At 40.4% G+C, this 71,528-nt stretch overlaps 1 long non-coding RNA gene across 1 annotated transcript; it reads right to left on the reverse strand.

The window, feature by feature from the left end:
- Positions 1-9,210: 9,210 nt before the first annotated feature.
- Positions 9,211-36,356, reverse strand: LOC125487382. The gene is made up of 3 exons (XR_007265859.1): positions 36,277-36,356; positions 11,932-12,010; positions 9,211-9,854 (listed from the first exon to the last, which is right to left on the reverse strand). It is a non-coding gene; the product is annotated as an uncharacterized LOC125487382 (long non-coding RNA).
- Between the last annotated feature and the right edge of the window lie 35,172 nt (positions 36,357-71,528).

Below are 71,528 nucleotides of genomic sequence, written 5' to 3' on the forward strand. Positions count from 1 at the left end.
TTCCCCTCCCCCATTTCTGAAGAAGGGTCTAGGCCCGAAACGTCAGCTTTCCTGCTCCTCTGATGCTGCTTGGCCTGCTGTGTTCATCCAGCTCTACACCTTGTTATCTCAGATTCTCCAGCATCTGCAGTTCCTACTATCACAGGAAAGGGAGACCCTGTTTTCTTGGGAACGACTGCCCGTCCTCGATTAACCCGTTACTACCTGCATGGAAGCACGTTTTCCCATTTCTTTCCAAGTAATATCGGGAGATGCGTTCACAACCCAACAGTGGCCGTGTCAATACATTACGTGACAGAAAACAAACAAAGCAGAATGTACACACATTTTCCACATTCCCTACTGATGTGGCTGCCAGGTAAAGAGAACATGCTTCGCTTTACCCCCCTGCTGTAAAATAAAGGTACAACGATATGGTTGGCATATTTTTTGCAAATCAATTTCCCCTGTCACTCATGTCAATTTGTTACGCCCCTGAAAATGACCGGGCACTTCGTGCGCTCCTGGTCGCAAAACAAATACGAAATCAACAGCATGTTTTAAAATAAGAAAACCAAAGCAAAATATAGCGAATGCTGGAAATCTGAAATGTAAACAAAACATTGCTGGAAAGATCCAGCAATTAAGGAAGCATCTGCGAGGAGAAATACACTTTAAATCGAGATTTCGTTTTAGCAAATTTCTTCAGTTCTGATCGAACATCATTTTGATGTGCCACGTGAACTCTTTGTAGATATCGGCTGACCTGCCAAGTCTTTCCAGCGTTTTTCCGTACCTAGACGTTCTAGAGAATGGGAAATAGGCTTTTCATTCATTGTTCACACAGCCCATAACGACTTCGACTGTTCAATGAAAATAAACGTTATTCGGGATTGGCACTGCTGGAGCAAGTTAATTGTTCACTCTTGAAAAAACGAAAGCACTCGATTCAGAACTGCTTAAAATGGGCAAAGCATTTTGTAGCGCAGAAGGTCAGGTATCTCGAACGGGTTGACGAAAAGTTAATATTTTTTCCGAAAGTTTTGCTGCTTCCGGGCAGTGCACACTTTTGAGATCAAGGAAGGTGGCACAATTGTTTGTTATATTCTTCATTAGATCACCTGCACTACCGCCGACAAAAAAACCTCTGCCAGGCCAATGTTCACGCACTGGTATGTGAAGTCGGCACAGTAGGTGCAACTTTCCAGCGAGTCTGTGATGGGTTAATTGTTGCAGAGAGGTTTTCAGGATTCTGGTGCTCCAGCTGATACACCTGCCAAAGTAATGACTGGAAATGGGCAATTGTTCAGGAAGGCATCAATTAAACATAAGGTACCATTCTGGATTAGATATTGAAGCTCCACAGACCTCTCCAACACTTGCAAATTGTCTATGAAATTTTATGCAAGTTAGCCCACTCAAGCCTGAGACTTGTCAAGTCAGTGATTGCCTCATGGAGTCATAGTGTCATAAAGCAAGTAAACACACCATTCAGTGCAACTAGTCCATGCTGACCATGTTCCCAAACTAAACTAGACCCACCTGCCTGCATTTGGCTCAGATCCTTCCAAACCTTTCCTATTCAGATACTTATCAAGTGTCTTTTGAATGTTGTAACTGTACCGGCTTCCATTAGCTCTTCTGGCATCATTCCATACATGAACCACTCTCTGTGTAAAAATGTCGTCCCTCATGTCCATTACAAATCTTTCTCCTCTCACCTTAAAAATGTGCACCCTAGGTTTGAACTCCCTCACCTTGGGGAAAAGACCTTTGCTATTCACCTTATCCATGCCCCTCATGATTTTAAATATCTCTATAAGATCACCCCTCAACCTTCTATGCTCCAGTGAAAAAAATCCCAGCCTATCAGTCCTATTTTTATAACTCAAACCCTCAATTCCCAGCAATATCCTGGTAAATCTTTTCTGAATGCTGTTCAGTTTAATAATATCCTTCCTATAACGGGGCGACCAGAACTGCACACAATACTCCAGCAGAGGCCTGACCAAGTCCTGTACAACCTCAACATGATGTCCCAACACCAATACTCCAAGGTCTGAGCAGTGAAGGCAAGTGTACTAGACACATTCTTAACCACCCTGTCTACCTGTGATGCACATTTCAAAGAATTATGTACTTGAACCCCTTCGTCTCTCTATTCTACAACACTACCCACAGCTCTCCCATTAAATGTGTAAGTCCTGCACTGGTTTGCCTTACCAAACTGCAATGCCTTGCGTTTATCCAAATTAAACTCCATCTGTCACTCCTCATCCCATTGGCCCAACTGATCAAGATCTCTTTGTAATCTCAGATAATGTTCTTCACTGTCCACTGTACCACCAGTTGGTGTCATCTGCAAATTTACTAGCCATCCTAAGTTCTCTTTCAAATCATTTATATAAATGACAGACAAAAGTGGACCCACAATACCGATCCCTATGGAACACCACTGGTCACAGGCCTCCAGTCCAAAAAGCAACACTCCACCACCACCCTCTATCTCTGACTGTAAAGCCAATTTTGTATCGAATTGGCAAGTTCACACTGAATCCCATGTGATCTAAATTTACCAATTAGTCTACCATGCAGAATCTTATCAAAGGCTTTACTCAAGTCTAAGTAAACAACATCTACCACTCTGCCCTCAATCTTTTTGGTTACTTCCTCAAAAAACTCAATTAAGTTTGGAAGACACAATTTCCCTTGTACAAAACAATGCTGACTATCCCTAATCATTCCTTGCCTCTCCAAATGTATGTAAATCCTATATTTCAGAATAACTTCCAACAACTTACCCACCACCGATAACAGACTCACAGGTCTGTAGCCACCCAATTTCTCCTTATAACCTTTCTTAAATAAAGGCACAACATTAGCCACCCTTCTGTCCTCCGTGGTTATAGATGATACAAATGTTTCTGCTCAGGGTCTCCACAGTTTCCTCCCTAAATTCCCACAACATCCTGGGATACACTTGATCATGTCCTGGAGATTTATCTCCTTTATGTTTTCTAAGACCTCCAGCAATTCCTCTTCTGTAATGTGAACTATTTTCAAAACATCAATGTTTATTTCCCTGAGTTTTCTAGCCTCCATTTATTTCTCCACAGTAAAAACAGATGGAAAATATTCATTTAATATCTCTCCCATCACCTGAGGTTCAACTGAAAGACGACCTTTTTGATCTTTACGGGGCCCTACTCTCTTTTTAGTGGCTCTTTTACTTTCTGTCATCCCTGAGTTCCACTGTGCCGACTATCCCTCAATAACTTAACCATTACTCTTCCCTCTATTCCTCTGTAGCCCACAGCACTCTCCTGTACATCTCAGTGCTGACATTCGCCCCACTCTAGTCTCCTAGACTCTAGTTTCCCTGTGTTTCACTTTTCCTATGTCTGATTGCTCCCCACCCCTCTATCCATAACACATATTCTTTGCGCATCCTTTGCCCTTTATGCCTCTGTGTCCCATTGTCTTCAGCTGTTTTCCTTAATTAACTAACTATCTCATGGAGATAACTTGCACAACCCTGCTTAACCCTGGATGAAAGTTAAAATTCAAATAGTAAATAAACTAGTTCAATATTAAATGTGAAATACAAACAAAATTAGATTCTTAGAAATAGATTAAGAACTCCCTTACTTGCCAAACTAACTGCACTCTGTTCAGAATCACACTCGTACAATACCTGAGACCTGGAGATGGCAATATTGTAGGGTCTCCAAGCCTGTTTCTTTTCAAATTCACCAAAACAGAAAAACAACCTCCTCACAATGTGATAACAAGTACTTAACTATATGGCATGCAGAAAGCCCACCTTTTTCAGAGAATCCTGCAGTGATGCTAAGATATAATTTTGGCTGTTGATTTACTAAGACCACAGTTCAGGAGTGAAAACATCTTCATTCTCAGGCCTGCACTGTGTGTATTTAATGACAAGCCAATTACATGATTAAAAAAGCATGATTGATAAAGCAGCTCTGATGAAGAGTCATCTAAACTCGAAATATTGGCTTGTTCTATCTCCATGGATGCTGCCTGACCCGCTGTGATTTCCAGCACTTTTTGTTTTCAGTAAGAGTGACATTTTGAGCATAAACATGGGAATAAATAATCCTCTTTAACTAAACCCAAGAAAAAGTTGCTGCTGTATTTCAAATTGTCACAAACTCAAGGGTTAAAAATCCCCAGCTTCATTTAAAAAAGACACTGATTACAAAATGGAAGGAAAGTGAGCAAGGTTTCAGCTCTCTTTCATTTCTGTTCGTAACGGATGGCCTCCACACAATTTACAATCTGCCTGGGGTGGCTGTTTGCTTCATCAAAGATCAAATGTTTGCTGGTGTGAATGTTAAATACCACTTTGATGGACCCCTCCTTAACCTCAATCACTTACGTGTCAAAATTAAACTGACCACCATAGGCATTCACGATCTACCAGCCAATACTCCACTTCCTATTTTTGAACGAATCTGGAAAATGTTGAGCATTTCTCATAGTTTGGCAACTCTGTCACTTGAAAGGACACCTTTGATGCTAAGATCCAACAAAGAGTCAGCTACTTCAACCTTCAATCAACTATGGCAGTGAGCGTTTGATAACAAAGACTTCTACAAGTTAACAAAAGTCCTGGTGTATAGAACAATTGTCATCACTACACTTCTGTACTTCAGGAAGACCTGGACTGTGTATTAGCAACAAGTAAGAGCGAAAGGGAAATTCCTCAGCAATACCTCTGCCACATCCTCTGGAATCAGTTGGAGGACTGTCAAATAAACACTTTTTCTTGAAGCCATCTCCACATGTATTTAGGTAGAACCCATGTTGAAATCAATTTCAATGGACTGAACTCTGTGTCCACAGAGTTGAATGTATCTCCACCATCAAATTCCCTTCACACAATTTTCAAATGGCCAGTGTTCTAGAGGAGGACCAAAAAACATTTTCAAAGGTACTCTGAACCTTTCCTTAAGGCACAGCAGCACTGACATGAATGACCTGAACAGCTTGCTATCAATTATTCAAAATAGCGACATCCTGTCCATCAAGCTGCATCGCACTTTTGAGTCCAAATGCCTCAATGTCAAGGCAGAGCGGTGACAGCGAAGGAAAGGAAAGGAAGCAACTCCTGCACCCTGAAACGTTCTGCCTTTTGGGATATCCTGCCCCATGTGACAAAGAGATCTGTGGGTTGAAAATTGGCCTGTTCAGTCACACAACCTCATGGCAGATTCTCTCAAGTGTGAGAAGATTTCACCTTCAAATCAAGGGATAGAGAGTGATCGTACATCTCCTCCATCAGGCCATAAGACCATCGGAAATAGAAACAAGAGTAGGCCATTTGCTTCCTTGAGCCTGCTCCACCATTCAATTGGACCATAGCTGGTCTGACATTCCTCATGTCCACTTTCTTACTCTATCCCCACAACCCTTGATTTCCCTACTCATCAAGAATCTATCTATCCTAGCCTTAAATGTGCACGAGGACTCTGCCCCCACATATCTGTATAGCAAAAAGTTCCATATACTCACTACAGTCTGAGAGAAGAAATTCCTCCTCATCTCGGTTTTAAATAGGTGCCTCTTTATTTTGAGACTATGCCCTCTGGTCCTAGACTCTATCATGAGAGGAAATATCCTCTCAGCATTTACTCTGTCAAGCACCTTAAGAATCCTTTATGTTTCAATGAGATCACCTTTCATTCTTCAAAACTCCCATGAGTGGAATTCCAACTTGTTTAGCCTTTGCTCATATGACAGTCACGCCATACCAGGGGTCATCCTAGTGAAACTTCTCTGAACTGCTTCCAATTAAAAAATATTTTTCTTTAAATAGGGGGACCAAATCTGTACACGGTACGACAGATATGGTCTCACCAGAGCCTTGTACAGTTGCAGTCAGACTTTCCTGCTCTTCTTCTCTAAACCTTTTGAAATAAGGGCCAACATTCCATTAGCCTTTCTCATTACCTGCCGCATCTGTATGCTAGCTTTCTGTGTTTTGTGCAAAAATATCCCCAAGTCTTTCTGTGTTGCAGCTTTCTGCAGTTACTTTTTAATTTCATTGCTCTTTTGTTCTCCCTTATAAAATGAACAAGTTCACATTTTTCCACATTATACTCCATTTGCCAACTTCTTGCGCACTCACCTCACCGATCAATATTGCTCTGTAAACTGGTTGTATCCCTCTTGCAACCTGCATTTCCACCTGATTTAGTGTTGTCTCCAAATTCGACTACAATATATTCGCTTAGTTCCTCCAAGTCAGTAATATATATCATAATCAGTTGCGGTCCCAGCAACTGATTCCCTGTGGAACTCCATTGGTTATAAGTTGCCAACCTGAAAAAGAACCTTTTATCCCTACTTGCTATTTCCTGCCCATGAGCCAATTCTCTATCTATGCCAGTATACTACCTCCAACATCGTAGACTCTTATCTTATTGACTTAATCTTTTGTGAGGGATCTCATCAAATGCCATCTGGAAGTCCAAATACAACACATCTACTGATTCCCCTTCCTCCACTCAGGTTGTAACTTCCTTGAAAAACTCTAATAAATCAGTCAGACAGGATTTCCCTGTTATGAGGCCATGCTGACTTTGTTTGATGAGATTATGATTTTCCAAATGTACTGCTATTACTTCCTTAATAATTGATTCCAATACTTTTCCAAAAATAGATGTCTGGTGAATTGGCCTATAGTTGCCCGCTTTTTGCCTTCCTCTGTTTTGAATTTGGGTATCACATAGGTACCAATTGGTATTTCTCCAAAATCCAGCGATTTTTGGAAAGTTATAACCAATACATCCAACATCTCTGTAGATACCTATTCTAAGATCTGAGGAGGCAAGCCATCATGGCTGGGGCACTTATCTGCCCTTAGCCACTTTAGTTGGTTTAATTCTACTCCTTGAGTGATGGTGATGGTACTCAATTCTTTATTATCATAGAATCGCTACAGAGTGGAAACAGCCCTTCGGCCCAACAAGTCCACACTGACCCTCAGAGCATCCCACCCAGATCCATCCCCCTATAACCCACTTAATCTACACATCCCTGAACATTATGGGCAATTTAGCATGCACCTAACCTGCACTTTGGACTGTGGGAGTCCAAACCGGAGCACCAGAGGAAACTTGTGCAGACACGGGGAGAATGTGCAAACTCCACAAAGACAGTCACCTGAGGGTGGAATCAAACCCGGGTTCCTGGCGCTGTGAGGCTGCGAGTGTTAACCACTGAGCCACCACCCCCTTCCACCAAAAAGACTGATGCAAAATGTCTTTTTAACTCCTCTGCTATTTCCTTGTTTCCCAAAACTATCTCTCCAAATTCATTTTCTAAGGAGCCTATGTTTATTTTGACCTCTCTCTTCCTTTTGTATGTTCAAACAAGCTCGTATTGTCGGCTTTTATCTTCCTCATCCATTTGTCTTTGTAGTTTATTTTCTCTGACATTTTCTTTTCAGTCTTCCTTTGATGAATGCTGAATTTATCTCAGTCTTCAGACCTATCACTGACTTTGGCCTCCTTTTATGCTTTCTCTTTCAACTTCACACTCTCCTAACTTCCTTGGTTAGCCATGTTTGGTTTATTTCTCTTTTAGAACGTTTCCTCCTTATTGGGATATATTTTTGCAGAGAGTTATGAATTGCCTCCTTAAATGTCTGCCGTTGCTTGCTTACTATCATTCCAGCTAATCTATCTACCCAGTTCACTTTAGCTAAATCTAACCTCATTTCATTGTAGATCCCTTTATTTAAGTTAAACACAGTCATTTCTCACTCTTGAACTGAACAATAAATTCTATCATGTTATGATCACCACTTCCTAGGGGACCTTTTCATTTACTAAACCGCCTTATTACCTGTTACAGGTGCAAGACAGCCTGCTGCCTGGTTGGCTCCATGATATATTGCTCTCGGAAACCATCCCTAATGCGCTCTATAAATTTTTTGTCATTGCTACCCTTTGCAATTTGATTGACCCAATCAATGCAAAGATTTAATTCACCCACTTGGGGAGGTGATGGCCCAGTGGTATTATCATTAGACTGTTAATCCAGAGACCTAGGTAATGTTCTGGGACCTGAGTTAAAATCCCACCATGGCAGATGGTGGCATTTAAATTCTTTTTTAAAAATCTGGAATTAAGAGTCTGATGATGACCATGAAGCCAGTGTCGATTATTGAGAAAAACCCATCTGGTTCACAAATGTACTTTAGGAAAGGAAACTGCCATCCTTACCTGGTCTGGACTACATATAACTCCAGACACACAGCAATGTTGTTGACTGTCCTCTGGGCAATTAGGGATAACAATAAATGCTGGCCTAACCAGTGATGCCCTCATCCCGTGAATGAACAAAATAATTACTATTATTTTATTTTTTTAACATGCTCCTATGATTAATTGATTTATAGCCTTTCCCAAGAGTTGCTTCTGCTTTGGGGATCTGAGTTACAAACACTGCAACACATTAGGGAGGGGAGAGTTATCTTGACTAAGGTAGTCACATCCCTTAAATGAACTATCTTGAATTCACTCAGGGATCAGGGACAAGAGGATGTGACTATGCCTCATACCTCCCAATCAATTGCAACTTCCTGTCACAAGTTTGCCTTGTGCTTTTATCTTTGCTGATGCAGTGAAATTGTAATAAATTAAATTCTGATTACCCTAATCTTGCTTGTGTCGAAGTTGTCAGCCATTCTTGCTGATAAAATAGCAAATCCAACAGAACAATGTCTGTGATCGGCCGATGTTCCAAGCTAGTAACTCCAGATTAGCTGAATTTATGCTTCCAAATGGGCAGCAATGATTATGTTATTTCCCATAACATAAATAAACTGGGCATGGATATTGTGGTCTTGAAGTACCCATCAGACATTTATTAGGACTAATTATTGTATATAAACATTACGTCACTCGGAAACATAAGCATTTGAGCAAATATAAAGTCATGAAGCTTTCCAGGTGTCCAGGCATAGTGGGAAATCAACTTGGGTAAGCACCTTATTAGATTGAGGTATTCAAACAGAGAATAAACTAGGAAATAAAATAAACCGAACTTAATGAGAGCAAAATAATTGGTTTTAAGATACACTTTGAATTTACAAGCCAAATATCATATTACAAAGTCAAGAAACATATTCAATTCAAAAAGACAAGTGGACTTTTTACAGTTTAATTCCATGATTATACAATCAGTCTGTTAGTGACAATAAGGCTGTTCTGCAGAAATTCCAGCAAAAAATGAGTGAATCTCATTCAATATGGTGTGTTTTTTTTTCACAGGATTTTTAAAATTAAACTAAAGGCATGAAAAGAACAAAATTCAATGATTTGGTGGTGGAAAAGCCATTTAGTTGTATATAAGAGTACTTCTGGAGGTGAAAAAAGGAAAGAAAAAGATTTCATGGTTTGATCATTACCATTTATAGTCTAGGGGTCTTTGTTGATGTACCCTGTAGGGAAGCATTAACTGCAGCTTTTGGATTTCCATGCTTCTGCAGATTCAAAAGTTGCTGTCAGTTTCAGAAGGGTAATGACAGCACATACAGACACACGGACACATAGTTTCAGCATCACCACTACACTAAAATCTTGATTGAAGTCTGTCAGTGTCCTTAGTACCTGTCTCAAAAAATTGGATATGTTCCTCCCAGACTACAGAGACACAAGCGGGACCGTAGTTGAGATGGTCATCTCATAACTGTCCATAAGTGCACTTAGTGGTGAAGATTATATCTGACTTTCTGAAAGTTGTTGAAGCTGCTCTTCCATGCATTGCAATGGAGTTAGAAGTGGTGCACAGAGCTATGCCAATTCGTACTTATGAGCTGATGATCAAAGACAGAGAGTAGGCTGAAATAGAAAAAGTGGCATATGACAGATTATTAGTTCATGTGAATAACAGGCTGAATATGGAAAACATTGAGGGAAAGTGAAAATTGAACTAAGTGCAAAAGAAAGTATGTGTGAAGACTAAAACAGAAGGAAATCCTGAAGACTTCTTTATGCATATAAATATGTAAAAGCGCAATGAGATAAGTTTTAGAGCTGATTAAAGACCTAAGGAAAACTATTAATGGAAGCGGAGGACTTAACTGAGATACTAAAAGAGCAGTTTACATCTGTTTTTACCAAGGAGGCGAATACAATCAAACCTGTACTTAAAATTGATAGGTCACCAGGACTGGACAGAATGTATCTGCGCTATGGAGAGGATTAAGGGTGCAAATTTGCAGCGGTACTGGTCATTATCTCCCAATGTTCTTTAATGGGGACTGAGTAATCCAAAAGACAACAGAATTGCAAATGTAAAGGCTGTAAGAATAAATCATTCAACTGCAGACCAGTTCGGTTTAAACTTGGTTGTGGCAAAGATTTTGCAAACAACAATCTGGGGGAGAATTAATAGTCCCTGGATAACTGTGGTTTGTTTAAGAAAAGATAGTATTGATTTGTTGAATAACTGGTTGAGTTTTGATAAGGTAACAGATAAGGGTACTGTATTAGATATAGGACTGAAGTTCTTGTTTACCAAGGAGGACTGCCAGAGCCTCATGCCTGCCTAAAATCCAGAATCATGATGTTGGTTTGCAAACCTGACATCATCACTCCAATCTGCTGTGGATTGGCCTTAAATTGTACAACTCACGTTCCATTTTCAAATATCTAATTTACAGGATTGCTTGTAAAATCAAATGACTGGAATAAAACATTTTCCAAGCGATAATGTGATGAGTGTGTGGAAAATATAGTTAGTGGGTCATCCATTTTCTCATGCACTGTTCAAAGATGGATACGAACATTGTAAGAGGGACTGTGGATTACTTTAACAGAAATGTCTCGTGCTGAAGTTGTATGATTTAGCTCATGTTAAAAATTTTGGCTTTCACACTTATATCTACATCAGGGCATCTCTCCAGGGAAGGGACAAAGAGGAAGTGCTGTCATCAACATTGAGTCCTGTACTATTTGTGTTGTAAATCAGTGAAATGGGAATTGTCCAAGCTTTTGTAAGGAAGCAAGGAAGAGGAGGAGAAGGAGGAGGCTAGGATGTTGGGAAAATGCTTGAAATAATGAAGGGCCCGGAAGGGAGATGGCAGCAGCAGGCAGACGGAGATAGGTGATGGTCTACCCTGCCAATTGAGACCACAGAGTTAGACTGTTTAACTGCAGTTGCTGGAATGACAAGCCTCCAAATCTGTATCTAACATGGAAGACAGTCACATCATTTGGTTGCATGCTTACCGGTGAAATAGCCACCAACAGTGCAGGTGGCCATCTGACATCTGTGGCTTTAAAAGTGGAGTTTCTTCAACTCCAAATCATTTAATAAGTAAATGGAGGCTTTGTAGGATCACCCAGTCTGCAGCACAACACTGCGATAAGTTATTCATGGATGCCATGTTTAGGAATGCCCATTATTGTAGCTGTTTTACATGTGACAATGCGAGTAAAGCGGAAAGAATCAGGTTCTTTACAGCCATGACCAGATTCCCATGGATACAAGGGGTAATTCAAGAATCATAGAATTATAGAATTATAGAAGTCCTGCAGTGTGGATGCAGGCCATTCGGCCCATTGAGTCCGCAACAACCCTCTGAAGAGCATCCCATCCAGACCCAAGCCACTAGTCTGTAACCCTGCATTTCCCATGGTTAATCCACGTAACCTACACATCCCTGGACACCATGGGCAATTTAGCATGGCCAATCCACTTAACCTGCACATCTTTGGATTGCCCCATCTAGCTGTAAAAGCACCAGCTGGATAGTCAAGGCATTCACGAACAGAAAAGGATGCCTGTCATTAAATGTTCAGATTGTATGAGATCATAATAAAAGAATAATGTAAGTGCATGCATGTTGTTTCAGGCTGCTGTTGTGTGGCTGGGAGGTCACATTTTCATATCAGTGGGCATGCGGACACTTACACATGGAGACGGCTTTGCAGGGAATCATTATCAAACCTTGGTCTGGGGCCCAACTCGGTTCCTGGTTCCATTTTCACATCTGTGGAGAATCAAAAAGAGTTACAGGGCTGATTTGGAATATTTCCCTTAACACTTGCAGTCTTTCTGAGGAATGGGTCAGCTGCATTCCAAAGAATTTTCACTCCTGGCAAAAGTCTTGAATGCTTCAGAATAGCAGACAAAAAATCCACATTTAACTGAAACTCTTAACTCGTGCTTTCAGTCACTTGATTTTAATTTCTTCCACGCATTCTTCAATGTCTAAAAAGTGATTTCTGTTGCAATTTCCAAAGTTTCTTGCCAGGTGTGCCTTTGAACAGATTGCTAGGACCAACCTGCAGTTGCCTGCCCTCTCTGCTTCCAGATCTCTCATCTTCCAGTTGACAAATTCTTACAAATAGCAAACCAACTTCCCACAAAGTGTTACCTGATGTCTTTTGTAGATGCGGGCAGGAATCAGTGATCCACACTCTTCCAGGTTGGTTTCCCACCCAACAGTGAGGTTTGTAAGAGAGGCATGAAGTTTTTTAAGTGTACTCAGGCAGATAACTGGCCATGGTCAGACCTCACAAGCAATTTAGTCCTACTCAGTTAGAAATCATGTGTCTGCGATCTCCCAACCAATCATCTCTCCATTGTCAGCAACTGGGTATTTTTTTAGGTTCTGTTTTCCTCAATGATTTTTGTCATGGCAGAGTGTGAGTACATGGTTGTAAACTGGGTAGTGACACTTATTAAATGATCATCCACTCCAGGAAATAAAAGTCAACATAATAATTGCGCTTCAATGCAATTTGCATTATTGGTTTCCATTGTATAGATGCTGCATCTTTGGAAATGATAGTTTATGAGAAATGCAGTGCATATCTCATACAAACAACATTACCAAGAGGCAACATAGATATGAGCAATTTATGTTAGCTGTCACACAAGTAGCTTGTTTTCTGTACACAGTTGGTCCCATATATATTTATATGTATATTATATATATTTATGCCGTTAATAAATATAAACAATAAACAGTAATGGATGTGGTTCTATTATTTTAGCTTGTTTGTCATTTTAAAGTGCATTTAAATACAGAGTCATGTGCAGGTCAAGACTGTATTCCATAATTATCAATGAACTATGCTGTTGTCTTTTGAAAATGTATGCTGATAATCTTATTACAAAAAACTTTGATCCATTGCTGCATTATACACTGAATTCATAAATTATTGATTATGTTATGTTCCTGTGTGCAAGATCTAAATTACACTTTCTCTTACACTCTCCCCGAGTTACTTGAGAGTTAGCAAGATTATGTAAGGTAAAGGTAAAGTCACTATAATCCCAGAGGACCATATGGGCTGCTGTCTCATTAGAGAGAGAACACTGATGGTGAGGGTCACTGTGTCTCACGTGAGGGGTGAGGTGGAGAAGGTGGGATTTTTATGGTAAGCTTTTGGACTCATGAATCTCCTTGTAACAGCAAGGAAAGGTCCATATATATCTTCTGCTGGTGAAAAGAAATTTTCAATTTAATATTTCGTATTTTGATTTGGGGCTCTCCTGATTCCTGAAAATTAACAAAGTACCAGTTTGAGCATTGGGCTCTATACACCATACTTGATGAAGAACATCCAAAAGCAGAAACCCGAAGAGGCTTGGAGAATCACGCTCATGGGGGGAGTTTGATTGAGGGACGACAAAGAGAAAGGGAAACTAGCTGCTGAAGGAGTGTCATGCACTGTGAACATGCCAAAACCTCAGACCGAGTCATGGGAAAGGAACCTTCTCTCTTATCAAATATCTGACACCTGCACAAGAAAACACCACCTATTCAATTACAGAAACCAGTGCAGCTCTTGGATCCGACTTCAAATATTAAGCACTTTGCTACGTCAAGAAATTCATGCTGCAAAATCCAACAATACACTGTACCACAGAGACACATGGGGACTTGCTTCTCTGTATGCTTTTGTATTATCACTGCTTTTTAATATCTTGGTATCTGTACTTTTCAGTTGATTTCTTTAATCTCTTTCTTCTTAAGGAGCCTTCAGTAATAACTCGTAATAAACTATTTTTCAACCTGTTTAAACTAGATGTTTACTGCTGTTCTTCCTGAAGTTGAATTATCACGAATCTAAAAAGGGACCAAACAAGCTACGATAATTCAGTTCACTGACCATGTTGTGGACACACCCTGAATGACGGTTGTGACAACAAGCACAAGCAATGTCTCTGTTGAATACCAATTGAATAATAACTCAGTGTTATCCAACAAGAACTGAAGCAGCTTTGTTCCCCCACTCTCAAAACTAATTCTCATTACAAACAAACTTCAGCCTTTCCAACTCTGAACAAAGTGCCCTCATTCCACTTATAGACACAACGATATCTAATTTTACAAGAAACAAACTGGTATCCATCACAGTCATAGTAATTGCACCCACAGAATGAGGCTCATGAAGTCTATGCTTGCTTTCTCTGGATCAATCAAGACTTTACCATACCCCTGCTGCATTGCTCTGACCTTGCATATTTATTCCTCTCAAGTGTTTATCCCATTTATTTTGAAATTAATAATTGCCTCTATTTCCACTCCTTCATTGGCAACAGGTTCCAGGTTATTACCACTTGTTCGTCAAGAAGTTCTTCCTTACATTCTCCCTGCATCTCTTGCCCAGCACTGTCAATTTGTGTCTCGTAACCTCTGTATACTCTGCGAACAGGGTCAGATTTTCTTTTTCTATTGTATCTAGATCTGTTATAATCATTTACGCCACTGTCAAATCTTCCCACAATTTTCAATTGTTCCAAGGAGAACCACACAAGCACTTTCAGAATTTGAGCTGCCAGTTTTTGCCTGATACAAAATGGTAATTTTTCTTCCTAAATCCACTGCATTTGTGGATGAGAAGGGTTCTCTTTTTTGAATGTAGTAGCTGAACATTTTCTCAATGATTAAAATTGCTGGACAGGCTCTGCACCAAATAACAAAGCCCAATTCAAATTAAACACCTAGATTTTTATTTAACCTATTTTGCTAATCAACCTGTTTGGAGATGTTATTATACACCTGAGGAGCAGGTGGTACTTGAACCAGGCCTCCTGCTCCAGAGTAGGGACACTACTACTGTGCCATAAGAGAACCCCAAATTAATCATTTATCCTTTATCCCACAATAAAGGTCAGGTTTGTGTTGTTAGACCCATTCATGATTACAAATGAAACAGTTATTTTTCTATTTACATTAAATATGGTTGATTCTATACATACATCAGTCTTTGTAGAAACAGGTTGTTTCACAGCATTTCTTTTCCAGAAAAACTTATGGAATGTAACATTTATGGAAGCACATTTCATGACAGTTCGAAATTGGCTGTAAGTAAAGACTGTGCCACTCTTAGGTGACTCACCATGCGTAGAATTACATGTAATACGTACAATATTCATTCCATGGCAAACATACAGATTGAGGGATTTTACATGGTTTTCAACACCTCAGAGTGTTACTGTGGGACAGTTTAATACAGTGACATTTCTTAATTGTATCTTTGAGTATCTACACTGTTTACTGCGCATCCTCCAGCACACAGGCCTTGTAAAGTGTCGGTCTGCAGCACTCAGTTATCTAAAGTTCTTTGCATTGGAAGATAATCATGTTTTGGGCTGACCATAGAGAACCTTTCATCAAGTTGATGGTCCTCTAATGTGCATTTCATGTTTTGTAACAGTATGCATCTTTGAAAACAGCTCGTAGAGCTTAGACTTCTACATTGTAGGGACATGGACTCAGGATATGAGTTGGGCTATTTAGGATTGAGATAAGAAGAGCGCGGTGAGTCTTCAAATAAACATAGGAGCAGGAGTAGTCAATTCAGCCCATTGAGCCTGCTCCACCATTCAATGCAGCCATGGCTGATCAAACAATGCTTTTTTACATCCCCCATCTCCATAATCCTGAATGTCACTGCTAATCAGAAATCTATCCCTCTCTACCTGAAACATACTGACAGATTGAGCTTTCACAGCACTCTGGTGTAAAGAATTCTAAAGATTCACAACCATCTGAGGAAAGAAACTTTCTCCTCACCTCAGATCTCAGACGTCTCCCTTACTTTTAAATTATATCCCCAGGTTATAGACTCCCAAACAGGATAACATCTTACCTGTGTCTATCCTGTCTATCCTTTTAAATTTTTTTGTAAGTTTCAATGAAATCACTTCTAATTTTTCAAAACTCTAGAGAATACAGGCCCAGTTTATTCAACCTTTCTTCAATGGACAGTCCTGCCATTCTGGGAACAAGTCAGGTGAATCTTCATTGCACTCTCTCTATCTCTCTAATGCTATATTTTTCCTGAGATAAGGAGACTGAAACTGTACACAGGACTCCAGGCTCAGTCTAATCAAGCTCCTATACAACTGAAGCAAGACTTCACTGCTCATGAAGGGTGGTGAAACTGTTGAATTCTCTGCCACAAAGGCTATGGGAACTAAATTAATGAAGATATTTAAGAAATAAATAGGTAGATTTCAAAAAGTTAAAGGTATCAACACGTATGGGGAGGAAGCAGAAGTTTGGAATTGAGAAAGAGGTTGCCCTATTCCTGCTTCTTTTTCTGTTTACTATTGTTGAGCTGCTGAGGATAAACCTTGACAAAAATCAATGCTTCATGCTCCAGACCTGGTGGCCTGTAGCATCTTCTCCAAGGCAGCTACCTCTCGCATAATGCACAGAAGGTCTGAAACTATGGACCTGTAGAAAGGATCTGATGAGGAAGGGACTCCCCTCCATAAGCCAAGCAATACATTGGTGCTTGCTTGAAAGTTTGGCTTTGAGACATTCTGCAAGATGACTTTGGCAGTCTGGTCAAAGCACTATCCAACATTGTCAACCATCTCCTGTTACTGCAGGACTGGAAGCTGACAGACTTGTGATCAAAGTGTTTATCTGCACAAACATTTTCATGTGGAACATGTGCCATGGTACAGTCCAACTGAAATAATCATTCGAGGACAATTCTAGGACAATTTGGCCAGACCCACTCATTACAACATTTTGGACAGATAGAACCTCAGTGCACCATGACACTTGTTCACAGAAGGTCCATGCACAGCTTGATATAACTGTAGTGATTGTACTGAGGTCAGCCAAGTGAACCTCATAGTTCCTGACTGGGGCTGTTAATCTGGTCCAGTCAGGGAGCCCTGGCTGACAGATAAAAACAGGAATGTCAGACATCCTGTTCACTCTGAGAGCTGGCTCTGAGGGAGCTGGATCAGTGTTAAGGGCTTCCCACATGTAAATAAAGGGTGATTTGGTGATGGGATACTGGCCTCAGTGGAGTTATTTCAATAACCATACTCAAGGTGCCCATCAGGATCAGGGCAAACTTTTTATCCCTTTTATCTTGAGGTTTGTACAGTATATCTCTGCAGATACTGTCCATTTTTGATCTTCAGATAAAGTGGAAAATGGCTTGAGTGAGTGCTACACTGTAGGAGCACCATGTGAGCCACAACTGTGAAATATGCAGCAATACTAACAGTATCTCTTCATTGCAATGGAGAGGGAGCGCCTTTTTTTTTGCTTTACCATAGCTGCATGCACCTTCCAAACTTTAGCACATGCCTCAGCCCGGTGAGGCCATATCCCCATCACCTTCAGCTGATGGTGATAGGGGCAAAGGATTGGACAGCCCAATTCCCAAAGAATGTGGCCTCATCCTGCCAATGTTTCCTTGGCTTCCAAGGCCAATTTGATTGGTCACAGAAGTTCATTAGTTCATTAGAGCAGAGAGTAGATCCAAGCAAAAGACAATGACATGCACTGGAAGGCTTTGAACTGAGTGACTCTGCTTTTTTGAGATTCTGTACCTCTTATCCTCACATCCTTCCTGATCACTCAGCAAAAGGTTCAACATAGCATGTGAACAAGGGGAGAGAGAATAGTTCGGCCTGATTCCAGATTTGATCACCAAGCTCTCTGACTCATTGCTTGAAATTGCGCTATTTGTAAAGGAGTTGCACCCAATTGCAGATTCCCTCCCCAAACCTGATTGATATACCTGACAAAAGCCTTGACCCTGCGCAAGCTGTTTAAACAGATGTCCACACCTGTTTATTACGCACCTAGCTGGTTGCATCTCTGAATATCAAAAGCTGAGGCTATCAGAGACCTTCATCCCGCCCCCTTGACCTGTCCGTCCTCCCTGGACTGACCTATCCCCTTCCTAACTCCCTACCTACACTCACCTTTCCTGGCTCCATCCCCGCCTCTTCGACCTGTTTGTTTCCTCTCCACCTATCCTCTCCTCTATCCCTCTTCTATCCGCCTCCCACTCTCTCCCTATTTATTTCAAAACCCCCTTCCCCTCCCCCTTTTCTGATGAAGGGTCTAGGCCCGAAACGTCAGCCTCTCTGCTCCTATGATGCTGCTTGGCCTGCTGTGTTCATCCAGCCCTGCACCTTGTTGTCTCGGATTCTCCAGCATCTGCAGTTCCTACTATCTCTTATATAACAGTTCTGATCTGTTTCATAGGAAGTGTTCAGCTGAGTCTGAATTTACCACCAGGGGGTGCTAATGCACCAAGTATAGCTCCTGTTCCAGCAAGTGTCGATGTCAGAGGAATGTTCTGAAGTCAAAATGAGCTGTATTCCTCTGCTGAAAAAGCTTGAGACATGCAAAGGATCTACAATAGTTGGCATTAGCTTAGTATGAAACTCAGCTGAAGGTCGATCACTTACTTTCTGATAAAGAATATTTTCAAAATTTTCAAATTCCGACATTTCAAATTCCACTGTACAACAAAGTTTTTTCTTGTATGGTTTTACATTTCTCTGTCTGGATGCAGGACTGAGCCGTAGCATAATGACTCTACTTCATTAGTACTCATGTTATTCCAAACAGCTCTGTGAAAATAGTTGCAGATCTCAACTGTCCTGTTCGCCCAAAACCCAAGTATTCACTGACATATATAATGTCCCAGTTCAGCAAAGCCTCAAATTAAGAAATCTAAATAAAAAATTGAAGGAACTGTGGATGCTGGAAATCAGAAACACAAACAGAACCTGCCAGAAAAACTCAGCAGGCCTAGCAGCAACTGTGGGGAAAAATCACAGATAATGTTTCGGGTCCAGTGACCCTTCTTCAGAAGAAGGGTCTGAAGAAGAATTACTGGACCCAAAACATTAACTCTGATTTCTCTCCACAGATGCTGCTGGACCTGCTGAGTTTTTTTAGCAGTTTCTGTTTTTGTTAGAAGTTCTAAAGTTTGTGTTCAAATTCCTCCATGTCATTGACCATCTCTTGATCTCTGTAACCTGCTTCGACCTTACCACCCTCTGAGAGCTCTGTATTTTTCTATTCTGACCTCTGGCACACCTCAATTTTTAACATTGTCTTTCTACTGCTGAGGCTTTACCCTCTTCAGTCCCCTCCCTGAGCCTCATCAGCCCTCTCTCTTCCCCTCTTTCTTCCTTTAAGATGCTTCTTAGCCCTCTTTAAGCAAGGTTTTAATCATATGTCCGAATACCTCAGTGTAACAGCTCAATGTCAAATTTTATCCAAATGCACCTGTGAGATCCCTTGAGACAGTTGACTGTGTAAACAGAAGTTGTTCTCAAAGTGAAGAAACAACATATGCTGTGGTTCCCCAAAAGATCTAACTATTTACTTGACAGATCAAATCTGCAGGAATTCACTCAAACAAACCTTCAGCAGATTTTCATTTCGAGAACCTGCTCAGTGAAATGAATATTCTTCTGAGCTGGAACTCTAGATTGTCTCATCATGTATAAATGACATGATGGTGATACAATCAATACAATACAATACAACATAGGAACAGGCCCTTTGGCCCACCAAGTCAAGAAATCTCAAATCAAGATATATATTAAAGAACTGGGAATGAACTGGGAGATAGACAGCCTAGTGATGTGCTGCAATGAAAACAATCTGTCTACCAACATTGGCAAAACTAAAGAACTGATCATTGACTTCAGAAAGGAAGAAGGAGAACACGCTACCATCAACATCAACGGAACTGAGGTTGAGAGGGTGAAGAGCATTAAGTTCCTCAGAGTGACGATAACCGACGACTTGTCCTGGGCTTCCCACATAAATGGGACAAGCTAAAAGGCACAACAACACCTCTTTCTCAGGTGGTTCAGGAAATTTGGCATGTCTGTAAGGTCTCTCACCAACTCCTACAGATGCACCATTGAAAGCATACTGTTCGGGTGCATAACGGCCTAGTATGGCAACTGCTCTGCCCAGGACCGTAAGAAACTACAGAAGGTGGTGTGCATAGCCCAGACCAACATGGAAGCCAATGTTCCATCCATGGACTGTATTTACATGGCTCGCTGCCGCAGAAAGGTGGCCAGCATCATCAAAGACCCATCACACCCCGGTAATGATCTCCTACAACCTATTCCGTCAGGCAGAAGATACAGAAGCCAGAACACACGCATGAACAGGATCAGGAACAACTTCTTCCCAGCCGTTATCAGACTGATGTGTGGACTCTCTAGCCTCAAATAATGCTGATCTTGCTAACATTGATCTTGCCTAGCGCACCTGTATGCCTTTGTCTAAGGCTTTTTGATCTGTACATCTTTTACTCATTATGATCTGTCTGTACTGCTCGTAAACAAAACTTTTCACGGTATTTAAGTACATGTGACAATCAATCAATCAATCAATCAAATTTATTTGCATTTCCCTTCTTTTAATGTCCACATACTTCATAAGGTTTCATGTCAGATATCATTGTATCTTGTTAGGTTGACTGAGTGACAACTGTTGACTTGAAGACTCAACAGACTATCCTGTTATTCTTTGAACAGTCCCACGGAATTATTTACACTCACTTGAAATGATGCACCTGGATTCAATGATCCATTTGAAGGATGATGCCTCGAATATTGCAACACTTCCACTTCAGTGCAGTGACAGCCTTGGGTTTACATTCAAGCCTCTTGAATAGGGCTTGAACTAACAATACTCATGTTGCGAACTGGACATAAAGAAGATTTTCTCTGACTTTGTATCTGTTGGAGATAAAGTTGTTCAGCTATAAGATGTCAGTTTGGGTGCAGCACTACTGAGAGTGAAATGCAGTTTTCAGAAAGTGGCAGTGAGCTGCTCGATTATTGGAAAGAATTGTAAACCTGGCCTGAATATCTGCGTTCCTTGGTGACAGCAAGATCAAGTTACAGATTGATAAGCTCAGAGTGCACCACTCTGTCAGCTGTGTGTGCAATTCTCAGATATGATGTGTCCAGTAATTTGAAAGTGTTTGAATACATCCAGGTGTTCAGAGACAGAAATGTGACACCCATACAACAGACTGAATTACAAGTTCTCACAGCTGTCTAGGTTAGTTTGTTGTGAGCAGCTCCCTCCCAACCCCATCAGCTTATTTCATTCCCTTCCCCTTATTCCACAATGAGGTCTTATTCATTACCTAGTGGATGTCAGAACCAGATTAACAATGGTGATGAGGGGGAATTGTTTTTCACTTTCAATGCATTCACACAACTTACAGAGAACTAAATGGTCCCCAAATAGGTTCACATCGGACAGTGCAACAGCAGTATAAATTGTTCTGTTATTCTCAGAAGAGATCTGATTCAAAAGATAAATCATATTTGAATCAAAATAGGAACTCTGTTTCTCCCTCTGCAGATGCTGCCAGACCTGCCAAGTTTCTTCAGCATTTTCTGTGTAAGTGTCAGATTTCTAGATTCTGCAGTCTTTTGCCTGTAGGTGACAACAGGAAATAGAAGTTGCAGGAATTCACATGCTTCCTGGGCACTTCTTATGATGCCCTTAATTTCCAATTTTCCCACGGACCAGATCGCTCTGGACCATCACCCAGACTTCATGGGCAGCTGCTGGTGTACAAGGGTTATCTTCTGACAGCATGTGACCTGATACCTGATACAGCCATGGCTACAGAGAGAAGCTACAACCAATGCCGTCTTCTAACATGCATCCACACTAAACAAGCCATTCCTTTCTTAAGATGTATTTCTGCTGTCTTCACCTGTTGCAAGGTGCCCTCCAGTATTAGCCTACGAGGGTGTCTGTTTTGTTTTGGTCATCTGCTGCATGATACACATCGCAACACTACACAACCATCTGGAGATACGTAATGAGAGTGACTTAAAATGTCCTCTTTTCCTTGGACTGGGATGGGGAGAAGGTAGAAGAGAAGGAAAAAGAAGAAGAATGGGAAGCTGCAGAGAAACAAACGTCCAAACGTTAGATGAAGTCCACTGAGGCCATTCCAGGCACGTGGTCATTAGCAGGATGACCATAATGCAAGAGCCATGTTAATGCACCAGTGACTGACCCAAGTTGTTCTCAGACTGAATAATAGATCGATTTGTTTCACCTTCCACTAGTGTGAAAAATACAACCCTCAGGTACTGGCTTTACTGACAACAAGCAATGAGAACATAACAATCTGCCCATTGGCATAATTAGTAATGTTGTGATAGAGAATACAATAAATAAATAAACTCAAAGATATCACCCAAGAGTCCAGAATATGCACGTAACAAAGTCAACTTGCTCCAATGACCATTCTGACAGGGTGCTCTCCCGAAGGTGAAAGGAAGTCTGCTTGCTTTTGTCTACATTTGGTGGAGATGCCAGTGGCTTTCATACTTGTCATGGTTGGCTGCATCAGTGTCATGATAGGGGCACATACTATCGCAGAGTCTTTCTTCATGGAAGATTCTTCAATCAGAAGGACCGAGGAGGCAAACATTAAGCTGGCTCCTCAAACCCCCCAAGATGCTTGCTCCCTCATTGTCCTTTTCAACTCCTCAAGTCCTTTAGTAGTGCTATTGCAAGCTGGATAAAGCTGCTAGCAGGAATGTAACCACCATCCATACCATGCACTGCTGCACCATCAGTAACACTGAGAGTTACGCAACAGAGTTACTCCTTCTGTGCAGGTGAGGATGTTGCTTCTGTATTCAGACAGAGTCTCAAAGAGGTTGGCCATCCTCTCAAAGGAGGATCTCATGCACTCTAATTCTAAAATATTACAGAGCACATGTACTCCATTAAGTCTTCAATTGTGTCCATGCCTTCTCAGTAGCTCTGGGAACCCTGCCAAGTGGGAACAAATCTGCTTCTGTTGCTCCTTGAGTGTAACACCTGAGGCCCAGAATTATCTCCGCCTAAAGGAACACAGCAATGTCTACCCTTTATCCTCCAATGAGGGGAGGTGACCACAGCTGACTCTGCTCACTGTCCAACTGTTGCTCATGTGTGAGGTGTGCTTTATCCAGTGTTATCCGTTCAGAGTTCGACTGTATGCAACATTATGTTGACCAGCTAAGGAGGCCAGTGGTAACTGGATTTCTGCTTCCTAATGCCCCATCACAACTAGCCCTGTGGGTGACACATGATGACTTTCCTAAATCAACAGCTGCTTCAGCACACTCAATGCAATGTACAACAGACACAATATGCACTGTGTAGGAGTAACCAGATGCCTTTGGCCTGCAGACTGAGATGTCACATGATCCTCTTTTGTAAAAAAATCCTGTATCTTGATTACATATGGCTACTTTAGGACCTTTACCAATCCCAGTGATGCCTCTTCAATTGTGGCCAGTATGGTGAACTGGGCCATTCCATCATTCATTCAAAGACTTTTATGTGTATGAGAGGTTCTATTCCACAATAGGACCAAGAAAGGGAGAGTTAGGAGAAAGCTCACCACTTTCAACAACATACAGATGAGAAACTGCCTTCTTCAGGGATGATCTCTGTTCATTTACACTCAGTATGTGATCGTTGCTCATGCCTTAGTGCTGCCAAAGGACACTTTATCTGATATTATCGACCGTTATTCTCCCTATCACTGCTTGCCTACTGACCTTCATGACCATTTTTGAATGTTTGGATGGATGCAACACTTATTCTCCATGGAGGGAAGACTGCAGCTCTCCTCTCTGCATAGCCTCAATAAGGGCCTCAAAGGAGGCATCAGAAATGAATGGGGGCACCAGTAGATAGCTGCCCAAACCAGCCCTGGCTCTTGGCTCCCTCTGTGCATCTTTATGGCAAGCTGAGACATGACTTTAATTTATTCCTCCATAACCGTCCTCCTGACAGCACCACCAGATGCCTACAACTGGGCAGTGATCTCACCTCTGGGCCAATTAGCGGCCGCCTCTTTAAAGATTGTGTGTTTGTCACTGTCATGGATGCAGTGCAAATCTGGAAATGTTTCAAGTGCTCAATCCCAAATGAAAATTTGGTGTTTACTCATGTACAACTACAGAATAGAGGAGACAACGTGATGAATGGTGGGTCAAATTAATTGATACATTTTAGAAAGAAGGTGAGACAAACTAATGGTATTGTTTCACAGAGTGTGTATGAATAGCAAGACCTAGGATCTCATTGAATACTCACTTCAAATATCCACGTAAATCTTCTCGTATTATCTCAATCTTTCACCATATCTTGCTGTTCATTTTTTTCTCTCTGACCTATCTATTTTGTTCTGAAAGCATCTTAGTTATTTGCTTCCGATGTAATAAGGTTTACATTCTTGTCACGTTATCTTATTTTCTTACTGGACACATCAGTGACAATTTTGTAATTATGGTTCCTAATTTTGGATCCTCCCACAAATAGAAATCTTCTCTCTAACTCTCATTGTCCATCTAATTCATAATTTTAAAGATCTCAATCAGGTCACCTCCAGTCAAAACAAACCTGTTCATTATTTCCCAATGGCTATAATTTCACCTTTCAGGTTCCATCCTTGTAAATATTCTTTGCATTTTGTTCAGTGATTTTTGACTTTCTTCAAATAAGATGTTAATGCTGTTTTTCTATTATGGAGACCAGAACTCAGAACACCATAATTTAGCAGTATTTAAACATGGAGATCTTTGTTCTCATGTGTTGATATGTGTCCCTGACAGACTGGAGTTTCTGGCATATGATGTGATGTACCAAATCAGGAAATCGCCTTGGCCCAAAACGTCTACCACATTTAGAACAGGAAATTCCAAGGATTTGCACCACGGCATTTACAATGTGATGCCTGCCCTTTGCAAATATTCAGGGGTTGTGTTTGCCTCTTCATTATCATCTTGTACATTCATCCTGTTGAACAACCAGGCAAAACTGTAATTTTCAATTAAAGCCAAGTGCTAAAACACACTGTATAATGACACAAGTGAGGGAGGAGAGTGATGCAGATGTCACAAGACATCATCTCATTAGCCTGGAAATTACTGTTAGCAATGTGAAAGGATGAACACTTAATGAGTTTGTGCGGCATTCCCCTTGTCTGCTATTCTACTGGTGGTGTTAACCCAATGCAAAATAAACCAGGTAATACTTGTGTTCACATGATATACAAAAGAATGCCATCAACATAGAATCATCGAATAGAATCATAAGCATTTGCCTAATAATGTAACTTCCAGTAATTTCTAACATCTGATAAAGGTCAGGCCATTTATCCTCTTTGCTTTAATTTTTTCATATGAGGTTGCAAGAAAAATACCTGAAAGGTTCTGCAGCAATTAGGGAAGCTTCAGAATGTTGGCTAGTCTGTTGTCACCAAGGGCTGATGACCGGTGTGTGGAGCGGAAAAGGGAAGTGTTGTTACATTTATTTTTTAAATAACCTGAGGAACATTTAAACTGAAAAAAAGATAAATTTGCTGCTTGTGGATTGTTTATAATTCTTTTCAAGGCATGTCCAACATAGTATTCACTTCTGTAAATTGATTAATTGTAAATCAATTCGATAAGTCCATGATGCCTCCGGACGATAACGGTGAATTCTATTACACGGAAATGTTGCTTAACAGAGAAATTTTATTCTCTCCCGGATAATGAAGCATAACATGGTCGGCTTGTGAGGGAACCTGAAACAAGTTGAAAGACAAGCTTTCACTGACACCAAATGTAGATATTTTCCTAATCAACACATTCAGATTACACATCTCTGGAGCAGATAGGATATGAACGCTGGCCTCCTAGCCCAGAAGTATGGACACGTCCACTGCACCACACCAATTGTATCAGTGGTGAATTGAATACAGACACTTCTGCCCACTTAGGTACAAAAACAAAATTTCTTGGAAAGCTCAGCAGATCTGGCAGCATCTGTGGAGGAGAAAACAGAGTTAACGTTTCGGGTCCGGTGACCCTTCCTCAGAACTGCTGGTGGCTGGGAAAACATCCGTTTATACGTCAGTTGCCCATTTAAGTGTTTGACAGCAGCAGTGCTTTTGATGATTCACTGGACTGATATCGCCATACGTCTAAGGTAGAAGGACACTCATAAATCTCATGGTGACTGATTCCCAGCAGTAATAAGCAGCTTGGTAATAGATACCTATCCTGCAGTAGGGATTGGGGAGACTCAGGAAGGGACAAAATGCTACACGTTTCTGTTAAGATTTTGTTGCAAACGTTGACACGGAAGCGGGTGGAAAAGAGGCAGTTTTAAAGTAAATTCTCATCATGGCTCATTCCGGTTAATTTCTTCATTCTTGGCTTTCAGGAAATACACTGCTGTTGATTTAAAATGCAAACCTTTGACTGTTTCGCTAAAGAAATACTCCTCAAGGCTTGGCTAAAAGCTTGGCTATAGATTATAATGTTTTTTTTATCGCGCAGTTTTAATCGTTCTTGACCTTCTGTTGAGGAGGGTGCCTTTAAAAAGATTTGTACATGAGTAGGCAAGGATGATTAATAGGAAGCTGATTGAAGAGCACGGAGTTCATCCGAACTGCGACTCTCCATTACGTGAACAGACATACTCAATCTCCCCTCAGCACTTAGCTCGGATACATCAGTATTCTGCTCAGCTAGGAGTTAGTTAACCTTGAATTCAGTACAATTTCATGGCACTTGTATTCTGTTGAAAAAAAAAACTCATCACACCCTAATCAATAACTGGATTCTCATTAACTGTGAAACGAGCAGACTCGTATTCTCACAAATGTACAACCTATTAGGGTCGAAACTGAGAATCTACAAATATCGGGCCTATGACTTGAATAACCTTGAAGGGAGAGGGAGCCAGCCATCCCGACCACGGAAACAGTTTAAAGGACATTGCAATTACGTTTGCAAAGACAATAGATAATATAACGGGCTGTGATCTGGTACAAATTGGCCCTCATTTGGGAATCTGTTTCCAGCAGGGGGTGCTCTTCGGAGGCGACACGAACTATGGCATGCTGAACTCCGAGATTATCTTCATTCATTGAATAAAAGCGTCTCAACGTTTTTAACACAACAGCTTTACACTTTGCAAGGGATGTTTTCTTTTCTTCTCGCCATCCTTCGGCGCTTGAACACTTCATTTTGAAGTAAATCATTTCCCTCCACATCATCCTCACTCCTCGGCTGCAAACGTGCAAATATTCTGTTACAAAGGCACTATTTCGTTTCTGCGTTGACGTCTTCAGTTCCGGCACTGAGCTTAACAGTGTCATTCTACCGAGCTTGCTGCATAGAATAATATCAACGCGACCAAGACATAAATGTGTGGTTTTTTTTAGGGGAATCACGTTCATTCGGTAAACGAAGAGCTTCTTCAGAAGTAATTTTCAGCCATTGCCAAAACAGCCTTGCATCATTGTCAAAAAGAAACTATGCTGTCTTTTAGGTTGTCCTTATTCTGCAATTAAGAGTGCACAGGACTAAATGGTTGATATTCCCGTGTCGATTTCAAAATGGTTGGTTTTGAATTTCAGGTGCCATTTTAATTTTATTGATTTGGCGTGATCTTCGCTAAGGACATAGAAAGTACTTTGGAGCATTAAGCTCATATTACATTCATTTCGCCAGAATTACTACTGATGAATTTTGTGGTTTTGAGTGGTGGTAACTTGTTGTGAGATGGCCTAATGTGACATTATCAAAACTCCTTTTGCTTCCTATGTTTTCTTGCAGACCATGTGCACGTCTGCTCTATTCAAAACTTTAATTCAAATGCAGGTATTATGTGCTGCTCGGAATAACATCAGTTATGTCCCCCAGTCTCCTGTCTTTGCATTCACTGCATTTGGTTAGACAAATAAGTTGGGGTTTCATCTGGAACTGGGAGCATGGGAGCAAGGGAGCAATGGCAAACAAGAGTGAAGGGACAGCACAGCCTTCCCAACGCCTGCTGAGTTAGGGACCACGCCACATTCTATTGGTCATCAACATAAAGGGTAAATGATGAGGGGCTGCAGAAAATCTGTATCTCACAGATGCTTGATTCATAATATCCACAGTTATAGAGTTATGGAGATGTACAGCATGGAAACAGACCCTTCAGTCCAACTTGTCCATGCCGACCAGTTATCCTTGATGAATCTAGTCCCATTTATCAGCATTTGGTCCGATATCCCTCTAACCCCTTCTTATTCACTTACATATACAGATGCCTTTTAAATGTTGTAATTGTACCAGCCTCCGGCAGCTCGTTCCATACACGCACCACCCTCTGCATGAAAAAGTTGTTCCTTAGGTCCCTTTTAAATCTTTCCCCTTGTGGGAGAGCCCACAGCAGGAGAGCAGCTTAGTGGTTTTTAAAAATGTAACCTGACTGTTTATTTTGTGAAGCTATAATAATGAGTAGAGTGGTTTCTTTTTTGATTATATATTTTATTGAGATCTGTGTCTTGATTAAACTTCTCAGTTAAAGAGAGAGATTGAATGGGTTGACATCACGACCTTTGCGACAAGCAATTTTTACTCGCTTAGACAGAGCAACTCACACAATGGAATGTTAATTGCAGCAATCATACATTCAAACAGCATAGAAACAGACCCTTCGATCCAACTGTTGCATGCTGACCAGGTTTCCTAAACTGAACTAGTCCCATTTGCCTGCATTTGGACATCCCTCTAAACCTTTTCTATCCATGTACCTGTCCAAATGTCTTTTAAATGTTGTAATTGTACCTGCCTCTACCACTTTCTCTGTGGAACAATGGATCCAGTACAAAGAATCTGAGTTTAATGATAAGAATTAACAGTAATTTGTGTTTCTGTGGCACTCTTAGCAAAGTGAAATCCCCAAGGTGCTTCAGGCAAATGTTATCAAACAAAATTTACACATGAGAGCGGTCCCAAATGCTGTAGTGAACAAAGAGTTTTAAGGAGTATCTTGGATCATAGAATCACAAAATGCCTATTGTATGGAAGCAGCCCATTCGGCCCATCGAGTCTACGCATGAACTCAGACATATTTGGCAGTACCATATAGATTCTAGATATCAACATATCTGGCACCTGAAATCAGGTGAACTATAACTCCTCTTCAGCCTTCAGAATGCTGCATTGATCTTTAACAAGCTGCACTTTAGCAGAGAAGAAGAAGTAAAATGTGGCTAAGCAAAGGAAAGAATTGTGGAAAAATTGGTCATGGAAGTGATGACTTCGCTCAGAATGCAGACACTTCTCACCTATTGACCCCAAGTTAGTGCCTAACATATTGACTCCTCTCTTGATTCCCAAGTTTTCCTCTGCACACTTACAAAGTTGAAAAGACTTTGGTAGGGCCCCCGCAATTATTGGCAAGGGGTACGTCAGCAATCACAAGACCTCTGACAACCTTTTTCTATTGTTGAAATCACGGTTTCGCAACATGCGGGAGCAGGAAGAAAAAGAAAATGTTACTTAGACAAAGGTATCCATGTGGCTGTGTGAGAAAATGTTTTGTTGTCAAATTTTATACAGTTAAATAAAATTTATTAGTTTGGACAAGTCTCAGATTGCTCTTTCTTGGTTCCTGAGTGGTAACTCGCCTTTTCAATTGCTTGTCAATGAACAGAAATCATAATGGCAACAAATGTTCAGTCGTTAATTAGTTGGCTCCAAGACTGCTTCATGACAATGGATTGACAGTTGAGGGAAGGGTGGATGGTGAGGTTGGCTGCTGCTGGTAGTCATTGTTTCTCTTTGAGATTAAGGCAGCCAAGGCACATCACATATTGAGTCTCAATTTCTCCAAAATTAACCTTTACTACCTGCACTCTGAACTCCCCATTTCCCAGCACTAAAAATTCACTGCTGTATTTATCTAGTGAGCCCATGAATTCCCATTCTCTTCCAGTACGTAAATTGCTGCCAGTCTACGATCCACAAGGCACAAGCGCCTTTGAAGAAATTCATTTGTCCCGAGTGTATCGGCTGGCCCACAGCAGTCATGTGACGTCCACCTCTGCTGTAACTTGCTTTCAATTTCCTTTGTAGCAGCTAATACTTGATACATGGTTTCAGAAGTCTGAAGCTGAGATTGAATGAGTAAACTTTCAGACCCGTCAGAGAGCTGATGACTGTCTTAAAATCGTAAGGAAGAACTAAAACCACACTTTGTTACCGTGAGTCAAAATGGCTGCGAATTTTCACTCACTGCTGTTGTGGAAGGAGACATGATCCAAAATGGGAATTTGTTCCAGGTCAGTTAGAAGGCTATGAAATAATACTGAGCTGAATAAAAAGACCAAGGAAATAAAAACCAAAGCCTTGTTGTTAGTGCTGGGAAAGAGTGCTGTTTTGCATTCTAAATCTCACGGAGGAACAAAAAACCCAGACAGAAGAGATGTGGGAATTTTTGAAGACACACTTCAAATCCACATTGATGCAATGTAGGAAAGAGACGTGTTCAACATCAGAGCTGGTGACCCAGTGCTGGGGGAGGGATACAATTGACCAGTATATGATATAACTGGTTCTATAACTTAAAAAAAAGATCTTGTCAGAGATATGATTCACTTATAATGAGAGATCCTGCCTGAAAACGTCTGCTGAGAGAGGAGAAACTTAGTCTCAAGAAAGCTATCAACATGTACAGAAGCTCTGAGATTGTCAAACATGAGCTAGAGAGTAGGCATATGAGAACAGATGAGACTTTACATGATACTGAGAGACATTCCAGGCCTGAATTGAACAACATATTGGGATAAAAGAAGAAATACTTGCAGAAGAGTTTGTAAAAACATCAAACCAGAGAGAAGGATGTAAGTTAACAAGATGTAGAGCTGGATGAACAGAGAAATTCTTTCTGAAGAAGGGTCTAGGCCCAAAAGGTCAGCTTTCCTGCTACTCTGATGCTGCTTGGCCTGCTGTGTTCATCCAGCTCTACATCTTGTTACCTCAGATTCTCCAGCATCTGCAGTTCCTACTATCTCAGAAGGATGTAAATGTTGAGAAGAACATCACACAACAGGAAAAGAAAGAATGTTCGGCATGGCGAAAACATTTTACACATGAGTGGTTAGCTGGGAAGCCTTTAAAAATGGTAGCTGCAGAGACGTCACTCTATTGTTTTGAACACATTACACTCTACACAATATAAATAAGTGGCATGGTTACATCTGAAGGTGCTTGACTGTCTTCATTTGATGCTGTCCATCTGTCAGACAGAAACTAGTGCCTCATATAACATTATAAGTTGCTACACTTGTGCATTTCTGCTAATCCAAAAATGAAACCCAGGGGTGTGTAAATTAGGTGGATTAGACATGGAAATACCGGGTTACTGGGAAAAGGTAGGGGAATGGGTCTGGGTGGGATGCTTTTCGGAGGGGCGGTGTGGACTTGTTGGGCTGAATGGCCTGTTTCCACACTGTAGGGATTTTATGATTCTATCGTAAGCTCAAGTTGAGGTTATATGATGCATTGATACTTACATCAAAAGGACAATGAAGTTGAGAGCTGATGCTGAGCTGAGCTGAGAGTCAGAAGAATGAAGATCTGGAGTTTCCATTGTAGGTGTTAAGCAAAATCCTAATTTAAGCTGAAACAAGTCTAAAGCTAGAAGAGCTTTTATGTTTTGCTGGACACTGTTGATTAATCCTTTGATTGCTGAAAAAATCCGAAAAGCTAACAATGTTTTTACAGATCTGGAATGCCTTCCTGGTGAATATCTTAGAGTATGTGTGATTATGAGACAAAGTCAGTCCTGAGGACTATATGTAACTCATTCATGAAAACGTTCATTGTTTTCTATCCATGTCAATATTCTTATCTCTTACATGAGACCTTATCAAAATCCACGGGCTGGATTTGTGAAGTGTTTAACCATGTTTTTGCCTAATTTGTTAACAAAGCGTGAACCTTTGCACCACCTCATGGTTCAGGATGCACAGCGACATCAGGAACGAAATGTCATCCAGTCAAAGACCAATGTCATGCCACACCCAGTTATAGAAAAGAAGCACTGAAGCCAGAATTAGTAGCAGGCATAAGGGACAAAATCAAGATGAATTGCTCGATTATCCACCTTTTATCATTGCCTTCCCCCCATCTCTTTATTTATTCCAGAGTCCCCTTCCCCTCCCCTATTTCTGAAGAAGGGTCCAGACCCGAAACGTCAGCCTTCCTGCTCCTCTGATGCTGCCTGGCCTGCTGTGTTCATCCAGCTCTACACCTTGTTTTCTCTTATGACGGAAAGCCAAGTTTCATTTTGATAAAGCTGCTCAGTCATTGCATGAGCTCATCTTTGGTGAGCCAGTAAGAGAGAAAATGTTGAATACTCTCAACACTAGTCAGCCAAAGTAGCAACTTTTGGGACATACGTAGAGCAGTTTTCATTCCAATCATACCCAATAAAAATAAATGGCCACATGTGTTGTCACAACATTGTAGACATCTATGTACAATGAAAGAAGCTGTGCCTTCACTGTGGGAAATAGATCATAAAGATTCATTACACGTGTGGAGACTGATGGGAGTGTAACTGACGAGAGTTGACAGTGTTTTGCAATTGAATGATAATTTTTTTGTGACCATGTATGTTGGGTAACTTGCATAACTGGCAGTTGCAATTTCATTTCTTGGTATTTTTATGAAAGTGAGTTCTAAGAGAAATTCAGTTATCTCCTTAATGTACTGGCTGCCTTGTTCCAGTCATGTGACCTCTACCTTTGCTGTAAATAAGTCTCAGCAGTCTGTGGCAGTCATTAAAAACATCACTTGTGACTGGAAGGGAGTTTTGGAAAGTTGACACAACAATGATATTTCCAAGTCAGTTTTGTGTGTCTTGTTGAGGTGTCTGTTTGTCTTGTCATTGTTGTGGTTTTGAACGGTGATGCCAAAAGAATCTTGGCAATTTTCTGCATTGCATCTTATTGATCATGCAATATTGTGTAGTTGGTGGATGGCTACTGATTAGGCTGCTTTGTCCTGGATCGAGTGAAACTTCTTGTATGAGCTGTGTTCATTCAAGCAGGTGGAGAGTATTCCATGATATTTCAAGTTACACAAAATAGAACTGTTGTATAGTTAGGGGTAAGAGCCATGAGGAAAATTACTGTCTCAGGAGAAGCCCACACAAAAAGGATTCCAGCCCACTTTTTAGGTGCAGTTTCCTGAAAGTCTTGGGCAACGTTTTGCGATTGACCAGTTGTGTTTGAACGCAAAGTGGCACAAAGGAGAATGCAAAAGTTTGCCTCTGCAGTTTTTGCCTTTTTGCCGCTATTTGTTTCTCAACCCAAATAATTGTTCCTTTCTTGCCTCACTGACTTAGATTGATGCCATGGCAACAATGGAAATACATGTGATACACTGTTGTGAAGCTCCGTATGGTACTTCGGTACCCAGATATTTGACTCTTAAAAATTCCAATGTCCAAATTATAAATCTAATGAAAAAAATTACTGTTGTGCAGCACAAGATAAATTTGACTTGAATAAGTAGGAGAATTATATCAGTCCTCAAAAGATGCATTTCCTATTTTTTTCCCACAAGGATTTTGGAAGATTTATTTACAATACATTGGAGACTCAGATTATTGAGCCAATGCACCTTGCCTGTGGTGAAGAGATTGTCATAGCTCCCTTATTTACTCCAAGTGCAACAAAACATAAATGACCATTTACAAATGGAAACATATCCCAAGCACTTAAGAAAATTCTATGTGAGATTCTGTTATTCTGTCTTTCAGCACCTCACGCTTTCAGTGAACTCATTTTATCAAATAATAGTCTTCCCTTTTTCCTTTGAATTACACATTCGTCTTTATTCTTTTCATAACAAATCTTTCCAATAGTTATAAACTTGCATTTTTTGACTAGCTGCTTTCTTCAGTGTTTTGGTCATGGACGATGTAGCTGCTTCAATTAGAGAACCACGGAAGCAGTGCACATACTTTTCAACCTGCTCCTTTTCTTGTCTTAGTGTTAAAGTTCTTAAGAGGAAAAAAGCTAAGATGTTACCCCCAGACGCAGTGAAGGAGGATAAGAGAACAAGACACTCATTCCACTCACTGCTTTCCTTCCCTTGATAGACCTGTGTCTGTTCTGGCTTAGCCAAGAGATCTAAATCAGTGAAAGCAAATTAATATAAGATATTTTGGACCCAACCCTTCAAAGATTGGGTTACCAATGAATCAAGAATTACAATCTATCCTCAAGGCCCCAATTTTGCTATTGCAGCCACCAGATGTGCATGAGACTATATCAAGTTGTTCTTCAGTTTTCCCCTCTGTAACAATGCACAAGCACCTCACTTAACAGTTTTAGCAGCCAAAAACAGTACGTTTGATCTCAGTCTCTTTCTTGTTCTATTTGACAGACGTACGCACACTCTCTTTCTATCTCTCTCAACGTACGTTTATCACAAAGCTGAAAGCCGTCAGCTCCACTTCATCCCTACCCTCAAGCAATACCAATCTTTATTGATTTACACCGAGTATGTTTGTCTGCATTGATGTTTATGTGAAATACAATAATTCCTGACATGGATGTTATAATTCAGTTTGCAAACATGCTACCACAAAGAACAGATGCAAGTATAGTCATCAGTCTTTTTAGACTAACAAGGCTTCAAATCATATATTTGCTTGATTGTTTTTCAAAAAAACAACAAAATTTTTGGATCTTGTCAACATTGACCAAATAGAGGAATTGGACACTGGGACTAAAAGTCCTCAGCTGGATTGAAAACTAGGACTCAGGCTGGAAAACAAATGAATGGAATCTGACCATCTTTTAAAATTTTTGGAATTTGATACCAAAAAGCAATTTCTACATAGTCTAGTGATGCCTGGCTACCTGCTTATGTGAACTTGAAGGTGGTTGTTGCTGCAGCCTCATGGTTAAGGTGCCTTCTGCAGATGTAGGACAGTTCTTAAATTATTTGTGATCATCGATAAGGAGGCAGACTCTATTCTGGAAGCAGATCTAGATAGAGGGGTAGGAGTAAACATCCAATGACAGATTTCTGCACAGATCTGCCTGGCTTAGCTCACAGTGTGGGGCCTTCTTGCTGTCAGTAAGATGACAGGAAAATACCCATTCTGGCTGCTAGTGTCCAGTTGACCTGCCTCTGGCCGCCACTTCAATTCCTCACTTGCCTCCCACAAGATTAGCCAGAGATGGGAACAGTCAGGGTCCATTTTCAAAATCTCCTCCATCCCACTCACTACGAAAACCAGTTCCATGTAGTTGGTAGGATATCGCCAATGAATTTAACATATTAACTCTCTTACTGTTAGTGCACAAAATCAAGACAATTGATTTCAGCTAAAAACCGAAAGAACTGCGGATGCTGTAAATCAGGAATAAAAAGAGAATTTGCTAGAAAAGCTCAGCAGTTCTGAGGAAGGGTCACTGGACCCAAAACGTTAACTCTGATTTTTCTTCACAGATGCTGCCAGACCTACTGGGCTTTTCCAGCAACTTCTGCTTTTGTTAGAGATGAAATAAGCTGTTGCCTTCTGAGAGTCGCAGGGAAACAGACTTGTCTGTTCCCAATGTAATTAAATGTTGCAAACAAGCCTCTAAAACTAACATTCCAAATATTATCCTTCAAAAGAACTTTTTTGAGGTGACCAGGGTATAAGTAAAGGCTTATTTTCTTCAAATTCATTACACCAAATGTTTTAATAAAGCGGTTTCAGACATAGAGGCATCACCTCTGTCCCACTTGCTGTATACACTGCCAAAATTCACATCACTGCAGTTGTCGAGGAGGGGCAGAAAAGTAATTAAGTGTTTGCATAGAGGCAGGAAAATTCAATGTTTCAAAAAACACACTTTGGTTGTAAATTTGGAGTCACATAAAATCATTTTCTATTTTCAGTTTCCTTCTCACCTCTGGATTCGATTATGTAATTTGACTATGATTCACTTTATTTCCAGCACATTATGGATTTTTTTTATCTGAATGCCCTTAATCACCTGTTTTTCACTGCAGGACTATGCCTTTGGCACCCTCTGTTCAGAATCCCTGCCAGGTCATCACCACCTTCTCAGGGCCAATGAGAGATGAGCAATAAATTCTGACCCAAATGGCCAAGTCCGCATCACCTACCTGAATAAATAAAATATTACCCCACCACAGTTCTCGGTCACTCTCCTCAGTTGCCATATTCCATTTGTAGCAGATGAAAGCCATGGCTGAACAGTCAGTAAACATGAGCAGCAGGCTCCCCTTTGCCATTTGACTAATCAAATGATGAGTCAGGCACCACTGTTGATGCGAATACAGCTACAGTTTACCCACAGCCTATTGCGGACCTTCGGCAGTTCCTGGTCACATTCGCTAACTGTGGAAATTCTTTTCTCATTTTTGTTTACATACTTATGATGTAAATCACTGTGTTTTCATGATATGTAACCATGGTGAGACCCAGGACACACAGGACTGGAGTGGTTGAAGTAATGCAATGTGAGGTCTAACATTAATAATAAATAAGAACATAATAGATTGCAAACACCAGACTGAATCCATCTGATTATCTTGGTTTTCTTGTGTTACAACACATGTTTCACGAAGGTTCTGGAAATCTGGGTGACAGCAAGTTCGTGACACTGTCATAGAAGGACTTGTAGATGACACAAAAGCCTGACAGGGTGCACTTCTTCATTGGCCCCCATCTGTCTGCCAACACACTTCAATAACTTTGCCCTTAGGACCACTGATGCATCTCCCAACATTTTTCCAAATGTGTTATAAAGAAAGCGCTCTTTTAAAATTTGTTGATACCGCTGGATCAAGCTTGGAAACTAAATTGTTAGAGATCATTTGATCATATTAAGAATAATATACAACAAGGAATGGGAATAAGACTCGTCTGTTAGAATTCTACCCTTGGGATCATTCATGCATCTTAAAGAATTCTTAACCTGTCCTATCATAGAATTTGATTTTACAGTTACCATTTACTGCCATGATGTACGTTTGCTGATTTAAAAGGCTCATTTCCTCCATAATTTTGTAATTCTCTGGGCTTGACTGAATGAGAAACAACCGAGACCTAACAATATTTGCACTTCACATCAAACCTGTTGTCCTGACAAGCCAACTATCTGGTATTGCTGAAGGTGAAGCTGAAGATAAATACATTTTTATTTGAGAAGAGGAGCCACACGAGGTAATGGTGGTTTGAAATGTAAAACTCTTCAAAATGCAACAACTGTTGGAACCAGAAACAGGAGACATTCTCTTTTCAATAATTCATTCACTCTTTAAAAAGTGATTGCTAGCCATCTATGTAACAGTATCCAATTCTAGCTAGACTGGGACTAATGGGGAAGTAAACAAAGACGTTCTGTGTGCTGTTTGTTTATGGTCTGCTGCATTTAGTTGTGATACCGAGACATGACTATCATCCCCACATCAGACCATGACATGATACTGCACCACTACACAAAACAGAGCAAACAAAAATGTTAGGTGAAAAAGTTGAACAATTTATTCAGACAGTGTTTGGTTCAGGATACAATTGCCTGTTGCACTAAACGATATGTGTCTCTCTGCCACCAAACATAATTCAATGAGACTACAGTAAGGAGGGGATGGAGTCTGTCAAATGCAAGACAGTCGAATGTAATTTCAACCTTTTTTTGTTCAACATAGTTGACATTTCAGAGCTGCAGCAAATCTTTAAGCAGGTCATACAGGACTTTCTTGCTAATTCTAAGTTTCAGACAGCAACTGTCACATTTGGGTGTGAAAATAATTTGTTGTCTATGTTTCCACTGAGACTCTGTTTCTCTCCTGGGTCTCCTGTGCATCGTAAGCAAGAAATCTACCATGTTCAAATCACTGGCAACATTAACAGCTGCTTTTTTAGTTTTGTTTCTATTTTTGAGATATGGGGCCTGATGCTGGGAGAATTTTTAGACCGAAAGGAGTGATATATTAATATTAGTGTTGGAGAAAGCAGCATTTCTAATTATTTACCACCAGTGTGCATTCAAGAAAAAGTTAAGTTCAGACCATGGGTAGAGATGCTATTTCTTTGTCCCAACAAACAGTCTGAAATTGGTAACACAATAGGAGAGAAACTGAAAATAACCTCAATTGTGGATCTTAAACTGGAAGGACTGGATGTAGTTGTTAGAACGTTGTCCTTTCACTCGCTTTGTTTGAATTGGATGTGTGAATGAGCTCAGCATCTTTCCAATTGGCTGCAAATGAAATGGTTACAGAGGTCATCTCAATCCACAACTCCTGTGTATACAGAACTCTTCAAGAGCACAAGACCGTGAAACCATGATCAATAAACATAATCATCGACAGTGACTCATTTTAAACTTAGTCTAACCTTTATTTGATCATAGATATGACAATGTTGGATTTAATTTTGGGGATCACATCTTCAAAAAGACATTAATGTGTAGAAGAAGCCAATGCAGATGTTAATGTACTTTGTGATGAGCAAAACTTTACGGAATTGGCCTCAATACCAGGAAACAAGAGAAAAAGAGTAGAAGATTCCATTTTGCTTTGCTCGGAGAAATAAGTGATATAACTGAATGCAGATTATTTGCTTTCAAGCATTGAGCTGGAGGACATCTATTTATACTTCAGGAATCAAGAATGGTTGTTCTCGGGTGAAAAATGGGACATTCACCCAAAATGGCAGTGAACACCACCAGTTGGTATCCATAAAAAGAATTTCACTGGACCAACAATTGTAGGCAGAAAGTTCAGCCCTGATCTGTTTGACATTTTACAACTCAAATTATCCGCTACATTTTTATGTGCAAAAGCAATATTCTGCATAGAGCACAATAGTAACCGAGCAATTGGACTGATTGAAGTGTTTTGCCAAGCAAAAGATCTGGGTCAAAGTTGAATTCATATGATCTGGCTGGATAGATGGTCTTCAGTTTTGAACAGAGGCAGTTGAACACATTACAAGTTTCCCAATGGGCATCTCAGCAATTTGCTCTTCCCCATTCACTCTAAACTGGAGACGATGACAAATTAGGAGAAAGCATTGCAATTCTCTGCTGTTTTAATCATGTTACATTTGTGTAAAAGGAGCAACACTGGAGATCCAGAAGTTTTCCCCTAGGATTCCACGGGGAAGCATTCTGTTAAACAAATTATCTCCACTAATCTGGTCCCGGAATTGTTTTAATCATTTTGCAAAATCAGAAATGATTATCCTTTAGAAAGTCTGTTGTTATGATCAATGTGGTGTCATTACTATGAGTGGAGATCAGGAAAGAGGAAGATGGTAGTGTGAACCGCAGCTGGAATAGGGAGAAAACTGAGACAGAAATGATTGTACCAGTTGATTTGGCTAGTTTAACATAAATCATGTTTTTGTTTTGAACAATTGTTCACATGATTCAACCAATATTTCTTCTAAGTGTTCAGTCACTCTGACAGACAATTTAAAGGGAACAGTGCAATTAAAATCAAACAAAATGCACCATTTTAATATTAAAAATTCAACATTTATCAATGAAGTCCATGCTCAAAGCTCCCCTCTCATCATAATATGAATCTGTAGAATATGGACCAAGGAAGGGACAGCATTTCAAATGAATGAATGGAACTCTAAATTCCTTTACACATTCCTCAATGAATAATCTGCAGTGAATAGAGGACTGAAACTTATTAAACTAAATGTAAATATGAAACAATATTGTATATAATAATGGTGCTGGACGGCTTTCACAACAGGCTTTTAAAGGAAGTGAATGAGAAAAATTTTAGGTGCTTCAGCATTAACCTTCCAAAACTTTCAATTGATGTATTGCTCCTTTTGATGGAAATATTTAAATGTAACACTATTACTTCAGAGAAATCAGACAGGAGCACACCTGTTGCATAATGTGTTGTCAGGAATCTATCTGAATCTATAGTTAAGCACAGAGCACTTCAAAAAAATGAGCTGATTTAAGAGAGTCAATATTAGTATGAGAATGGTGAATGATATTTAATGAAACTCACTGATTTTTTTTCAGAAATAACTGAAGTTGTAGACAAAGGTCACAGGTAGACAGGGTGGTGAAGAAAGCGTTTGGCACACCTTCCTTCATTGGTCAGAGCACTGAAGAAAAGTTCTGAGGAGGAGCCACTGGACGCAAATCATTAACTCTGCTTTCTCTTCAGAGATGCTACCATATCTGCTGAGCTTTTCCAGCAATTTCTGTTTTTGTCACTGAGTATAGGAATTGGGACATCATGTTGCGGCTATACAGGACCTTGGTGAGGCCACTTTTGGAGTACTGTGTATAGTTCTGGTCACCCTGCTATAGAAAGGATATTATTAAATTGGAAAATTGCAAAAAAGATTACAAGGATGTTACCGTGACTGAAGAGTTTGAGTTATAAGGAGAGGCTGGATAGGCTGGGACTTTCTTTCCTGAAATGTAGGAGGTTGAGGGGTGATGTTATTGAAGTTTGCAAAATCATGAGGGGGATGGATAAGGTGAATAGCAAAGGTCTTTTCCCTAGGGTAGCAGAGTTCAAAACTAGACTTCTATAAGGTCACCCCCTCAAGGGAGGATAGCCCCAGCCTATTCAGCCTCTCCCTATAGCTCAAACCCTCCAATCCCAGCAACATCCTTGTAAACCTTTTCTGTACCCTTCCAAGTTTCACAACATCCTTCCTATAGGAGGGAGACCAGAATTGCATTCAATACTCCAAAACTGGCTGAACCAATGTCCTGTACAGCTGCAACACGACCTCTCAACTCCTATGCTCAATGCACATCTGGAGTACTTTATTCTTTATTCATTCACGGGATGAGGGTGTCGCCGACCAGGCAGCATTTATTGCCCATCCCTAATTGCCCAGAAGGCAGTTAAGAGTCAACCACATTGCTGTGGGTCTGGAGTTACATCTAGGCCAGACCAGGTAAGGATGGCAGTTTCCTTCCCTAAAGGACATTAGTGAACCAGATGGGTTTTTCCTCTGACAATCGGCAATGGATTCATGGTCATCATTAGATTCTTAATTCCAGATACTTATTGTACTCAAATTCCACCATCTGCCATGGCGGGATTCGAACCCGTGTCCCAGAACATTATCTGGGTTTCTGGACTAACAGTCCAGCGATAATACCACTAGGCCATCACTTCCCCTCAATATTAGTTTATAAGTATATTAGTGCACAATATTAGTTTCCTTATTGAAGGAAAAGTGTAAATACATTGGAAGTCGTTCAGAAAATGTTCACTAGCCTTACACCTGAAATGTATTAGTTGAATTCTGAGAAAAGGTTAGACAGGGAAAAATTGTATCCAGTGCAGCTTTGAAGAGGAGGAGAAGTCTTATTGAAACACACAAAGATTTTGAGAGGTCTTGACAGGGTAAGCATGGAAAGGATATTTTCTCTTGTCGGAAACCCTAGAACTATTAAAAATAATCACTGTTTAAAAATAGTCCATGCAACACAGAGATGAGAAGAAAATATTTGACAGAGAGAGTTGTGAGTCTTCAGAATTCTCTTCCTCACAAGAGTCTTTGAATCTTTTTGAGTCAGAAATAGATAGATTAGCAAGCGGGTGAAAGATTATCATGGATAAGCAGAGAAGTGGAGGAATCAGATCAGCCATGATCACAATGAACAGTGGAGCAGGCTCAAGGGGTCAAGTGGCTTACTCTGATTTCTCTTTCATATGTTTGTATGTTGTATTTGCTGCCACCGTCCTCTTTCAGATAAGAATCTACAGGACCTACTTGGTCTAATGTGGCAGAGGAAAATCACGTGGCAGTCAAACAAGGAGAGAATGTTGTCTTAAATAGCAGTTTCACAGCTGTTATAGACCCATGAGGAAAATCAAATATTCAGTCTTCTTCACAATACCAATCTTCCATCAATCTTAGACGACATCATCAATGTTCAAGGCAGTCCTCGACACAAACTTTTGCAGACCTTGACACCCTAAAGCAATAGTTTGTATCATTAACTAAGGAACTGTAACAAGTGACAGATTAAATTTTTGGGAGGGCATCTAATTTCTTTAAATATGTTGAGCCTTATCTGCAGAGTGTCCGTGGTTCTTCAAACCAAACTGTGCAATCTTGTTCTTTGTATCATCTTGGTTCTGTGACATAACCAGCAAAAACTCTATGCCGAAACACTGGAGATGACTTTTGTTTTTTAACTGAAGTTAGTATTTAAACTTGATTGAGGGTAGTTTTGGAACAGCTATCTTGATTTACATCCAAATATCAAAAACTTATCTGTTCTCTGCTTTGTATTGTGCTTGCAGTGAATCTAAAAAGGAAACCAGGAATTGCTGTATACAGGGCCCTTGGTTTATCATTGAGCTTGCTTCATCACAGGTGAATCTAGTTTCAGAAAAATTGGTGTAAGTGTAGTGAGATGATCAGAGAGTACAGCAGCCTGATTACTTACTTATCAAGTGATACTTGCATAACAACGAATCACTTATCAGTGCTCAGTTTGGGTTCCACCAGTGCCACTCAGCTCTTGACCTTATCAGAACTTTGATTCAAACTTTGACAAAGAGGTGAATTTAAGAAGTGGCATGAGAATGACAACCCTTGACAAAAAGGCAGAATTTGACATCGTGGCAACAAGGAAGACTAGCAAAACTGAAGTCACTGGAAATTTAGAAGAAACTCTTCATTGGTCTGAATCATATCTGGAACAAATCAAGATGGTCATGCTTGTTGGGAGGAACCACCTTAGCCCCAGGAAATCACTGCAGGAGTTCCTCAGTGTAGTGTCTTAGACCCAGCCATCTTCGGCTGCTTCAGCAATGACTTTCCCTCCAACATAAGGTCAGAAGCGGGGATGTTTGCTGATGATTGCACAGAGTTCGAAATCTACAGTATTCCATGCCCATGCACAGCAAGACCTGGAGAACATTCATATTTCGTCAGCAGACACATGAGAACAGCAGGACTGGTCAGTTCTCTTCTAATCCACACACCACCGTGACTTGGAAGTATATTGCTGTTCCTTCACTGTCATTCAGGAGCTCTCTTCATAACAGCGCAGTTAACATACCACCACCTTCTCGAGGAAATTTAGAGATTCAAACCAAATATCGACTTTGGCGTTGCTTTTCACAGTCCATGAAGGAATTAAAATGATTAACTGTATGTATTCAATATCTAATTATTTCAGGAAACTCCAGTCCATTCATTCTTCAGCAGGTTAAAGATTTTCTATGAACTTCCACCTAAATCTCACTGATCATTATCGATAAATACACCCATATGTGGCTTGCAGTTTTGGAAATGACCAACAGCTAATGAAACATAAATGATTCCCACAAATAACTCCCAAACAGAATCAAAGTTACAGTTACTTTTTACAATGAAGGATTCAGTAATTATGAAATATATTTTTCCAAAATACCGGTAAAAGTTGTGGAAAATTCTGGAATCCCAGTTCTCAAAAATATGATTTGACTTATTCAGTGAACATAAATCAATGGTATTCACTAATGAACGGCCAGTGTTCAAGTATTCAGTCCCCAAAATAGTGGTAAATTCCTAGAAACACAAGTGATTAAAACAAAATTTGATTTTTTCACTCAGCCCAAAACAATGGCACTTGCAATTAAATATTATTTAAAAACTAAATACTCACCAAATACTATTAGCAGAGCAGAACATGCAAGGCCATTCACCCTTGCTTGGCTGGTGGACAGTGCATGGCAGGAATGGTTGGGGAATTGTGGGAGCATAACTAAAATACCTGAAGTACTTGTTAGTTATTCAGTCTGTAAGGGATCATGGAAATTAGGGTTAGCATTCAAATTGATTGTTAGATTAGGAAATTTGCCCACTCCTTTTTAATCTCCATATAATGCCCTGCAGTCAGTGCATCCTATAAATTGGGAAATGTTGTTAGATGCACATGGGAAAATTAAATAATGCAGTATATATTCTGCTGCATTCTATTATGAGAAATGATTAAGTTATGCTCCTTTTGTTGTATGTCTTATACTTTATCACATAGAATTTAGCCCATCACAATGGACTGTGCAGAAATTATTTCAGAAGCAAGCTTGAGATGTGATAGCATTGAGCTTGTGTAAGTACTGGACCATCAAGTTGATGTCAATTAAAGTTGTCGGGAAGAGCATTTCCCTGAGATTGATGTGCCTGAGGTGTTGTGAGGTGAAGCTATCCGTAACAAGGGAATGTGAGGCTAGTTAATAGCAGAACAATGGGCTCTTTCTTAAAGTCTGGTGACGAATTCCCTGTTGCCTTGACAACATTCCCAGCAACATTCAGGCAAGTGTAGTCACTTCCCTGGGTCTCAGCCCCACAAATGCTCTGAGTTAGAATGCTTAAGTGTTTGACACAATATCTGTCTATGAGCAGAGGATAGTGAACTTTTTATTTAGTCTGGCTCTGAGTCCTGTGTCCCAGGTCTTTTATCCTTTTCATGATAGCCTGAATGTTCCACTCTTCTCCCGATTTTCATGTGCTTCTTCAGGTTGCCCCATACCATGTAATGTTCAATGCCAACAAACATTTTACATTGCCACACTTTTAACAGTAAATACTGCTTTGGAACAAAGTGCAGAAGGATTGTGAGAGCAGAGTGTGCTCACTCACTCACTACATATCCTTTCTGACCACAACTGTATCACCTCAGCTCTATTCTGATGTTTTCATTCATTCATTGGATGTAGGCATCACTGCATGCACCATCCTTTATTACACATTCCTAGTTGCTGTTGGGAAAGGGGTGATGAGCTGACTTCTTGAGCCATTACACTTGATGTAGGTGCACCCACAATGCTGTCAGGGAGAGAATTCCAGGATTTTAACCCAGAACACTCAAGGACTAGCAATGTATTTCCAAGTCAGGATGGTGAGTGGCTTAGAGCAGAACTTGCAGGTGGTGGTGTTCCCATTTATCTCTTCCTCTTGTCCTTCCAGATGGCAGTGGTTTGGAGTTTGGATGGTGCTGTCTCAGAATCCTTTGTGAATTTCTGCAGTGCATCTGGTTAATGGCACACACTGCAACCACTGAACTTGCTGGCGGTGGATGGAATGAATATTTGTGGATACGGTGCCAGTCAAGTTGGCGGCTATGTCCTGGATGGTGTCAGGAGTATTCAATTTTGCACTCACCCAGGCAAGTGGGGAGTATTTCATCACACTCCTGACTTGTGCTTTGAAGCCGGTGGGCAGGCTTTGAAATCAGGAGATGAGTTACTCACTGCAGGATAACTTTCTTCTGACTTGCTCTTGTACTTTTGGTCACTGCAATTATATGACTGGTTCAGTTCAATTTATTGTCAATGATAACCCCCACGATGTTGATAGTGGGAGATTCAGTGATGATAATGCCATTGAGTGTCAAGGACCAATGGTTAGCTTCACTTTGGTTGGAAGTTGTCAGTGCCTGACAGCTGTATAGACACGGATGTTATTTGCCACTTCTCAGCTAAAGCCTGGATTTTGGCCTGGTCTTTCTGCATTTGGACATGGGCCGTTTCAGTATCTAAGGAGTCACCAAGGGTGCTTAATATTGTGCAGTGATTGGTGAACATCCCCACTTCTGACCTAATGTTGGAGGAATGGTCATTGATGAAGCAATAGAAGATGGTTGGGCCTCGGATGCCATCCAGAGAAACACATGCAGATATATTCTGGAGGTCAGATGATATACCTCCAACCACCACAACCACTGTCCCTTGTGTAAAATGTGATTCCAGTCAGTAGAAAAATTTTCTGCTGATTTCCATTTACTCTTGCTTACTCTTGCTACACTTGGTCAAATGCAGCCTTTATGTCAAGGGCAGTCACTGTCACCACAGCCCTGGAATTCAGATCTTTCATCCATGTTTGAACACAGACTGTCATGGAGGTCAGGAGCTGAGTGACCCTGCTGGAATCCAAACCAAGCGTCAGTGAGCAGGTTATTGCTAAGCAAGCACTACTTGATAGAGGGAGGCACGACAATGATCAAAATGAGATAGGAATTCAGGCATCATGGAAATGAACTTGTAACCTTACAGAAGAACAGAATTTTATTTTCTGAAAATAATAAATGATCGTTTAGTTCATCAAGCTTGAACATTTTTCACAGATGCCTTCTCAACACTCGTATATCTCAAGTCTTTCTTTGTCTACAGAACACTAAACTGACTCTTGAATCTATTCATAATAATTGCTTTGTAAGCCTTTGCTGAACTATTTAACAAGTCATTTGGTTAATAATACTGAAGATACCAAGATACATAAAGACTAAGACTGACTGGAATTTGAACTACTCATTTAGCTCATTTGGAAAACTTGCATTTGAAGCATCCATGCCATTTTACCACATCAAAAAGCAGACAAAAATTGCATGAGTGAATACGCCCTGCGGTGTTGTACATATCAGCATTTTATAATCATATGGTAGCAGATTGACACAGTCAACGGAATATGGTTTGTACAACAGAATGTGAAAGACATAACTTTTGAGATATCCTTTGCCTAAGATACATGTCCAATATCACCTACACTACTGACCAACAATTGAGCTTGCAATTGTCTTAGTGTGACTCAACAACGCACTGAGAACATGGTTTTCTCAATCAACTTTTGGGGGAGTAAAACATTTTGTTTCACGAGTTTGCTGGTTGATCAAACCCATGTACAGGAGCTTGATAACTGTAAGGATGCATCAGCTTGAGATGGCAACTTTTAATTAAATGTGATTGCTTGAAATTGAAGCTCAATGCTGCTGTGTTTTCAATACATCTTTTACTGCTGGAGAATAAAATAGTGGGGTGATTCAAAGTTTAATGACATGGTTCACAAAAGAATTTCATTCTAATGCTTAGCAAATACTGAAAGAAAATGTTTGTTTAGCGTACTTTAAGCAGTTTTGAGGCTGTAGTGTCAGCTGTGATACAATTGGTAGCTCACTTCCTTCTGACTTGAGCACAAAGATTGAGATATTTCCAATGCAGCACCGATGAAAGTGCTTCTTTACGGTGAGGCCTTAAACTAAGGCTCCATTAGCTCTCGCAAAGTGATCTAAAAGATCGTGGAACTATTTGGAAGGACTGCAGGGAAGTTATCCTTGGTGTTCTAGCCAATAGTTACCCCTCAATCAAAATGAATAAAAATAAATAAATGATCCGGTTTTTAACTTATTGCTCAATGTGGGAGTTTACTGTTAAAATTGGCTGCGATCTTCCAACATGACTGCAGTGGCCAAACTTCAAAAAGTATTTAATTGGCTGTCAAATGGGCTTGCAATATCCTCAGATCTTGGACATTGCCACAGAAATTCAAGTCTTTAGTTCTTTGTAAATGACGACACAAGTATCAAAAGAGAATAACGATAAATAAAGCAACTACAATGGTCAAATAACATTTACTGATTGCACTGTATTCAACCTCTTCAGAATATCATGCAACCTTGGACACAGTACCTTGGTCTAGTAGATTGCAATATGTTTTAAGGACTTGCGCATTCTATTTTTGCATATCTCTGTTAAACCTCTAATTTCTTCCATCTGTTGTGGGTTTACTCATCATCTATTATTGTAAGTCCAGCCTCTCCATCATTGAAGATAATCGTGAACACACAAAAAGTCAACAAATTGTGCATGTTCAATTTTGTTAAATGGACAAAAATGAACTGCATTACTGGGATGCATCTCTTCACATCTCATTGTCTTTATGATCACCTCTCGTGTGATACTTTCGACCCATGTACCAAAGAGGTAAGTCTGTACCCAGATCTTTCTGGTTGCAGCTCGAAGCAGAATGATGCCAGCTTTAAAAGAATTAAATTATGTTCATTGATAAATTGTATTGACCATCTTTATGTTCTTTTGTGTATCAAAGATTAAGGGGTAATTGAATCAAGGTGTTTCAGAACATAAAAGAATTTCAAGTGGTAGATCGAGAGAAACTATTCCCTTTCATTGGGAGAACAATAGGAAATAATCTTAAAAATACAGCAAGGCCATTCAGGGGTGATATCAAGAATTGTTTCTTCATACAAAGGGTGGTGGAAACCCTCCCCTCCAAAACTCTGTTGATGCCAGTGGTCTCAACTGAAAATGCCAAAAACTAAGTTTGTTAGCTTTTATTAGGTAAGGATGCTAAGAGTTAGAGAATCGATTCAGGGTGTAGGAGTTAAGATAAATTTCAGTCGTAACCTACTTAAATGGTGGAACCGATGCCAGGAGTTGAATTATTTCCTCCAGTTCTTGTGCTCCTTTGTCACTACATAGAATCTGGCATAAATGTGTTTTAAAAGAAACTAATAAACAAAGAACAAGGTAAGTTAAACGGAAAGAATGATTTTAAACCACTTTTCATATTGCTATCTAAATGTAATACAATTGCCTGTCTAGAAATGATGATGCAGCCAGTTGAGTGGTTGCTAGCCAACAGTGCAAAAATAATCAAAAGCATTTGGAGAGTATTTGAGTCGTCGGTCAGAACAGTAAGAACCTCACTTCAAATCAAGTCAAGTGTGAAGGAATAAAAGTCTCTTTTCTTTGCCAACTGTCACGGTCCCCAGTTAAATTGTGTTTGAGAAGTTTCAACCCAGTTGGAAAAAGAAAAAATAAAGACTTTCATTTAACTACAGCCCTATCACTTTTATCAAAAGTCTCAGGCCTGAATTTTTTGCAATGACAGCAAGCTTCTCCACAAGTTTTGCCCTCCAACACAATACCTACCCATGGAGGTAATAGTGAATGAGGTCACATTTCAAGTTGTATATCTAGTTGTATATCCATAATTTTCAGAGGCGGCTACAGGCATAAAGCTGCAGCTGCCTCCAATCTTATTTGGCTTTCATCGGCAGGGGAATTGAGTTTAAGAGCCGTGAGGTTATGCTGCAGCTCTATAAAACTCTGGTTAGACCACACTTGGAATATTGTGTTCAGTTCTGGTCACCCCATTATAGGAAATATGTGGAAGCTTTAGAAAGGGTGCAGAGGAGATTTACCAGGATGCTGCCTGGACTGGAGGGCAGGTCTTATGAGGAAAGGTTGAGGGAGCTAGGGCTTATTTCATTGGAGCAAAGAAGGATGAAAGGTGACTTGATAGAAGTGTACAAGATGATGAGAGGCATAGATAGAGTGGATAGTCAGAGACTTTTTCCCAGGGTGGAAATGACGATTACAAGGGGGCATAATTTTAAGGTGATTGGAGGAAGGTATAGGGGAGATGTCAGAGGTAGGTTCTTCACACAGAGTGGTGGGCGTGTGGAATGCGCTGCCAGCAGTGGTAGTGGAGTCACTTACTTTAGAGGCTTTTAAGCGACTCTTGGAGGATAGTAAAATGTAGGGTATGCAGGGTAGATTGATCTTAGTAGGATAATAGGTTGGCACAACATCATGGGCTGATGGGCTTATACTGTGCTGTACTGTTCTATGCTCTATGTTCTATGTTCTATGTTCAATTTTCGTCTGTGAGCAGTGGACAAGACAATGTGCAGATTAAGTCCAGTAGGAGCAGGTATAAATTATGCAGAGTTGCTTGGATAAATAGGGTGGATGTTTGGAGAGGTAACAGTCCCAGGATATCTTTCTGAGGAGATCAAATGCCCATGAGGAGAGGTCAACTGCTCTAGTGAAGAGAGAAGGTGCCTTTTTAGAGAAGTACTCTGCCTTTTGGGATTCTTAAAAGTAAAATGTCATTGGAACTGTGAATCTCACTGGAGATGTCAAAAGGAACCATCAACCAGAATTATGAATCTATTCAAGGAATTTCAAACTGCTTCCCTTGAAATATTTGAAAACATTGGTACTTTTAAAAACAGAAATCATTGCTTGTTGTTTCACTGTTTCACTCTATTTGGAATCATGATGCTGAGACTTATCATTTATTGTTCGCAGTTTTGACAGCTCCACATGATTATAAGCTGTTTGACAGATGACAATCAATTCAAATGCTTAATTTTATAAGTGATTGAAGGAAGTTAAATGCAGTGAATATGTTCTCATCAATAAGTGTTTCATTTTGTCTAGAATAGTGAATTACTCACTCTCAGTGCAGAATGGTAATGTCACTGGCCTGTAATCCAGAACTTAAAGAGAATGTTCTGTGAACATGGGTTTCAGTCTCACCATGACAGATTCTGAAATGTGAATTCAATTAATAAATCTAAAATAAAAAGCTAGCTGAATGGAGACCATGCAACCATTGCCGTTTGTTATAAAAACCGATCTGGTTCACTACTGTTTAGGCAAGGAAATTTACCATCTTGACATATTCTGGATTATATGTCACTCCAGGCCCATAGTAATTAAGGATGGTCAATAAATGCTGCCCTAGCCAGTGATGTTTGCATCCCATGAATTAATTTTAAAAAAAAATTAATAACTTTATTTAATATCAGCAAGGATATTGAGGAGTGATCCTGGTACATATTGAGTGATTTGTTATAGTACTGACAAAGTCAATGGCTTCAAGTTACAAGCTGGCAAATCAACATAAATGGCCCATTTAATATTGCGTGACAGATGATGTGCCTGAATCCAACAGAAGATGTAATTGCATTCAATATTGAATTATACAATACACATCAGAGAAAGCATCCATTCAGCCCATCATGCCTGCACTTGCTCTTTGAAATAATTGCCCGATTATTCCCATTCTTTTGCAGTCTCCCCATCAATATGCTCAAGAGATAATAGGGATCTTCTTTAGATCACCCATTTAAGGGCTGATTTCTACAGGTGGCTTCGAAAGGGGGAAAAGCAAACCAATGTTTTTCACTGAATTAAGAGAAATAAATGCTTAGACATTTGAAGACACACTAACTCCTTCTGTCTGCTTCAATATGTGGATGCGTAGCAGTTAAATAATTTAGTGCAGAATATGAAATGTAAAAGGATAATAGACCATGGGTTGGTATGAGTTGACATCATAAGCCTAGGAACTATGAAGGGCTAGTGGGGTGGGCACAAGAGTATAAATTGGCATGGAGGGTGTGATGGACCATGAGGTTGTATGGACGACATGAAGTGGCATAAATGGTGTATGGGGTGAGGACTGATGCTTATTTTTTGTTTTTTTTTTAAAAGGCAGGCCTTCCATCCATCGCTTATCTGAACCCAAAATCTTCCCAAGCCTTTCTGAAGTTGCCTGCTACAACTCCCAGGAAATCTGCCTTTCCTTCTCTCGAATGAAAATTCAAAATCCTGGCCTCTTTCTCCCTCCACCGACAGGTTGGATTTACAGAGCGTGCCCCTCACTGATTCTTTTTGAACTTTATCTTGACCTTAACTGTGAGTCCTTGGGCCCTCCTTATTCCCTGCAACAAAGCCTGTAATCCCAAACAGACAATTTATCCCTCCAACCATGTCCAAATCCAGGACACTGACATTGATATTAACTCCCTGGCTCTTTCTACCAGGGACTGACACACTCATCCCTCAAACAGATCAGTACACCCAACGAATGGAGTCTTGCCCCCTCCAGGAACCTACCATTTGCTCTCCACACTAGGCAGTGAACCTAGTGTCGGAGTTCCCCATGTTCTACCCAAGGCATTTGTCATCTTCAAATCTTGGCCACTGAGCTATGTTTAAAACCAGCTCTAAATATTACTATTTGATCCTTTCACAAAGATTTGAAAGCAATGGAATACTCATGTATATGGACGTGTTTATCTGAGTTTGCAGTCAAACCATATTGAAGAGAGACAGGAAGGTCAGGTTGTGCAACACCTGATGTGAGAATACTTAATGCTGACGCTTTGTTGATACCACCCCAGTCTTGCATTTACATCACTTTTCCTGATGAGCAGAACAATCTTCAAAGAAAAATCAGAAGTGTTGAATATTTTGAAAAACATGTTGGTTGAAATGGAACAATTCCAGAGGGGATTAGCATTTTGTATGTGCCCAGATTTGCAAAAGGCAGCCAGTAAAACTGCACAGGATGAGCTGGAGGTGGAGTTCTGTGGATTTTCAATCAGCAGGGATTGCCATGATCAGATATTTTTCTTAAGATAGATAACAGAAAATGCAATCTAGTATACAAGAAACAGAAACATCTAAGGGTCACAGGTTGGAAGAACATTCCGGTGCAATGCCTTGCAATCAAACGTTACTGTTTTAATCCTAACAGAATGGAAAATAGATTAGAAACTAGGTTAAGCATCTTCTGTCATGCGAGCAGAGCTGTTGTGTTTAAAGATTATTCAAAAATTGGTCATGTTGCATGGCATTGCCCATATGTAGCCCATAAAGAATGAAAAGGCAAGAGTGGGAAAAATAAGTTGGAGGTTGTCAGTCAATGAAAATGGCTGGGCAGCTAGCCACAGCACAACATGGAAATCAGCTTGAATTGCCAGGAATACATCATTTAGGATTGTGCTGCTAAGAGGCTGTTACAAAGGACTGACAGAGAGAGTTAAGACAGGATTGTATTATCCTGGACAGCGAGTGAGACAGTCAGGTTGGTATGGGTAAAGACAGAAAGGGTGCAGGGAGGGAATGTATTTAGTTGTTGTTTGCAAAGTTTTTAAATCTTTCATAGCATGTAGTTTGAAATAACTTGTCAGAGGCCAATATCCTGTCACCAAGTCACCCTTTATTTACATGTGGAAAGACCTTGACACTGATCCAGCTTCCTCAGAGCCAGTTCTCAGAGTGAACAGAACCTCTAACTTTTCTGTTTATATCTGTCATCCAGGACTCCCTGACTGGACCAGACTACCAGCCCGAATCAGGGAACTCCTATTCTATGAGGTCCGCATGGCTGACCTTGTTGTAATCAATGCATGGGTGTTGCTGCCAAGGCCAGCATTTGTTTCCTTTTCATAATTGTCCTTAAGCCAATTGGCTTGTTCGATCGTTTCAGAGGGCAGTACTGAAGAGTCAAGCATGTTACTGTGGAGCCAGAATCACGTGTAGGAAAAGGATATTGGTGAACCAGATGAGTTTTCATTTCAGTTTGATAGTTTTGGCGGACCATGACTGAGGCAGCTTTCTAGTCCAGATTTGTATTAAGTAATGAAGTTTAAATTTTACCAGCTGCTATGGTGGAATTTGAAACTATGTCGCCAGGGCATTAGGCTTGGCTTCCAGCTCAAAAGTCCAGTGACATTATCACCATGTCAGTGTGTTTACTGTAGGTTGTAAACTCATTGCTCCAAAGTAAATAATTTTAAATGACAAGGAGAACACTTAAAAAAGAAGTGTGAATACAAGACAATAATTGAAAAACATACCTGTCTTATGTGTTGTGACAGGGACCCAACTTCTTCAACCCAACCATAATGCACAACAGATCAACCAGCAAATTCGTTTCCATACAAGGATTTAAGAGACACTCAGGTACATAAGGACATAAGGCCCATTTATACAGTCAACAGCGAAACAACAGTGCTTAAATGATCTCTGTGACCTAGATTTCCTCTTTTCCGATGGCATTTTGGATCCAGTGCCAGGTCAAGGATATCTCCAGGTATCCAGCAACAAGTGGTGTAACCATTCAGGGTAAGCAGCCAATTGTATTGGAATGTTCTCATGGACAGCAAACTAGGAAGGAATTGTTCACTTCTTATTAAAATTTTGCAGATGGCAAATGAAAGACTCTGGCCCTTACAGGGGATTGAGACAGAGCTAAAATATCTGATATTTTTGATAATTATTGTAAAATGTTATTTTCTAAACACTACCACTATGAAGAAATTTTATATTCTGCAAATACATTAGTTCTTTCAGGACAGTGAAATGTTCAGTAGTAATTATGAAATTAGTAAGGTGTTAAAATCTTAGTTACATCTCATTCAACAAGATATAATGTTTCCAAGGTTTTCAACAGCAAAATGAATAGCAGAAGAGGGTAGGTTTCATCAATTCAGTGATTTCTATTTGAATTTAGTCTGTGTTGAATTAAACAGCACTCTCCCTGGGAAAGCCTCCATGTGTCCCTACCAATATCCTTTTTTATAGCAAGACTTGCTTAGTCTTACACACCTCACTCACAATCAAGGGTATCAATGTTACGAAAGCATAGACAATGCTCCACAAAATTCCATTTGGCGACTTTGTTGGCAGAATAGTCATGAAAAAATCCTAAAGTTGCTTGAGAGAATATCACCAGAGTTCCTAATATCAGGAATAGGAAGATTTTCATGGGCAGAGAAGACAATGAATGTCAGCATTGTCATCACTTTTGGCTTAATTCCTCTTAGCTGGTAAGAGATTGCAGACTTTTAAGAAACCTTTGTAGCATGCATACAGGCTCTCATTAGATGAGTTGTTTGGCGACAGCTTCTGAGAGCAGAATTGGAGGACTTTCCAGGATTGATACCTCTCATTTCATCCCATTTTGTAGCCCTACCTGGCAATTGTGCCACAGAGGTTTTCAGAGATCTACTCTTTGGGTCCAGGATTTTTGGATAAATTGGTTTGGGTTGATTTAGTTAACTGTTTGCCTTTCAATCAGTTGGTGGTAGCTGTGCACTGGACCTGTTGCTTTATATTATCTGTACGTTATATCAGGTATGTTTTAACATCAACCCCTACTCTCAAACCTGGTATGATAATTTTTTAATGCCAATAGGGTAGATGTTGCTCAGCTTCAAATGGAGAGTTAAGTGCAGAAGTTAATGTCGACAGTTCATGGTATTTTTATCTCTGTGATAGAGTTTCTGATCAGTGCTTAGCCCAATGAGGCTGTGTCTCAACTTCCAAGATTGCAGGGCACTTTTCTTCATTTCCTCTCAGTTCTGTACAATTCTCTCCCACAATTTCTCACAATATCTTCATCTTTTCATGCCTTGATAACATTCCCCCTGACTGTTTCTGTCATTACTGATCATAAATTTGCCACTCTGATCTCATTCTCCTCTCAATTCCTTTTATTTTTCTCTCTCCCCTGACTCTCCTTTAACTGAATTATCACTCTGTTCCTTTCAATCATCCTCTCTACATCCCTTTTTTCTCCTGTCCTCGTTCTACTGATTTCTTCCTTTTTCACGTTCCTTTACTTCACATTTTTCTTTCCTATTTTATCACTCTTCAGGTCGATCTTTGTCTTATCCTCTCCTAAGTCACATGCACTTTGATGTTATCTCTTGTATTACAGTCATTTTGAGGAAAACACTTAGCACAAATAAACTTCTCATCATTGTTTCAATGATCCGTACAAAACTCTGAAATATGAAATTCAAATAATTGAACTCCTGCTATTCTTTCACACTGCAGAATTCCATTGAACAAAACAACTTCAGTTCAGTTCAAATGAACAGAATTCCAATGGTTTAATTTATCCTAGTCATTTTCATTATTAAAAATTCCCTTTTACAATGGTTTTCCTAATTATCTGTTTTTATGCTTGTCACAACCCAACTTTATTCAATTCACTGTACATTTACTTTAAGACTTTGGTACATCTTGAAGTTAATTGCATTTGTATGGAGTTTTATTTCTGGTTTTGGCTGCGTTGAGCAGCTGAGTGAATGATTAACTGGGCTGTGCGCAATGATCTACAAATTAGTAACTTCAATCTGCTGTTTATAGAAATCCTGATCCAAGCACAACTTTTCTTGGCAAACTGCCTTGTGTACTTATCAAGATACAATGATGCTTACAATTGCAAATCAAATCATGGATCACAGAGTGGAATCAGACCTACTGTGCAGCATCTATTGCCTAAGCTGGTATCAGCGACCTCTTCAGCTCTTTGCTCAAAATTGTGGGCAAACAGTTCCTGCTCGCATGCTTCTAATTAACAGATAGTTACAATGGAAGGTTCAAGCAAGGATAACGTGCAGTCGAGCATGGTGGTGCACAGATACACAGTTTCGGAGTATTTTGGAGGTAAATTATCAACTGCATCCCACATACGTGCCCCATGGAGAGGGAGGTGAAATGCAAATATAAAGAGAATCTTGGGCCCTCTTTGATGATGCACGGAATTGTTGGCTGTTGAACGGCCTTTGGCAGAAACTGAGCACTAGGTTGCTCATTTATCTTCTTGGTGAAACGGTATGTGTGGTAAGAGTATGTTAAACTGTGATAATAATGCCTTCCTCAAACAAAAATTGTAATGAGGAATGTCAAGAGCAAAATATAAAGGTTTCATGATGACACACTATGTGATAGAAAAAAAAATTCTGAGATCCAATGAATTGCAGATGAAGATAAAGAATTTTACGTAATTGTATCACAGTCCCTTCCAACCCATGTAAGTCAGTCACTGAAGCTGAACATTGAACAGGAAACTGATTGAGAGCAATTTTCTTGACATTTTTTCTCAACTTGGTAAATTTTCAATCCAGCCACATGTTGAAGAAACATTTGAAAGTATATTTTAAGAAACATTTGTTTCAAAAATAATCAGAGAATGTAAATTTGGAGATATTAATAGAATAACTCATTCACATAATATGTTCTGTGCTGTTGAATGATGCTATTAACCCACTTAAAATAAACTGGTTAACACCTGCAGTAAAAATGCAGGCAAGGAAATAGTTTCCGCTAATATTGCTATATTTGCAGATTTGTGTCTTCAACAGCAATTTCGATAAATTATCTTTGTGAATCAAAAAGTTATCTGCTACATTTTCTCAATGTATTCAGAAGAGTCATCTTGCAACAACTTTGTCGTTATAGAGCGTGTTCAAGGCAATGAAAGACACTTCATAGGAGTCACACAGTCATACAGTCAGAATGATACAAAAAGATGCCAATCACGCATTGAGTCCTTGCTGAGTCTCTCTGTAGAGGAGGTCCTATTATAATCTAATACCCCTCTGTCAGATAATTTACCTGCAGTACCCATCCAATTTCCTTTTGAAATCATGAACCATCTCTCGATCTACCACTTATATGAAATGATCAGGAGTGCAAAGATTTCAGTCAAGGAGTTGGACTGCACACAGTAGATTAAAGCCTAAGGGTCATAAGGAATGCAGAGCTCGCAAGTGCATTCAGCTTCACTTTGTGCATGTGTGTTTCCTGGTGTTGCTCTTTGAAGGGTCCAATATAGTCCTCCCCCACAGATGGCGTCAGGGGATATTTCTCCCCATTACCTTGAATTGTGGCCATTTTCTTGCAGCACATACAGTGTGTATGCCATGTATGCAGCTGAATAGGATGTCAGTATTGCTACAGGGAAACTTCAATAAGGTATCTCAAGTTGTTAGCGACCTTGTGAGAGAAGACTCATTCCACCATTGATCTTGAAGTCTTTCCATTAGCCTCACCACTTTTCTGTAAATTCTGTAAATTGGCGATGGTCTATTAGTCTTATCGCTGGACTGTTAATCCAGAGACCCAGATAATATTCTGGGGACGCGGGTCTGAATCCCGCAATGGCAGATGGTGGAATTTGAATTCAGTAAATATCTGGAGTCAAGAGTCTAATGATGACCATGAATCCATTGTTAATTGTTGGAAAAACCCATCTGGTTCACAAATGTCCTTTAGGGAAGGAAACTGCCATACTCACCTGGTCTGGCCTACATGTGACTCCAGATCCACAGCAACGTGGTTGACTCTGAACTGACCTCTGGGCAATTAGGGATGGTCAATAAATGCTGCCTAGCCAGCGATGCCCACATCCCATTAATGAAAGAAAGAAAAAGGTTCCTTGAGACCTACCTTTTTAACCAAGATATAGTCACTTGTCCTAAAGTATCTTTTGTCAGCTCAATGTCAAATTTTGTTTGACGACAGTCCTGGAAAGTACTTTAAGATATTTTACTGCATTAAGAGGTGCTCTGCAAATGGAGCTGTTATTGTTCATCATTGGCCTAAATAAGCATCCACAATGAGAGGAGTGTGGTTCTCATCATCAAGCTACAGAAGCATTTATGCAAGCAAGTGACAGCAGATTTTCATGCAGTACATGGCTAAATTGGCACTTCTATGTTAATGACACATATCCCTCACCAAAATGTTCAGTCAACCTACATTTCTGTACTTTCTTGGGGGAATTCTTTAAATGCTGCTTGAGACTTCCCTATTTCATTCTGTGCTGCTGCTCCTCCATGATAATTCCCATCAGCAATACTTATCATATCCCTAAGCTCCCTTCCTGTGGATGAGCTGGAAAGAGAGTGGAAATCTCACAGTGATCTATTATGACCAGATACAATGAGGAGAAATTCCAAATTGGTCTATCTGAAATGTCAAAAATAAAATCATAGCAAATATTGCAGGGATCATAATTGAATCACTGTCTGAGCTTAAAAACCCCTCATTCCTAATGGTCTCACTTGATCCTAGCTACAACTGCAACGCATAAATCCCACTTTCATGCACCCTGACTGTTTCATAAGTATGAATTCAGGAAACCTGGAACTTAAGTGCCTCTGGCCCTCATAATACATGTAAATCAGTTCACTTAGTACAGGGCTGGTAAATAACACCATTAGTCAAGATGCACAGAGAATTCAGCAGGAGGATGAGGAAGCAATGTAGTTTGGAGTGAGAAATTATGTCAATGATTTCTACTCAGTGTTTCTGTCAAAAACAGCAAAGATTGTCCAAATGGATGACTGCTGTTTTACAAACTAGCCTCATCCACAAGCTTATTCCAGCTTGTCCAAAATATAATTACTCAGATCCTATCCTGCTCTAAAATCACTTTCATCCATGTTTCTGACACCTAACTGTCTAGAACATCCAACAGATTCCATGTAAGAACTCGTACTTGCTTTCAAAAGACTCCAATTCTTGTCCAACTGTCCCACTGTATTTCCTCCAACCTTTATCCTCTGACTCTTGCCTTTTATACCCTTTGACCTTACTATGCACCACCTTTGGTCACAGTACCATCACTACCTGACCTATACATTGATAATACCTCCTCAAAAACATTACTGACTCTGTCTCCTTTTGAAACTGTTGCAATCCCTGGTTCCTTGGGCAATGTCTTGGTCACTTCTCCATACTGTTTCCTAATGGCAGAGGATCATTTCCTTCTTGATTTGAAGTTGTAAGATTTTTTGGACCATAATTGTTTCTTTGAATTATGCTTTATTAGCCACTCGATATTGGCACTGATTCTGCTGCTGCCCAAACAACTCCATGTCTTCACAGATGCTTGAGATAATTGGATGGGAATTTCTAGTCTAGCCTATAGTGTAAATAATGGCAGTTGAGTGAATATAATTGAGTAGTTATAAATCAGAAAGTTAGGTTCTCGCCATTGAGGTGAATCCCAGTGTTTGCTTTCGGCCAATTCAGGTGGCAGGTTGACTATCTCGCTAGCAGGTGCCAATAATTCCTATGTATGTAATTACATCTAATTAATACCACAGCTCACTGGAATTAACTTAATCTTACCAAAGAACTTCTAATGTCATGATCCCTGCTGATGGTACTACTGGACAGATCAGACCACAATGTGCCATTTGGCCTGATAGATTATAAGTTTAATTTTGTGGTCAGTTACTGTGATGGTTAATCACCGAACATGTGCACACAAGGCTGCCGATGTTCTTGAAACAGAAAGAAGCAGACAAAGCTATGTACATATGATGGTGTAGAAAGATCTTAACATAAACAAAACAATGTTTTATCTTGTTTTCCTTTGCAGATACTCAATCCCAGAGAAATATCACTCCCACCTCAACTCTTTTATTTCTTCCAGAGCTATTTCCAATTTTCCATTTTGGATTGCTGAAATAGTTTTCTGTCTTCTTTCCAGTTTTTCGGACCTGAACCTCTTTTCAATTCTGACAACTTAAAAATTTCTACACATACTCTCACAGCTTGGAGGGTTCACAAACTAATACTGTTTTGCTAGGGCTACTATTCCCATGAACTGATCTCCTAATTCTTTAGAACTGAAGAGAAAACTAAATTGGTGGCCCCTGGTCTGTTTTCTCTGTCTGTTGGATACTCAGCAGGATAGACATCCTATCAATTAACACCATAGATATTGTGTTAGGCACTTGTCTAAACTACATGCATTTTTGGAAATTATGTGAATACGTCACTGCTTCAAATGACTTTCTGACTTCTGACAAAAAAAAACTCTGCGAAAAATTGGTATTAAAACCCACCTACCCCTATCTTAAAATCCAAGATCCAGAAATACTAACACAAATGTTAATATCTTAAACACTTTCATCACATGATCCAATCAAAAAGCTCAAAACTTGAGAAACCTGACAGCAAAAGGAGACATGTAGTTGGCAAGTTAGATTTCTCCATTAAGTGAGTAAGTATGTATTGCACTGTTCTTGCATCAATAGAGCTTCAAATTATACTAACTTACTTGGGTTGGCATCTCTCAGTTAACACATCCACTCAAAGCAAGGAGGCTGTCTTTCTGGGCTGTCTACAAGCCCAACTGGCACAGTGCAAAGAGGAAGCAGCTTCTGACTGAAAGACAGGCTTAAGCTTACATGCCAAAAGAGGACTGCTTTGGGCTGAAGGGCGATCTTTAACATATGTGGCAAACAGTGGTCAGTTTGTGGCTGAAGAACAGGCTCAATGAGCAAGGGTAGCCTTGCAATGTGATGAGCCCTCCCCAGTAAATAAGTCAGAGCATTTTGAATGGGAAACATTAGAAGTTTGTCTGTATTTGGTGGGTGTTAGCCGCTAAGTGTATGTCATGAAGAGTTAGACTGAGTGATGGTCCTGCGTGACATTGACAGCGACAAGATAATGGCACCAATCCTTGCCAAACACATGAGATCATTCAGAGATAGCAAGCACTGCAGATGCTGGAGTCAGAGATAACAGTGTGGAGCTGGAGGAGCACAGCAGGCCAGGCAGCATCAGAGGAGCAGGAAAGTTGACATTTTGAGTATGAAGAAGGGTCCCGACCTGAAATGTCAACTTTTCTGCTCCTCTGATGCTGCCTGGCCTGCTGCATTCCTCCAGCTCCACACGTGAGATCATTCATCCACTTTCTGTACTGGTTCCCACTTTGTTTCTGCTGACCATTGATTCAGACCTCATGGGCAACTTGGCCACTGGGTCTTTTGGCATGGCTTCTTTCACCCATCAGAGGGGATGAGGACCACCTTTTCTGACCCATGTAGACCGGCACAATGTTCACCAAGGAATTTGTGAATTGGGGAGCCACCTTCTGGTGCTTGGCAGACAACTCCAGTGAGTGAGACATGGTGGCAGAATCTTCGACCCAGAAAGGAGCAAGAGTGTGCATGCGCTGTCCACGCATCTCTGCAGAACCTACACGCATATGAAATGAAGAGCAGATGACTGCACAAGAAAACTCACCAAACACCATGGTATTGAAAAGCTGGAACAAGAAAACTAGCAAATGAAATGCGAGTCCATCTCATCTCTTATACTTCAAAGTGCAACCAAACTGGTATAGCCATTGCATTAATTTCCAAATTTTGTGTTTTCACTGACACATTCCTTCTGGATTTGCTTGCTACATACTTAAACTCGAAAATTAAAACACCCAGCCATCATTCAGATGACAGAATTTGCCCCTTTGTGTCCAGTGTGGCAGTTCTTTTCTCTGCAAATATTTATTTATCCGATGTGTACCAAGTCAGTTATTAATGAAGTGTCAAGAAGGTATTTATTTCTTTGCTGCTGTCATGTCTCCTGCACCAAACCATACAACCCTGCACTTCCGCCAATGTACAAACCCCAAACAGTCTCGTGGAAACAGGCCAAGGTGTCTCTTCCACTTTGCAGCAGAAACATTTGGGCTTGATGCATTCCGAGAATGGAACAATTGAAATTGGAAACTTGTGTGGAACTGTAAGTGAGAAGTCCCATATTGCCACTCCTTGGCATAGTGCTGTAAAGCTTCACTATGAAGTCTTGAAGTTTGAGCCTGATATGAGCCAAGTTTTATTCTGCATTTGTTCTGTGCCGTGTATTCTGTTGGAGTTATGATTACTTTTCCTTAGTATGTTTTTTAGTCAAATATGTTTTGAGAGGTGGAACTCTTAGATTTGGAGGTGGAAAAGCCACTTCTTCCACTCAATCATGGATTGCTTATAACAAATTGGATAGATTCACTTTTCACCATGTGTTACAAATTGGTTCTGGGTGATGGATGTCTGCACAAATCCAGGGGGATTTGGCATGAGGTCTCCCAGGCTCAGTTTTTCATCTCTGTTACTTCTGTTTCTGCTGTATTATAAATGGCTTTGAGCACAACTGCAATGACACATTGAATAAATAAATGAATGCAGAGAATATGACGAGCAAAGGCCAAAAAAAGCATATGTGGATACTCTGAACAATAATCAAACACAAATATTGATCAACAGAGCCTATCAATTGAATTAGACAAAACTGAAGATGTATTCAGTTTTCATAGTCTGAGATAGAACAAAGCACAAACAGATTCTATCAGCTGTGAAATGCACAAATAGAAATCTTTTGCTGTAATTGCACACAATTGTAAACGTGCAAAGTTTGCCAAACATAATGGAAAACTGCTATAAAAATACACAGAGATTTCTGACTGAAAAAAAAACAGAGGAAGTTTTAACCTGGAGCAGCGAATGAGTTTGGTCATTGGTCGGAGGTGTTAAATTCAGCAAAAATATGTGCGTCCGAAAGTTGTTTAACAGAGCATGTTAGGCTGGTTGTGCGCAACCCCCTTGGGAGAGGCATATTGCCAAGAAACATACAGAATGGTAATCACTCAGTTTGATCTATTTTTCAACATACTTGCAAACTTAAATTTGCAGCCACAGGTTTCCTAGGATTCTTGAAACTAGCCAGTGCAAGTAATTTGAGATCACAATGACAATCGAAGGGGCTGATGAAAATGCTGCAATAAATAGTAAGTAATCCAAACCACATTCGTGCCTAATAGTGGGAAAGAATTTGCTCACAATATCTTTCCTGAGAGACACCGTTGTGCATGGGTCTGAAAGGATTAAATACTGATTACATAAACACCACCCACTGTGATGATGTCATGAGGACTGGTGAGAAGGATAACAATGGACTTGCATATGACTGAGGAACAAAAGAAGGAGACTCGGCCTTCAAGCCTACTCTGCCATTCATTATGATCATGGCCAACCTAATTTTAACCTCAACTCTACATTCCTGCATATCTACAATCATCTTTCATTCCCTTGGTCAACAAGAATCTACCTACCTCTGCCTTAAAAATATTTAAAGATTCTGCATCCACTGCCTTCAAGGAAGGGAATTCCAAAGACTCACAACCCTCTGAGAAAAATTCTCTGGCTCAAATGGACAAGTCCTTATTTTTAAACTATGACCCCAAGTTCTAGATTCTCCTACAAGAGGAAACATCCTTTCAGTATCTAGCCGGTCAAGCCCAATTAGGATCTGATATGTTTCAATTAAGTCACCCCTGACTCTTCTAAACTCCAATGACACATTCCTGTCCAGCCTTCCCTCATAAGTCAGAAGTCACACAACGCCAGGTTGTGGTCCAACAAGTTTATTTGAAATCTCACACAGTCACTGCACCTGACAAAGGGGCTGCGCTCCAAAAGCTTGTGTGATTTCAGGACTATAACCTGGTGTCATGCCACTTCTGACTTTGTCCATCCCAGTCCAACACTGGCACCTCCACATCATTCCCTCATAAGTCAACCTGCTCATTCCAGGTATTTGTCAAATAAGCCAGCTCTGAACATAGTAACCTCCTTCCATAAATACAGTGCTCAATACTGTACGCAGTACACTCGATACAGTTTCACCAATGCCTGCTTTAACTGAAGCATAACTTTCCCTCACAATAAAATATAACATTGTAATAGCTTTTCTGATTACTTGCTGTTCCTGCATATTGACCTTCTCTCAGAAGCAGAGAGAAACAGATCTCAGTCTTTGTTTTGAGTACCAATTGCAATCCCAATAATGGACACTACTGAAAGCTGGCAACCAATTTCATCCTCAGACAATTAATCGCTGCCAATGTAAAATAGACAGGCTGCCAACCAACTTGGGAGCTCTGTAAAACCCAACCCAAACATTTAAAACAAAACCTATCAATATGCTGAAAAAGGAAAGGTTAAGAACAATGCTCATACCCTGACACTAGATGTCACCAGCACATTTAGTAAATACTGTATGTAGACATCCAATAAATACATATAATTCATGTAACAGTGAGGCTTGAGAAACACACGCAAGAGTTTAGTATGGGACCAGGTTAAGCTTTCTTGGTTTTAAACAGATTTATTTACAATTGAGTTAACTTCCACAAAAGTCTCCAGTGCTTAAGCAACTGCCAAACAGTGAACATTTCTCGCAAACAGAAAGACCAGACAAAAATGTTCTCATTAGAAATATAGAACGGTATTTTATGTCTTCCCTGTGATGAGTCTGGAGGTGAGGGAAGGCATTTAATGAGGCTGGGACTCCAACACCTCCACCTCCACTCTCATTATTTCTGTGACAGGAAGGTGTGTGGTTGTCCTCCCTGCCCCATGCCAGCTGAGGCCCTTATGTGACCAATTAATGCTCACTTAAAAGGGCATTAAGCTAACAGCAAGCAAGAAGATCACCATGTGGGAAATACAGCAAGCAAATCTGGGCCTGTTGCCTGCGCTGAGGTGGTGGAGTCTCTCACTAATCTGAGTACACTGCACAACACATGTTGTGCTGTACTGGCACTGGATATGAAGTGTTATATCTGGCATCCAGCTTTGTTTGAGGGTTGGATGTGACTTTATAAAATTTTCCCAGCGAGAGAAAGAAGAATTAAAAACCAGTGATGCTTGGAAATAATTGTTAGCGGACCTCCATTTTGGCAGATACACATGAGTCAGACCAATCTATCTCATTCACCAGTTTTGCCGTTATTTTCCCCCTGAAGTTATGTCTCTCAAGTCCAGCTGACAAAATGGTCAATTGCACTGGAAAGACAAGTAACTTAAAAATGTTTGTAAAATTCATTATTCTGGGCAGTCTCAGACGATCTCTCTGATATCAGTAGCCCATCACAGAATTTCAGCTTTTTTCTGCCAAACTGGGCCCCTGACTGAATCAGGCGGCCAACTGAGAGTTTGTCAACACCATTTAGGTTAGCCTGACCCTGGAAAATAGTCAGGGTCAGAACTGTAGTCATAAAAGCAGTGATCCCCACCTGATCAGTTTACTGTGTGTTTCAAGCAGTCTATTGCCTCACTTCCAAAGAATACATTTTAGCGTGGTTCAGAGCTTAACACAACTGAAAACTACACAAACAATAAACTACTTATGCACAGCATTCAAAACATACTCATCAATTACTTGGTTTTCAACAAATTCTGCATACCTTTTACAAAAAGAATCTGTCACACAATACCAGTTTATAATTTGCACTGAGACACTTTAAGCTTACTTGCAACTTATTCAAACTGTGAAATCCTCTTGATCACAGGTCAACTCATCCCTGTGAAAGAAATCTGTTTTCCATTAAGTCTGAGCAAGGATAAAAATCACTTGTGTTTTTAGCAGCCTATCATTAGAATTAATTGCTTTCTGTACTACAAAATAAATTGTTTAAATCTTCCACTATTCAAAAAGCTGCTCTCCAGGATTCTCAAAAGGATCTTTGTTAACTCACATTAATAACCTAATTGCATCTGAAATGGGGATAATCATGTTCTTTCCTGTTTTAATCAATAGTATTATGACACATTTTTCATTGAAATTGTGAGTAATATGTCTTACCATTTAGATATTCTGGTTTATTTATGAGAAATAGTTTTGAGTTGATGCTGGAACTATTTCCATCAGAAGAAAGAAAGATAAGAGAAGATATAACAGAGGGGTTTAAGATTACTGGAAGTCCAACAGAGTGAATAGGAGTGAATTATTTCCTCTGGCAGGGGAGTCAGTGATGAAGTGTTATCAGTTGAAAACTTCCTCTGAGAAGGGTGATGAGGGAAGTGAGAAAAGAATTCTGTGTGTGCGAAGACCTGTTACAACTGAGAATGTTTTTACTGTAGTAAGTTGAGGCACAGACTGATGAATCTTTTAAGAGGATAGCAAACAAACATTTGAAGCTGAGGAACTTACAGGATTACACAGAAAAGCCAAGACGGTGTGATTAGTGAAATAACTCTGCAGATGCCAATATCCCGTCACCAGTCACCCTTTATTAACACCTGGAGAGTCCTTGACTGTGGTACAGCCTTGGCAGAGCCAACTCCCAGAGTGTCAGAATTTCTGCCACTCCTGTTTTTGTCTGTCAGCCAGGGCTCCCTGATTAGACCAGATTAACAGCCCCAATCAGGGAACTCATACTCTGTGATGTCCACCTGGCTGACATCATTATAATCACTACATTCCCAGCCCCTGCCCCCTGCTGAATCTGAAGACGTAGGCCAGTCCTTTCTCTTCTAGTGCCTCCCAGGCGTTTTAGCACCACATCTGGTTCCTTTGACTCTGCCTCTGATATGGGCAACATGTAATGCACAGGAGCCCACCTCTTGCGCCGGGAGCATGTTGGGAGAAATTCACTCTCTTCTTCCAGTGGCAAAGACATCAATGCAGTGAGCGGTGTCCATCTCAGATTCAGAGGTCTCTTCAGCGCTTGATGGAGAGGGAGAACCTATGGGTTCCATCAGTCTTCCTGATTGTCCCAAGGAGCTGGGCAAATTTTGTTCCAGCGCCATTTACAAGTTTTCAGCTTTTATACGGTCCAAGTGCTTGTTTAGAACCATCACTTCTACTCAAACTCTAGACATGTCTGGTCCTGACCTTGTGTCAACCAAGCCTATTACCCATGCTGGGCCATTTCCATGGGTCCTACACAAAACTTAGTCCCCTGTAGTAAACTGTCACTTGGCGGAGCTTTGTGTCTGACACCAGCATTCCTGATGTAGTTTCACCCTCCCCATGCGTCTGGGAAGATCAGATTTAACTCCGTTGGGGCTATCACTGCAGTTCAATGAGGTGTGGACCCATAATCAAATAAGAACCGGGACAATTTGGTATCTAGTGAAGCTATCGGCTGTTTCTTCAAGTCTGCCTTCAAAGTTTGAATCGCTCTTTCCACCAGACCATTGGGCGATGGATGGTATGGAGCTGTCCTTATATGTTGAATGTCATTGGATTTTAGGAGATACTCAAATCCCCTTCTGGTAAACCACTTTGAGTGGGTGCTTGCAATGACTAATAACATTGAGCTCATGAAAGGACCTGCATAGATGATTTGTAACCAAGTCCAAAGTTTACCTGACCGTTCCCACGAATGTGGTAGAGCTGGTGATGGTAGTTTTTGTCCTTGTTGGCACTCTAGGCACTGCCCCACCGACACGGCTATGTCATCATTCAACCCTGGCCACCAGACATAATTTCTTGCCAATATCTTCATTTTGGAAACCCCTGGATGACCCAGGTGGAGTTCAGTCACTATTCTTTGCTTGGAACAATCACTCTTCCTCCCCATAATAATATGCCATCCTCTACCGTGATCTGGTCTTTCCAGGTCCAAAACTGTTTCAATTCTGATTGTGATGACCCTTTGCTTTCCCTCCATCACCATCAGCTGGTTCAGTTTTTCCAGGGCTGGACTTTCTTTGTCCAAAGTCTGATATTATCAGCTGTGACCAGAAGTGTGTCCAGAAAATTTAAAACTGTTACAGACGCTTCCAGTGAGGGTACCACACTGGTGGTATATCAGCGGGAGGCATCTCAGTGCATCTGCATTTGCTACTTGGCCACTTGGATGGTGTTCCAACTTGTAATTATACATACTGAGTGTTCAAGCCTACCGCTGAACTCGGCCTGAAGCTATGGGTGGTACTGCCTTGTCCTCTTTAAGTAGAGCCTGCAGGGGTTTGTGGTCCATTATTATTACAAACTTAGCTCTGAAAAGGCATTGGTGGAACTTCCTGACTCCAAATATGACTGCCAACCTTCCTTCTCTGTCTCAGCATATTTACTCACTGCATTAGCCAAAGTCCTGGATGCAAACACTTATTGGGCATTCCTCTCCATTGGGCCACCTATAAGCTCACACTAGCCCGATGCCATACGATTAGGCATCGCATGTCAATACCAGATCTTGCTTGGGACCATAGTGTGCCAACACCTTCGAGGATGGTAGCTGTTTCTTTACTTCCCTGAAAGCTATGGCTTGGCTACGTGACCATTTCCAAGGCTGACCTTTTTTAAAGAGTTGATGCAAAGGTGCCAGGATGGATGCCAACTTATGAAAGAACTTTCTGTAATAATTCACCAGCGCAAGGAAAGACTTAAGCTCTGGAACTGACATGGGACCCAAGCACCTTTGTTTGCCCTCACTTGATCTTCCAACAGGTGTAACCCAGTCCTGTTGACTCTGTCGTCCAAGTGAGTCACTTGGGGTGCCTGTAACACACATATTTCCCTTCTTAAATAAAATTAAATAAAAGTGCTCCTTTTTGATCTTCCCTGTTATTAGCACGTCATCTAGATACATGGCAACCTGGGGTAGACCTTGTAAAATGTTCCCATGTCCGCTGAAAAATTGCACAGGCCGACAACAATTGATACAAACCCTTATGGGTATTAATTGTTGCATACCTCTGGGAATCCTCATGTAACCACATATGCAAGTACACACAGTTCATGTCCACTTTCATGAAGGACAACCTCCCCAGCCAGCTTTGTCTATAAATCATCTATGCAAGGGATTGGGTATTTATCCAGCTGTGACAAGCGGTTTACTGTTTGTTTAAAATCCCCACAACAGCGAACCAACCCGTCAGGTTTCACAATCGGAAGACCGGTACTGCCCATTCTGCAAACTGGCCTGGTTTGATGATTCCTTCGCTCTCCAGCTTCCTGATTCCTGCCTCTACTTTTGCCCGTAAGACAAATGGCACTGGGCAGGCCTTACAGAATCATGGGATTACTTCCTGGTCAACATGCAAGGTGGCCTTGTCCCCTTTGATAGTCCCAAGACCTTTCTGTAAAACCTGTGGGTATTTACTTAGGACTTCACTCAGGCAGCCATTTTCTAATTGAAAAATGTTGTGCCAATCAAGGTGAATATTTCTCAATGGATTTAGCCCCATTAAGCTTGGGCCCAAACCTTTTACTGCAGCTGCTTCTCATAAGAGACCAGAACCAAAGTTGTACCCTTAATCTATAAAGGTTCCCCAGTATAGATTCTCAGTCTGGCTGAGGTCTTGCGCAAACTTAAGAGTTGGAGTCCAGAGTGAATTTTGTTGAAGCGTTATTCTGCGATAACTGAAATGGCTGCTCCTGTATTGACCTCCATTAGAACTGGCTGAACATTTAACCATATGTTTATTTTGATTGGTTCTGAATTGGATGTTACTAAGCAATTTAACTGTTCCAAACCAGATGTAGATGAACTTTCCAGGGTGTGCACTCTCCTGGATACCGGCCTATGAGTTTTCTTAATCAATTTAGGTCTAGTAGGTCGCCTTTTGCTGACTCGAGTCTGCAGCAAGTGCAATGGCTTTCTGGCCCAGATCCTGAAGAAAATTTTAACCATTTGGCTGAGGCTCAACTTTGTCTTGGGGTTCAGGATACATCCTGAGTGAGACTATGCAATTACCTTCAATCAAGTGGTGTAGACCAAGCTCAGTCTGACTGGCGAGAGTGACCATTTCCATTGGAATACTCCACAACTCATATGCTCCATTTGCTGCATTCTTCAATGATAAAGCCAGTTGTAGTGCCTGTTTGAAGTCCAGTTGGACTTCAGCTCGTAGGTGTTTTTGCATGGTTACATTATTAATCCTATGTACCAACCAGTCTCTCAGCATCTCATTAAGGATTAAACAAAAGTTACATGCCTCCACTAGTCCTATGAAACCTGGTTGAAAATCCTGATACAGATTCCCCTGTATCTTGAATTTCCGAGTAAAAACGATAACATCTCACAGTTAGAGGAGGCTTAGCTTGTGCCTCAGGGAAAGTTAGCCTCCTAATAACCTAAAAAGCTGCAGGCCCACAAGCTGTCAGGAGAATTACTCGCTGCTTTTCATAAGTGGTTTTGTTTTGCATTTGAAGATAGCAGTACCTCAAAGCTGAATGGCCTTATTCTGTGCTATAACTTTCCATGGTTTCAGATTGCAGCAGGGCGTTGGAGCAGCTTCTGAAATCTGTGTTCATTTCACATCACTGTGTTATTTTTCCATTTGATGTGAAATTATTCCAATTAAACTCTGCTGTGAATAGATGACCGATTTTCAGAAAAATGCATTCAGCCCGAGTAAATGACAAACAGCAAGTACGCTTTTGGAATATCATCTGCTTAATATTTGATCTGCAGGTTCAGAAATGTGCATTTGAAGTTTGATGATACATGTACAATCCTCTCAATTCACCCAAATAAAGAGCCAAATGTAATAAGTTAGATTTGGTTGACTAAGAATGGCAAATTTAATGCTGCACCTCAGAAATAAATGTGTATCTCATTCAGAAAATTACAATGAGAAAGAGAAATTGTGTGAGTTATGAATCTCCACAAATTTGTGCCATTGCACGTTAGACTCACGTAACACCAGTTTGTGCTTAACTTTCTTGTGGATTTTAAGAAATTGCCAGTTAAACTTGCAACGGAAAGTTACGGCTGGTATATAACAGCACAACTACCTTTTTTAATAAGGAGAGCTATGCTTTTGCAATGCCAATAAAGCCCTTTGATACTGAGTTCAAGCAATTTACATAAGAACATAAGAACCATGAGCAGGAGTAGGCCGTTTGGCCCATCGAGCCTGCTCTGCCATTCAATAAGATCATGGCTGATCTTTCAAATGATGACATCTCATTCCCATTGAGAATTGGGAATGGCAGTTGGTTTTTGAGATTTTTAAATCTCAATTTTAAAAGGCCTTATTTTTTCATTCCTGTCTGTATTTTCGTTTCTCATTTCAGTCTTCCTTTACCTTATCTTTATTGTTCTATCTTTGCCTTACTTGTTTCCAATTCATCTGATTGCCTTTTCTATTATTCCTGTATTTTTTCTCTCAATTCTTTAAAATTAATTGGTCTAGAGATAAACCATTGGTCCTGTTGCTCACCAACGTACAGCGACCTGTTTTACGAACATTTGGAGCGCTGAGTACAAAAGTTAAAAGTCAAGAATTTGTGCATTTGACATTGACTGGTTTGTTTCCTTTTGTCTAAAAGAGTTATTGGAAGAGGGAATGGTTCCAGTATTAACAGGGTGGTGGGGAGAACCATGAAGTGGACAAGAACCAATCAGGGCCTGGAACCTGGTTGCCACTGTATTATTTTGGGCGGTCTCTCGCCTGACAGAGAGCAGATTGGCACTCTGGTTGACATGAGACAGTAATAACTAGTATCATGAGGTCACAGACAAGGACTCATGGGACTGTTACATTGCAGAAAGGATAGAACAGAAACTCATCTTGAAACATTTTTTTAAAAAACACATATACAGAATTCCAGAGATAGTAGGAACTGCAGATACTGGAGAATCTGAGATAACAAGGTGTAAAGCTGGATGAACACAGCAGGCCAAGCAGCATCAGAGGAGCAGGAAG

The sequence above is a fragment of the Rhincodon typus genome, chromosome 40 (genome assembly GCF_021869965.1).
Source record: "Rhincodon typus isolate 14 chromosome 40, sRhiTyp1.1, whole genome shotgun sequence".
Taxonomy (NCBI): domain Eukaryota; kingdom Metazoa; phylum Chordata; class Chondrichthyes; order Orectolobiformes; family Rhincodontidae; genus Rhincodon; species Rhincodon typus.